General features: G+C 40.9%; 2 protein-coding genes across 3 annotated transcripts; one reads left to right on the top strand and one right to left on the bottom strand.

Moving 5' to 3' along the window:
• Positions 1–35661: 35661 nt before the first annotated feature.
• Positions 35662–44101, top strand: LOC117423284 (osteocrin-like). The gene is made up of 5 exons (XM_058990431.1): positions 35662–35775; positions 39286–39384; positions 40634–40851; positions 42513–42606; positions 42827–44101. Exons 2-4 carry the CDS (start codon positions 39286–39288, stop codon positions 42595–42597), a joined length of 402 nt encoding a protein of 133 aa, XP_058846414.1. The 5' UTR covers positions 35662–35775; the 3' UTR covers positions 42598–42606; positions 42827–44101.
• A 2714-nt stretch (positions 44102–46815) lies between these two features.
• LOC117423734 (mannan-binding lectin serine protease 1-like) lies at positions 46816–62683 on the bottom strand. 2 transcript variants are annotated; one of them, XM_034039857.3, is made up of 11 exons: positions 62553–62683; positions 61549–61771; positions 58492–58669; positions 57877–58008; positions 56352–56548; positions 55082–55229; positions 53378–53496; positions 52745–52823; positions 50005–50145; positions 49517–49591; positions 46816–48507 (listed from the first exon to the last, which is right to left on the bottom strand). In XM_034039857.3, exons 1-11 carry the CDS (start codon positions 62555–62557, stop codon positions 47651–47653), a joined length of 2154 nt encoding a protein of 717 aa, XP_033895748.2. In that variant the 5' UTR covers positions 62558–62683; the 3' UTR covers positions 46816–47650. The 2 variants fall into 2 exon arrangements, with proteins under 2 accessions (XP_033895748.2, XP_033895749.2); XM_034039858.3 differs by lacking the exons at positions 46816–48507; positions 49517–49591; positions 50005–50145 and adding an exon at positions 50696–52030.
• Between the last annotated feature and the right edge of the window lie 9406 nt (positions 62684–72089).

Raw genomic sequence — 72089 nt, 5'->3', positions numbered from 1 at the left:
TACTTATTTATCTGTCTAAGTATACACAGTAGTGACATAAGTATTGGTTTCAAACAGTCTATCAATCACTTAGCTGCCTGAATGAACTGTTATCGAATCACTTAATTACTGCAATAACATAACCATAAGGACCATCATAAATAAATAAATTAATAAAACATGTAATAAACTTACTTTCTGAGGTCTTGTTCCGACTTTAGTGAAGGCAGGCAGCATATTCCACTAATCAATACTGTCAGTGTGGTGAACACAATATCTTACTTTGCACCATGTGTGCATTCTATCACCTGCAAACTAAAAGCAGTCATCTAACCAGTGTGCAACGCAACACTATAACCCTTCTACCTGTGTCACACAACTGTACAGGTAAACATCAGCTTACCAAGGGGGGGGGGGGGGGGTGGTCTGCAGTGATTGGCTATTGAGCCACCAAAGTTTATAAAAGTTGACCTAAGCATTCTATCTCTGCTCCAGTAGCTTTTTGCTGGCTCTCAGTTGAAGGTGGATTGGATTCCCTTAACAACACCACAGCTGGAACCCAAGGGGCCACTCCTACTTTATTTTTCCCCTTTCAGGGACATTGGATCTGGAAGCCCCTTGAGGTCCTGGTCCACCTTTAGCTGTAGCCTCTAATAACGAGTCAGAAATGAACTAATCACGAACATATGGCCGAACAGAGAGCGAGACACAGCAGCCACCTTGTTAACTGCAAGCAGGGCTTGGGACCTGGAATAGGGTTAGGTAGAGGGTGTGGCCCGGGGTCCCACTGTTACCTCCTGACCTGAATGTTTTTCTTTGTCAGCTGGCAGCATGCTACTGGCAAGAACAGCTTGGTAATAACAGATCAGCAAACACTGAGAGCTTGTGGTTAAGGGCTGGCTTCGGCACACGCCAGCGATTGGCTCTACCCTTCCCTACCCGGACTGCAGCACTTCTAATTGGTCTGGCTCTCAGGCACGGTAACATATGAGTGTAAAGGTGCATCACATGACCCTACCTGGGTGTGTAACCTGTAGGTTAGAGCACAGATGTCACCCTCTTTATGGGCTGAGGGAGCACAGAAGGATTTAAACAGGGGGTCCTTTCAGGGGCCTCCAGCCAATGAGTGGAGCAGAATCAGAATCTGCTGGGAGTTGTAATGACAGGGGCTGCGCGGGACCTCACATCACAAAGGGTTTGTTGGGCAACATTTGTGGCTGACTGGCAATCTGCACCTGGTATTTAGGAGGTAAACAAAATGCAAACAGATACCTGAGAGCGGTGTATTGTAAGGGGGGCGGGGTGGGTTATGAGTGAAAACAAACAGCTTGGGGGATGTGAAAGTTTAATTTTTTTTCCTGGCAATACAGATTTTAATTGAAGCACACTCTGCCTAGGTTATATAAACAGGGAATAGGTGTAGCCACGATTCCTCTGCTGCAGACAGTCTGTTTGGCCATCTCAAACATTTATCTAGCCATCAAGCTACTTCACAACCCCCACATTTCCACATTCTAAAGACCTATAAAATAGCAATGGACTCTTGTCAACTAAGGGAGGAGTGGGAAAGTCATTTAACAGAGTGAGATTCCCTGACTGTAAGCAAGATCTTCTGTAGATAACATCTGCTTTTAACAACACATTGTATTTGTTAAAAGTGCTTGCAGATTACTGCACAGCTCCACATAAACACCTCGTAGGGAGTTTCCACAACGGTTCAAAGGCTTTTCTATTTTTAATGTTCAAGAGCTGTTTGTTCTTGACACCTGGTTCAAACTTTGTACCTTATCACTGCCAAGCTGAGTCCTAACCACCATCCCTGCAGCCATGCATATCAAATTCCATCAGGAAAGGTTCAGCTAGATCACAAGGGATCATCTTTATTGAAGCCAGAGCAATGGAGAGCCCGCTCGATACACAGAATGAACAATAGACATTTGTTTACAGCCGAAAGTCGTGCAATCAAGGCAACAGTTGTGCATCTCCTGTAGATCACCTATCATGACACTTGAATTTAGCAAAGACCAATATTTAAAAAATGATTTCATGAGATGTTCCTCATGTCCTGTGTCTTGTGTCTAAGGGAGAGGGATGGGATGCGGTGGATTGGGTATATCTAAACTAATCATGTGAACTGTACCAGTGTTACCATAGTATGCCAGTCCAAGGTCAGTATCAGCACTCTGTAAGCTCACAGCAGAGTATGTTCAGCTGTATCTTGGCCCTGTTACTGTCTTCATCTGCTTGTGAAGAATGATTCCTAGCCGTTAAACACTCAGCATATACAGATGCCCGCCTGGTGTTCTCTCTGCCTCGCTTCGCCCACGCTACTCCACTACTCCGCTCGCTCCACTGGCTCCCGATCACCGCTCGCATCCAGTTCAAGACTCTTGTACTAGCCTACAGATGCCTTGACCAGACTGCACCCAGCTACCTCCAGACCCTCATCTCTCCCTACACCCCCACTCGACCTCTCCGCTCCGCCTGCACTAGAAGACTGTCTCTACCTCCGCTACGCTCCCCTGCCTCCAGAGCCCGCTCCTTCTCCACCCTTGCTCCGCAGTGGTGGAATGACCTTCCTACAGATGTCAGGACTGCCCAGTCCCTGACCACATTCTGGCGCCTCCTTAAGACTCACCTCTTCAAACAGCACCTGTAGAACTCCTCTGTTTGTGTCCTGGGACACTATCACCCTTCATGTAAATGTGCTTTATTTTGCTCTTATCTGCCCCCTATTTTACTGCATTTAATCCTGTACTTCAGAATACTGTAATCTGCCAAGTGTTTAACCTGTAGTACTTTGTATTTAATCACATCCTGATGTAACTATCACTATTTAATCATATCCTGATGTAACTATCACTATTATCTGCTGTATTATTGAATTTTGGTTTGTCACACTTGTACTTTGCTTGAACAAAAGTTATTGTATTTCTTGCTCTTATTGTATTACTTGTATTGTAACACTTGAAATGTATTTGCTTACGATTGTAAGTCGCCCTGGATAAGGGCGTCTGCTAAGAAATAAATAATAATAATAATAATATACACTTTGCCACTTTGACAATTTAAATCCTTCTTCTTCTTCTTCTTCTTCTTCTTCTTCTTCTTCTTCTTCTTCTTCTTCTTCTTCTTCTTCTTCTTCTTCTTCATTCATTCATCAGCTCTTGGTGTCAGCTCTTAGTTAAAGGCCAGTATCTCACACTGTGCCGGCCTGACTTTGGATCTGTGCCACGATCTCTGAAGAAGAAAGGGTTAAACCTGGCTTCTCTTCACGGTTGTTATTAACGAAAGGATTAGGAAACCTCCTTGGCCTAGACACGGCTCAGCTGCACACTGGCAGATGGGCATGTAAGTTTGACCAACTCAATGCAGGTGAGACTGTGACTTTCTGCTGGGCATTTGCTTATTAAGCCCCAGACTCTCTCACTACTCACCAAATTAAGTTCAGAAAGTGAATTGAGAGAAGAATTTGAAAGGTGGTCGTCCATATGGCCTGCAAAGTAGTTAATCTGCATGCGAGCAGCAGGTAGCATGAGCCAGGCTGTCTGTTGTGAGCACTCGGTAACCCAGGGGCACTGCATGAACAGCAGGGACGGATAAACCCAGACTCTCAATACTGACAGGAATGTGAGTGAGGAAGAACTGGAGCTGGAGCAGCACGGCTAGCATAAAACATGTAGGAAAGCATATTATTATTATTATTATTATTATTATTATTATTATTATTATTATTATTATTATTATTATTATTATTATTATTTCAGACACTTATTCCAATAGGGTATTACGATTGGAATAAACATGCAGAAGAACATGCAACAATAAAGTTTCAATTAACTTTTATATAAATGGCACAAACACAGCTTCTGCCCCTTTAACCCTTAAGATGTGTTGACAATTCATGGACTTTGAATGATTATGAATGATTAGGGTAGCAGTGTGGAGTAGTGGTTAGGGCTCTGGACTGTTGACGGGAGGGTCGTGGGTTCAATCCCAGGTGGGGGACACTGCTGCTGTTTATTTTATTTAGCAGACACCTTTATCCAAGGCGATTTACAGAGACTAGTGTGTGTGAACTATGCATCAGCTGCAGAGTTACTTACAACTATGTCTCACCTGAAAGACGGAGCACAAGGAGGTTAAGTGACTTGCTCAGGGTCACACAATGAGTCAGTGGCTGAGGTGGGATTTGAACCAGGGACATCCTGGTTACAAGCCCTTTTCTTTAACCGCTGTACCCTTGAGCAAGGTACTTTACTTAGATTGCTCCAGTAAACTGTATAAATGGGTAATTGTATGTAAATAATGTGATATCTTGTAACAATTGTAAGTTGTCCTGGATAAGGGTGTCTGCTAAGAAATAAATAATAATAATAATAATAATAATAATAATAATAATAATAATAATAATAATAATAATAATAATAATAATAATATGAAGAGCAGTTTATGGCATTTCATGGACATCCCTTAAAATGAATCGGGTCAAAGCTAACTGTCTAGCCAGGTGGGTGGCTGGTTCATTAAACAGGTCTTAGTATTGGCTACAACTGAGCCCTTTAACATTGTGTTTCATTTCACAAGCAAACTCCATGCAAACCCACTGCCTCTCCTGCAGTGACCCATTCTCAGGGAGAGCCCTTTGATGATTCCCTGTGTCCCTGACTCTTAAGCACATGGTTAAACTCGTCTGAATGCAAACCTGCATTGTGCTTTACCCCTTTGAGTATGGTTGATCTTAAAATCTTCAGAGACTTGGTAGCGCTGTGGCTTTCTAAAGCTCTGGATTTGGAACATTACAGTACACTTTGTATTTGCATTGGTAAGTGTTTAAGGGCTTGCACAATGCGTGTTGTGTTATAAATCATTGAATTCATTTAATCCGTGCAGTGTTGCTTGGGGCATCACTCTCCCTGTCTGGTTCAGGTAAACCCAGTTTCAGGAGGTCTCTGGCATATACAGTTTTGTATAGTGTGGTTCCACAAAACAATTACAAGACAACATAAAGAATATAATTTTAATTTGCATGTACACTCTTTGAAATATCAGTGTAGCAAACATTTGGAATTATATATATATATCCAGGATCTTGTGTATGCTATTCACTGATTCAATCTTCAAACAGGCATAAAATAATTGAAAGCCTTATGTTCAATGTTTAATCCAATTCATTGGCTCAACTGAACTGCCAATTAGCCACAAAAAAAAAAAAAAACTACGAACAGGAGATGAAGTCAGACACCATTCCTCCCTCCCTCTTGTCGCCACGGGACAGCTAGTAGCTTTTTTTCACTCTGTCGACCCTCACTACATTGCCACAACCTTGAAAAATTAATTTGCTGAATTTTTTATTTTTTTTAATGGCCTTTATTATCCCCCCTGTATCATTAAGCTTATTTTCTCCCTACACAATGGAGTGGCAGTGGGGAGCTGACTTCTAATTAACGAGCCGGCCCTACCCGCGCGGCCCCCGCTGGCCGGCAAGGCCCTGTTTACAAACACAGGCTGCCTCGTCTGCTAGAGAGGGGAAGTTAAAGTCCCCCCACTGGGGCAGTTTGTTCTGTTAAACACAGTCTTTGTCCCCACTGGTACAGACATATTGCTTTCAGCAGGACACGTGTCGTCCTGATGGCTTACTCTTCTACTTGGCGGGAAGTAACTGTGGAGTGAAATCAAAGTATTTAGGAAGAGGGGGCTGGGGGCTGGGGGCTGGGGGGTGGGGTGTGTGTATTGAAAATGGAAAAAGCCAATTGGAGTCTCCTTAATGTGCACATTGTTGAGCACTTGCTGTACGTGGATCTAACATAACAACTTTTTACTTCCTTACTAAAAAAAAACCGACAACAACATTAATGGTACAAATGAATGAAGACTATTCATAATTGTATAGAATATTCGTAGGATAGAAGAATCTAGTCAAGTCTATTAATATGTTCTTTTAAATGTTTTGTGTGAAGTATAGACTGTACTTAAGTGTGCCTTGTTTAGTACATGCTGGCTGCTTAGTATACCTTGTAGCACAGGATTATCTTCATACTGCCGGCATTACTACCTACAGTATAACTTTCTGTCCGTTTTGACAGGCAGCGTCTGTTTGTATTCCTTGTTTCACCAGCCATAGGCACGTTTCAGACAATTACCGGATTAAGGCGGTCAAATTATCACCTAAAACCCTGTTATAGATTTATATAATGATTTAAGAAACTATTATCTTCCAGTGGGTCTCTTCTGGGTCTGCTTGCTTGATGGCAGTATAAACCCAATCATAGTCTTAGCAGCTACTGAGATCTCAGTCAGAATCTCTCAGCAGCAGCAGTGGCAGGGCCCCAGGCAAGCTGTCTTCACTTTCTCCATTCTTCTTCACTATGAGGTTCTTTCAGTTTGACTGATTACTCTGAATAAAAGGCATTTTGCATGTTTTGCAAAATATAGCCTTGATATTTCTGTACGACGCAGGGATTTAAACATTTTTCTGTAAGTACAATGCAGTATTACTACTTGATTAGTAAGGAATTTTTTGCAGAACAAAAGCAACATGCATTCAAAATATTGCAGTACCTGTATTGGTTTTTCTTTATATATTCTGTGTGATCATTTTCAAGACCAGGGAGTTTTGGTTTAGAAAATTGACAATTTAAATATAAAATTACTCTGTGAAAAGTTTACAAAAGGGCGTAATTACCTATTATATCCATTACAAACCATCAATAATAATAATAATAATAATAATAATAATAATAATAATAATAATAATAATAATAATTCCATTAAAATATCATTGAAATAAACTGTTATTCCTTGTAAATAATTGTCAATGCCTTTAATAACACATTTGTAGATTATGGACCCTCAATCTAAAGGACTCATTTTCAATGGCTGCTAATTGGCCTCTTTTTCTGTCGCTGATTCAGTCCAGGGTCCTCCAGAGATATTAAGAAGTCTTAACAAGAGACAGAAAAGTGCTTTTCTTTTATAGGCAGAGAGCACTCCATCTGAAGCTTACTGGAACAGCCACTGCACTTCAGTGAACCCATCACTGGACTGCACAGAGAACGGGCACATTTGTATCTGTGATGTACAAAAAACTGAAGCTGCCCCCCCCACCCAAAAAAAAAAAAAAAAACTTTATTCAACAAAAATATAATAACAACAACAATTTAAGAACATAAGAACATAAGAAAGTTTACAAATGAGAGGAGGCCATTTGGCCCATCTTGCTCATTTGGTTGTTAGTAGCTTATTGATCCCAGAATCTCATCAAGCAGCTTCTTGAAGGATCCCAGGGTGTCAGCTTCAACAACATTACTGGGGAGTTCTGATAAAGTCACCAGAAACCAACAAAGTAAACACTATTTTAGTTTATATATATATATATATATATATATATATATATATATATATATATATATATATACGCATACTGTCCGGTCACATTATTAGAACCAGTACCTTGGCAGGATGTGACACAGACTCCACAAGGTGCTGGAAGGTATCTCGGGGGATGTTCATGCATTCAGTCATTAATATTCCCAAACACGGATGATAAATCATATTGAGTTGAATTGCACTGAGTTCTGGGTGTTGTGGTGGCCATGGAAGATGCCTGAGGTCTCGTCCTGCTCCTCAAACCCTTCATCTACAGTTATATCATGGTGGATGAGTGCATTAGCTTCTTGAAAGTAAACATCCCCATCACGGTATGATAGATACACTGTGGCAAGGAATTCTAGGTGCAAAACAGCAGAACACGCTCTCCTTCTGGGTGCAAAGACTTCAGTCAGCTCCAATAGCATTAAGGAGAATAATGCCACTGCAGCAACTGTAGTACCTGAGGAGACCTGACGGGTTAAAGTACTGAACCCATAACGTTGTGTATTCAGTGTAATCATCAAGCACCATTAGCTCTGTATTTTCAGTTAATCCTCCATCCAGGACACGATTCCTTTTCAATGAGATCATCATTTTTCTGTAAAATCTGAGCACTGTGTTCGCTCACCCATTGACCTCTTTTTTTTATCATAAATGACATAATGGTTTGTATAAGTTACAGCAATTTGAGAATTTGAGTAGGACATTGTGAAGAAACAATACATGCCTTAAGTAAAAGGCACATTGTCTGCCTGCGATTCTGCAATTAAGCACTTGAGAGTGTGTATAAAGTGTGCAGCGGAATTTAAGCTAAACTTTGTTTGGCATGTTGATAAAAAAAAAGAAAGACGACAAGGAAAATAAACAATGGTGTAATGTGAAGACAGGCAGCAGCACCTTAATGCCACTCTTGGTGGGGTGAGGCCAACAATAACCCAGCATGCAGTCTGGCGGCTGTCACACTGCCCAAATGATGTCATCTTCTCATGCCAGCCACCCGATTGGGCGCCTGCGGGTCACGTGACACTCAGGAGATCTCAGTTAGGGGGCTGAAAGAACTTGGGTAGTCGTGACTTACACACTGATTGCAGGCCCTCAGGTTACCACTAATAACAGAGACACGGGGTACACACAAGAAGATGGCTTCTCTAAACCTGCTGGAAATCTGTTCAGAGGATCAAGTTGGCACACATTTTTGTTGTTTTTTTTTTTTGTTTGTTTGTTTTATTCAGCAAAACAGAAAATACATAAATTAAACTAAGGCTTGAGATTGAGAAGTGTCTTTGTCAACATGAAACACATTGACACACTCGCAGTACTGAATCTGATGATAGAGAGACAGTGAGAGTCAATGTATTTCTCATTTTATATGTGTGTGTGTGTGTGTGTGTGTGCATTCATCAAGTGCAAGGGGATAACAGCCTTAGAAATATTAAAATAAACTGAATAAAATCAAGAACAAACATTTAGATTAACAATCTTAAAGTATATATGTTATAATCAAATGTCTGGTTTGTATCAATTTAATAACCAAATCAGTTTGCTTTTTATAACTTTTACTTCCGCACCTTGCACTCAGATACATAATCCAACAGAAATATCTGACCTGTCCAATTACTCCTGCGTCTCTGTTTTAATTAAAAGATTTAATAACATTTTTCCAGGCAACAGGTGGTGTGCAATGTGGCCAGCAGACTCTATGAGGGCTGCGCTGCCTTCTGAAGGTCGGAGCTGGTACAGGGCAGGCCCTCGCTCGGTGTGTGCGTGCAGCCTGCTGGCGCAGCAACAGTGACTGTACAGACCAGCAGGGGGGAGAACTCTGCAGACAGACTCCCTGCTCTGCAAGGATAATCAGCTCTAATCCTGCAGGGAATTCATTTTTGCACTCATATGCAGTTAAAGAAAAATAAACTTAATTATTTTAATATTAGCTAGCCTTTTAAGCCAGGAAAAAAAAGACATTCATTGCATTTTTGTGATGGTGTGCAGTTTTACTTCAAAGTTAGTGTATATTTTATGTTAGTTTAGTTTATATATTTTAGTAGGATTTTGTATAATTTTTTTTACAAACACACATTACTTCCTTTACAGAGAACTATTCATATATTCTGTAACTCAACTTAGTGTCACATTACATTCTAAATGACATTCTAAATTATAACATGTACAATGTTATAATTTACAACCAAACGAGCAAGATGGGCTGAATGGCCTCCTCTCGTTTGTAAACTTCCTTATGTTCTTATGTGCACATTTTTTATTTCCTCATTTCATAAATGAGCAAAGAGACACACCCCCCTATATTTTAAAATGCATATTATTTGATGTTCTGTCTAAATCCAACCTCCACACAAATAACTGTTAACAGACCTGTGTGGTAATTCTTCCCATAAGAATCTCTGTAAAACTAAAAACACAATGCCGACTCTTTTTAAAAGCAGTCGAGCCCCAGATTTTGAACTACTGAACGCTGAAAATCTTCAACCCAATCAAGCCCAGTGTCAGAACAACAAAGCAGAGATTCATATTGATTTTACGAGTACAGCATCCTCAGAACGCTTGTGTCTGGAGGACTCTGAATGCTGGCTGGAGTTTGCAGACAGCGATCACCTCGGTGTACTGGATTCTGCTGCTGAGCAATCCGTCGCTCTTCCTCCTTGTCAAACGAGAGAAGAGAGGACGCGTGGAGCAAGGTGTTGCATGTGCCAGAGCTCAAACCTGCCTGACAAATAAACAGTTCTACTTCAACCTTGTCTCACTGTGCTCAATAAATAAAACTATATATATATATATATATATATATACCATGATGCCTGCAGATTTAAATAGAAAGGAATAGTAGTTTGTTACATCATTAGCAATGTGGTAAATTATGTCACAAACACATTAATAGATTTAAATAGAGATAAGGGTGTGTGTTGTTATGGCATTGAAAGCCTGTAAGTACCTCCACTGTTTGCTTTCAAACACACTTTCGCTTGATAAAGGTATGTTAAACATACCGAAACGTTGAGAAGCTGGCTCTTTTGCCTAGACTGAGTAAAGTATTACTCCAATACAAGTTAATGTATGAAAGTATTTATTGGTCAGTAAGAAAACTAGAAAACCTGGAATTGGATAAACAGAGTTACAACAGCAGCGTGGAGTAGTGGTTAGGGCACTGGACTCTTGACCGGAGGGTTGTGGGTTCAATCCCCAGTGGGGGACACTGCTGTTGTACCCTTGAGCAAGGTACTTTACCTAGATTGCTCCATTAAAAATCTAACTGTATAAATGGGCAATTGTATGTAAAAATAATGTGATAACTGTATAATGTGATATCTTGTAACAATTGTAAGTCGCCCTGGATAAGGGCATCTGCTAAGAAATGAATAATAATACAACATATAAATAAAAGATGAGTGCCAATACAAAAGGAGTTAAGAAGCGGATATTCCACATGCTCTTCTTTTAAAACAGCTGACAGGGGATAAAAAGAGTTGCAGAGGCCCTTATTAATAAACACCAAAGCAGTAATCTTTTTAAAATCCTCTCCAATCCCCTCTCTTAGCCAGGGTGCTAGAAGCAAGTTCCGGAACACAGGCTAGGGTTCAGCAGACAGTCCTTAATCAAACAACAAGTTTCCTTCGGCTCTCAAACATCTCTGTCAGTGACACTGATTGATCACCATGTCAAGGACCTCGGAGGACAGGTATGAAAAGAAAATCAATCTTAACCTGACACCGCTCCACACTTCCAAGTGTAGGTATTTCAAGCAGGCACAGCCTTTATTGTTACACATATATGGCTTTTTTATATAAAATTTTTGTTTTATATTCTTTTTAATTGCTCTTTTTCTAGAAATTACCTTTTGATCTTAGTTTTCAAATTTTGCAATTAAAACCACACTTTTTTAAATTTCTTTTTAAATTTCTGTTTCATCAAATTCTGTAATTTTTGTGTGGGAAGGCGCAACTGTTGTTTTTGTTGTTGTTAAAAAATGGTTCTTTCTTTCTTTCTTTCTTTGCAATAAATCACAAGCAGCTAGAAAGGAGCGGTTTTAACTGCTGAAGATCAAATTCATATACTGTGTTTGCATGCACTAGGAAGCAATCCTTTTATAATGACTATTTTAAATCTGAAAACAAATCTGAGTAGCTTTAATAACAGTAGCTTTAATCTGATTAGATTGTGCATACAAACAGTGATTCTCTTATATTTAAAAGTATTTTTTAAGATTAGTATTTTCCAAAAGCAGGCATCGCACCTCACCCTGTCAACCAGAATACCATTTGGGACAGAATGAAAAAACACTTTCTTTTCTTTTTTTTTGTACACACCCTCGTTCTTTGTGTTCAGATCAGTATCAGATGATAAGGAAGCATTCCTCTGTTTAAAATGCATTTTCTTCCACACCATTTCTTTTAATTGACCATGTCGAAACACCAGTACTTATCTGGTAGTGTTACCCCAGCACGGGCACCCTGTCATCAGACTGCAATTACTGGACCTGACTGCAATTGGACCTCTGTTGCTAATTGCATTGCAGATCAACCTAAAAGATTTCACAAGCCTCAGGGCGTCTGTCTGCCTGCAGGGCTCTGTGTTAGAAAGGTGCACTGACACCACAGGCTGAACACAGGATTAGTGAAACTAGAAGTTCAGTGAGGAAACTCATGCAATAGATTGTTTATTAAAACAATAAACAATAGTATTATACATACTTTCACACTACATTCTTGGGCCTTTGGCCTCACCTTTCCAGGCACACTTGCCCTTAAATTAGTTTGCAGATAAGTGGAGAGGCTGACCATAGGGGAGCCATGTGCAGGGGGGCAGGATAGCTGCTCTCCCCCATTAGATGAAGCCAAAAAAGTAGGTGGAGGCTGGGGGAGAAAAAGGCAAACTCTGGCGCACAGCAAGGTCACAATCGATTGAGGTAAGATAGAAATCCTTTCCTTGACGATCATTGGACATATATTGTTTATCGAAGGACAAATAAGATACTAGCTATTCAATGCATAATGTTTATGTGATTTAGAGAACGATATTCACTTTGCAGAAGACACTTGTATAGCCCAAGAGAAAGGGTCAACTGCACTTAAAACTGAAAACTTTGAGTGAAGAAAAAGAGTGAATTAACTTGATGCTTCTAGCGACTTCAGTCTGTGACACAATAGGTATGACAGGGTGGACATTTGATAGTAAACACCACATCTATATATTTAGATGACATCTGTCACTGAATGTGATGGAAAGACAGACAAAAAAATGGAAAGAATGTAATACTTTACCTAATGAAACGTAAAGAGAACTTTAACTTTTTTTTTTTCTTGTACATTTCATTCTCCTATTAGATTAAGAAATAAGATAAGATCAGGGACAACTGTAACTGCATAAAGAAAGGTCCTTTGTTAGGTTAAAATGGCACTCAGCTACAATTGGCTCCCATTGTTTTTTGATTGGCACACGTCAACTCCCTTATAATACCACTTTAAATACTTTGTTTCAGCTGATAACAAATGCATCCTTTTTTTACATTACAGCAGACACTATATATATATATATACTGTGTTGCAAAACTAGCAAATGCAACTGATCCGTCACATAAATGTGACCTTTTCTTAAACCTACTGGTATGTATTTCTTTTGTCACTTATAAAATATAAAGGAGTTTTAGCTGCCTTGTTCACGACAGGTTCTATATTAAATAACACTGCCACATTGTTAGTGATTGTTACTCAGTAATTGTGTAAGCAGATGGACCTCTTGGTGCAGGTGACTGTTCTTTGTCTTTGCAATAAACTGCAGTGTGATCTTGAAGCAGTGAGCAGTGAGCATTACAGGGTTAAAGGAAACAAACAAACAAACAACAAAAAAGTCCCGCTGCATGGGTGATAGCTAGTCAGTATTCTGAAGCACTGTCCTGGGCTCCCGCACAGGGAATTCAGTTTGGCTGACTTTTTTGGTTGAGCTCCTAATAAAGGCTCCCTCTTTCAGCATCATGAACTCAAGTTACCCTCAGTTGGGGGGCATCTCTTCTTATAAGAAGAGAAAATCGCCCCCACCCAAAGAAAAAAAAAGAAAAAGAAAAAAAGAAAAAAGGTCTATTTCTGCCTTCATGCAAGAGCTGAGGTAATGTGAGGACCTTTCAATATGGAACTGCCTGTGAGGCTGTGTGGGTATTAGCAGCCCTGCACTGAGGGTTAGTCAAGCAGAGAACGCTGGCACTGCCCTGCACAATAACGATGCACACATACGAGACTGAGCCCCACTCAGCAGGCTAAAATAGATTTGCTATTCTTAAAGTGGGCTGGGGTTGGTGTTTGGGGGGTATTGTTAATTTATAAACCAGCCATTTTTTTTCTTTTCTTTGGGTGGTATTGTTCATTTATAAACCAGCCAATGCTTTCTCTTTTTCTTCATCTTCATTATTTTCTTTTTGGGTCGATCAACAGAGTTCTTTAAATGCCGCATACGATGTGTCAATCCCATCTCCAATTCTCCACAGGGAACTCCTTTTCAAAGCTTTCCCATCAGCAGACATGCTTCAGTGAATTGCTAGCTGGCTAACTAACCCGTGCCCCAACTATTACAACTTTGTGTCACTTTACAAATCAACCTACAGCACCTGGAAAATAAGAGTTTCAGCACACCTTTAATCCCAGTAGTGCACGTTCAGATCGCTCAGATCACTAAAAAGGGGCGCACTTGTTAAAATAAATGGTTTCCTAGTCATTGTCAGGTGGCAGACTTGAAGGACCTTCTTCTGCTTATTGGAATGAGCCAGTATCAGTAATGTTAAACTGGCAGGGTGCAATGCAGAAGTATTATCTGAATGTAAAAATGTTTTATGGCTTTATTGCAAGTTAGGAAGACATTATAATATAAACAAGAAGCTTAATGACACCTCAATTATGTGTGCTGTGGTGTGCAAGCAGCTGGGAATAATCAGCAGTAATAATTGTAAAAGGAATAATCACTTTACAATTACAATACGTATATCAGCATGTTCAGTGAGATTACGGATGAATTTAAGACTTGTTTCCTTTTAGGCAAACATGACGCACTGTGCATTTGCAATCGCAATAAAATAATCATCTTTAATCATCTTTTAAAATGCAACTGTCTTCTTCTTCTTTAGGTATTATTATGAAATCTGAAGCAAGATTTGCTTATACATGCTTTATATGGGGAGGGAATGTTATTGGTGTGGATTCAACTGAGGGTAACCTTGAACAACTTTGAAGGTTTCTTTCCAGGTTTATCATCAGTCGTGTTTGATTTATGATCCATGAGTACATTAAGAGCCCCCTCTTAAAAAGAACAATGGCGACTTACAATTGTTACAAGATATCACATTATTTTTACATATAATTACCCATTTATACAGTTGGGTTTTCACTGGAGCAATCTAGGTAAAGTACCTTGCTCAAGGGTAGAGCAGCAGTGTTCCCAACCTGAGATTGAACCCACGACCCTCCGGTCAAGAGTCCAGAGCCCTAACCACTACTCCACACTGCTGTTACATAGTAGTTACTTAGTAAATACATGTGTACTTACACATAATTACACTGTTATTCCGCATAATTACAATGCACTTAACGTGTAAAGCTTTTTGCATGATATCTGTAAGTACACAATTGTATACCAGGTACTCAAATCATTTACAACAAATCAGTTTAACAACATGCTTTTAAAACACACATCAACACTTCTCATTAAGATCGTAACCTGTGAATTTAACTTTTACAAAAAGCTATCAGGTTTTTAGAATCAGACTCGGGCAGCCTCTGCCAGACCCTCCCACTGAAACCAGTACTAGTCTGAAGCCAGGCTGAATATCCCCAATACAAGAGCCATTCATAAGAGCCTGATAAAAATTCAGAGCTGGAGCCAAGCGTTAGCGGTTCAGTGTTTCCGTGGATGTGAGCTGGGGGGGGAGAGCCGCCCCATGGCCAGTGTTTGAATACCCCAGAAGCATGTAAACATTTCTCAGTTCATCTCAGAGAATATAAAGAGCTATTTCAGGAGCTGGGGTGGCCAGTGGGTTTGTACTGCATTGAAACAGAAGTCTTTTTGGAATAAGCTCAGCAGTGCATACCAATGTAGCTTATCGCTGGGAATATTAAAGCCCATTCTCAGGCAGTTGAGTCGTTAATACTCTGGTCTTGCAGTGTAAATGCACATTGCCACAGGCTTATTAGATGCATACTCTGCTGTGTATATAGGGTTGGGTGTTTTTTTTTTGCTGAGCTGGTAGTACCTAGCAGAGTGTTTTAATTCTGACAGTTTCATTGTAAAAGTTTGAACCCTCACAGTGAATTCTATCAAATAAACCAGTATTTAATACACACACAAAATACAAACACGGTCACCAGTCCAAAGTGAGTGCTGTAGTGCTTGTGGTGCAAATATAATTTATCGTGAAACAAGTGCAGTGTTGTCCGGGTTTTGTGCTGGCCTGTAGTGACAGCTCCGGATCGTGTTAGCCGTCTAAACAACAAACCATAACAAAGGAACAGATCGTCTCGCTACGTCCCCTTATATACCGTCAATCATACCTCCTTGGTTAACGATTGCAACAGCTCCTCCAATCCGTGGCTGCCACATCGTTTCCCTTCCGGGTAGATGATTTAGTGTACTGTAGCTCTGCCACATTTCTAGATAGCCAACTTCCGCCTAATCCTGGGAATGAATTGTCTGGCCATCCAGTCCAAGGCACTCTGTTCCCTTTGCACAGCGCCCTCACAGGTCGGGAGGGAGATTTATCACCAAGAATCATTCTGTCTCTGTCACATGGACATTCAAATTGAATTCTCTCAAAATATCATTAAACAAAAGATTCTGTAACTATGTTTAAAACTAAAGTCCTTATGCTCACTTGTTCAGTTTACACCATACGTTCCTGGAGTACTTGAATCCTAAATGTTTATTCAAATTCGTTCTTAATAAAACACAATGTTTGGCTCGATACTTTGGACAGACAGTTGGCCACTCTTTTGGTACAGCAGAGAATCAGCATAGAAGCCCTGCAGATAGAACCCTAACAGACCTGCAGCCTGTGCTTCCACTGCTCCCATGGGGTACAATGTGCAAGCACTGGGAAGCCTCCCAATGGACTGGTATCACTGGTCAACAAGCAGTCCCTAAGGGAAGGGGATCAGGGTCTGCAGTAAACAGCTCATTTCCACTGGGACACAGGAACCACGCCGTGGGACTGACAGCCTGTGGGCACAGGCTCCTCTTTGATCAACATCCCAGAATGGTCTACCAGCACGGGATGCTGTGGGTGTGTGTGAGGGAGAGAGGAAGGAGGTGGGTGTTCTTTGCAAATGAGAGGTAACCCTAAAGGGTAACCCTAAAATCTTCAGAGTCGGGCTTGGAAAAACAGATTTAATACAGATAAAGACATGCCTTTGTATTTAAAAAATGTTTTAGCAACTGGCCCTATTCCCAAAGCTTTTACTCGTGAGGTATTTTACGCATTTTATTTTCTTTTGAATGCATTTTGACTGTCGTTAAAGATGCCAAACAGCATTCTAGTAAAGTTCAATATATGGAACTTTATTTCATTCAACAAAACATGAGCTTGTTTTCATCCTGGGGTCCAGGGGGTGGGTTAGGCAGCAGCCACAAAGTCACACAGTGCAAGCACCATCGAAATGTGCCGAAATGAAACCGAGGTAAATACTGTGCATCTCTCATCAGAGGGAAGGGACATGACATCTTTAAATAGAACATTTTGGAAATGGGATCGGCCTTGCTCTCTTCATATCATTTGGGTCGCTAATGTGTGGCTGGGATCCAGACTGACGGCATGGTTCCAGTCAGGGAGTGAGACCGCCAATGTGATTTGTATAATCTCTGGACACTGCCTGCTAACAGAGAGAGAGAGAGAGAGAGAGAGAGAGAGAGAGAGAGAGAGAGAGAGAGAGAGAGAGAGAGAGAGAGAGAGAGGGAGAGAGAGAGAGAATAGCACTTGTATTCTTGCCTCTTACCTATTGCTCCAGGCTACAGCGTTATAAAGGGGAAGCACAGTGGGTTCATGAGGATAAACCTGCTGCACAGGGGACAAGAGCAGAGGCACTGATTTCCCTGTGCCAGATAAGCAATGGAGCCAGTGCCATTGTCATACACATTTAAACAGCATGCTCTGAGGACAATTACAGTGGGAGCTTAACAGCTATGAAATCACTGGAATTTCACAGAGATGCTTTCCTCTTAGACTCCAATCACATCCGAAGCACAAGGGCAGTCCAGGAGAGGCATCAATAACCTGCCCCATATTTAATAGCGCATGTAACGCTGCACGTACTGTACTTAAAAAGGTCCCATCTAGCCCTGAGGTCCATCCAGATAAGCACAAGACTTGACAGCCCAGGCTGCTGCCGAAGTCAAACAGCAGTTGACCCTGAGTTTCTCTGGGGGTCACTGCAGCGCTCCGGGCCTGAAAAGTATGCTAGAGCTCCTCTCATTAGGTACCTTTACCTCCGGGTGATCTGCACTGCCCAAAGGCTCTGGTCTTATCTCTGAGGATCCACAATTAGAATCCAATTAGGAGGACAGAAACGCTGTGAATGATACCGCTCATCAACTTCTAACACGCTCCACGTTGACGACTAGGAAGCTGCCAGGCAGGAGCAACCTCTGCTGATGGCCTGCACGTCCTCAATAGTCAAGCCAGCAAGTTCACCTTGCGTGGGTGTGCAGATAGAGGAGATACAGACACACCTGCACAGGGAAGGTCACACTCTGTATACAATAATAAAGGGCTGCTAGCCATTAGGGTGCCAGTAACTGCACGGAAATCCTGTGCTATCAGTATTTGTGTAAGGCAATATTTATTTACTCTTTATATATATAAGGATATACAAGGCAAATACATGATACAGTACATGGGTACCTGTTAGGGGAAGTAGCATTAGATCCTACAGTTAATTTTGTGATGGATCGATAGCATTGTGATGGATTCACAATCATAAGAGAATTGTGCATTCGTATTTCAACCCCTAAACAACAACATATTATATTATTTTATTTATTAATTTCTTAGCAGACACCCTTATCCAGGGTGACTTACAATTGTTACAAGATATCACATTATTTTTACATACAATTACATTATTTTTACATACAATTACCCATTTATACAGTTGGGTTTTTACTGGAGCAATCTAGGTAAAGTACCTTGCTCAAGGGTGCAGCAGCAGTGTCCCCCACCTGGGATTGAACCCACGACCCTCCGGTCAAGAGTCCAGAGCCCTAACCACTACTCCACACTGCTGCCCCATATATGTATGTATCTATGTATGTATGTATGTATGTATGTATGTATGTATGTATGTATGTATGTATGTATTTCATCTAAAAGTTGTGAAAAGTGGCAGCACTGGAAACTATATCCACTGGGCAGGTAAAGAGAGGCTGGGCAGTGCCAGCCTGCACTTCCACAGACTGCATGGAGGCATCACAGTACTAAGGATTGTGACCCCTGTCGGTGAGAGGAGGTTAAAAGTCATTTAAACCTCAGCTGACGTGTCGCCTTCGGGAGGGAGGCTGTAGCATTCCTAAAACATGGATTCAGAATGTTGAGTGACTTTTTTTTTAGTACTTTTTTAGTACTCTAAAAAGAAAATTAAAACAGAAGAAAAAGAAGGGAAAAGGGAGAAAAAAGCAACAAGTGTATAATAAATGTAATCAAGTGGAGCTTAAACCCACTTTATAGAGAGAGGAGTCTCATGCCAGTAAAGAGAAAGGCTGGGCGTCAGCAGGAGAGAGAAGACACAGATTCACCCCCTAGGAAGTCATGGAATTGGTTTATTTAGCATCTTATTGACGGCCCACTGCAGCGGTACACAGCGTAAACAACAGTTGTTAATTCACTTTATTGAAAAGAAAAGAGAGATGCGCTATAGTGTCACTGGAAGCATGCTGTGGGTATCCTCCCGGCTAGTATTGATACACATCATCTGTAGCAGACACTCCCTGGGACACAGTGCAGTATAGTGCAGGGAAGAATGACTCCCTGCAGGTTCTAGAGGCAGAAAGTTATTGTATGTCTGTTTTGACATCAGCTGTTTAGTGTTGCTGTACTTATGAAGTATGACACATGAATTAAAAAAAAATAAAACCGCAAAAAAAATATATATATATATATATATATATAACTACTACAAGGGCTTGTGACATTGCATCGCACCACCTTGTGGACAAAAAGAGAAATAACATCCAGTTTAAAAGAATGGTGCTTGAATCCAATTGATTATTTTAATCCTTAATAACAATTGAGGCCGAAGATAATTCCTCTATTTGCAAATATATTTTGTCTTACTCTCTGCGTACATAAACAACAAAGTAAACTGCCAGGAAAGATGGCGTGTTTAGCTTTAAATAAAACACCAGCTCGAGGGGTTTGAACATGACACCAGAAAAGCATTTAGAATAAGGAATAGCTTTTAATAGAAGCTGTCTGTCAAAGTGTGGGGGCGGGGGGGGGGGGGGGGGCTGGGGGGGCTGGGGGGGGGGGGAGCTCTCTATTAAAACTCACAACCTATATTCACATTTGAATATTTCTGTTGTCAAGACCAGGAAGAGTAAGATGATCGGGGAGGGTCTCTTTGACTGTGGGGCCATGTTCAGGTGCCTGGTCCGATCCCGGGTTAAGTTGGAGCACGCCCACGCAGAGTCCGCTGGCGACATGACATCTTTTGTCGACCAGTGGGCTCTGGGGGGCGTGCTCTGTTCCACCTCCCCTTTTGTTATAAACATTTAATTTACAGTCCTTTTTACCGGGTTTTCTGTTTATTAGTTAAGGCCTAGTCCTTGTTGACACCCCTATTTTAGGGGTGCTAAATTGAATTTTTTCTCCGGCCGCCTTTGGGCGGCCGGTGCACCGACTGCCACTGGGCGGTCGGTGTAGTCCGGCCTACTAGGCTTTAAATAGGACTACTACGACTACTACTACTACTACTACTACTACTACTACTACTACTACTACTACTAATAATAATAATAATAATAATAATAATAATAATAATAATAATAATAATAATAATAGGTTAATAGGTCAATGTAAAATGTATTTACTGCAACAGACAGTTGAGTTTATCCAGTTTATCAAACAGCCCTCTAAGCAGATTGTCTTCTTTTGGTCTTGACAGGATGAAAAGACACACATCCTTCAAACTTCTATATGGCTTAGGCAAGTGAGTTCTTCTTCTGGATTTCTCTGCCATGTCCTCTGCAGAATATCGCCCTTGAAAAACATGTTGCATTTCTTTGTGCAGTAATCCTCCATTTTCCCATACGTAGTCATGCTATGTGCTTACGTAGCTTTACCAGATTTCTCTGTGCTTAACCAACACAGTCACAAAGCTTTTTCCACATATCATTAACCCATTAGGTGTCATTGTCCTCATTTGAAGACAGGCTACTTTGTAATTTTTTTGGAGCATTTTTTAACTACCTGTTATTTCCACCTGGATTACAATTGTCTGTCTGTCCTTTAATCACGAAGGATTAAAGAAATACGGAAGAGTACATTGTGTTCGGCACAGCTGCAAGACGAACAAGGGACTGGGGGGGGGTGTGGGAACTTGACTCACCTTGGTTGGAACACTGCTGACACAAAGAGAAACTAAGATAGCAAAAACAAGGTTTTGCGTCACATGCACATTTAGGCAAGATATACAAGGCAGGCACTTAAGAGTGCATTTGAGAAGCATTCAAGACCCTCCATGAACGTGGGAGAGTGAATATCGACGCTCAGACAACCACCTGGCAGGTGCAGGGGGAGGACTGGTCTAAAGTCATCTTCAAGGTACTGGGGAGAGATGTCAAACATGTCATGTGCTGCATGGCCAGCAGGTGACACTGCTCTCCACACACATATCTTGTGATATCTCCTTTATTATAGTTTTCCGGCTGTAATTCCACCAAGGGGTACCAGGAATAGAATAGACTTCAATAGCTGGGTAACACCTCACATTAAGTGTCTCTAATTACTGAGATTCTGCATAGCAGTTACTTTGTACACAATCAGGAAAGGGTTAGGATTAGGGTTATGACTGCAAAAAGGTTCTACAGCTTAATAAAATAGCTCCTATGCCAAGGATATGATTTGCTATCATGGCATGTTTAAGAACCCAGCTCTGTCTCTGTCCCCTCTCTGTGCAGCTGAGAATGAAGAGCAGACCCCTCCTCTACCTGGTAAACCTGGTGATCCCCAGTGCCTTCCTCATGGTGATTGACCTCATCAGCTTTTTTTGGCAGCAAAATCGACCCGGGAGCCTTTAAAATGACCGTCCTGCTGGGGTACACCGTGTTCCTGTTAATCATGAACGACCTGCTGCCAAATAATGCAGGGAAGACCCCTATAATAGGTAACTATTAATATGTCTTTAACAGGCTCATATAAATACACCTGTAATTATCTGGGGAGCTTTTCATTATAATAATTCTATGCTGTACTGTTATCTGCTCTCAAAGTTTCTTATTTCACTAGAACCCCTTGATGAATTAACAGCATTATTTTGTTCAAGTCATTATTATTATTATTATTATTATTATTATTATTATTATTATTATTATTATTATTATTAGCAGCAGTCTTTGATTACAGAGAAGAATGATTTATTTGGCTTCGATTCTGTATTTGAGAGTTTTTTGTCTCTTTCATTAAGGTATATATTTTTCGGTTTGCTTGGCACTGATGGTCGTAAGCCTTTTTGGAAACCATTTGATCTGCTTTGCCCGTTCCAAATCACATCATGAACCAGCATTCAAAAATCCACACAGCAGCGAAAGAATCGTACAGCAAGGTAAAGAAAATGAAAATCTGGTGAAACTGCAGTACTTAAAAATAACCGGCAGAGGGCAGACCTGGAGCATTGCAATAGTGCAGTTTGAAAGGGGTGCTGTCTGTAACAAAGGCATTTATAAAAGGTCCTGAAAATGAATAGCACTGAGAAAATCTGTCTTCTGCTCAGAGCTAAAATGACCTAATAATTCTGTATGTTGAAACACGAACACAAAATGCAGAAAGAAAGAAAGAAAGAAAGAAAGAAAGAAAGAAAGAAAAAGAAATTGTCTAAAACCTTCTGATTTGATTTTCAGAATCTGACCCCTCTGAAGAGTCCAAGCTGGTAAGCAGCCCAGGAGCCCAGTCCTCTCAGCTCATCCAGAACCTCTTGACAAGCTTATCCCGGGATATCCTGGTGATCCGGAGCCACCTGGATTACCACAGCCTCCACGAGCACAAGCAGGAGGAGTGGATCAGGGTCACGTTCATCTGGGAGGGCTTCTTTTTACGCCTCTACCTGCTTCTGCCTGTCGTCTTCTCCATCATACTCATCTCTTCCTGGTGCATGTGGTACAAAACTTGGACACAGGGACTGACAGGGGTTCTGCTGCAGAAGCCTGTAACACATAATGTTATCATGCATAGTTACAATATACCCTATTTATTTATTTATTTATTTAGCAGGCACCTTTATCCAACCCTAACCCTAACCCTAACCTTAACCCTGTACTTACATATTATTTATTTCTTATCATGCAAACAAATTGCACATTAAGTACATTGTAACTATGCAGAATAACATTGCAATTATGTATAAGTACACATTCATTTACTAAGTAACTGCTATGTAAATTAGAGATGCTTAACACATCAATTCAGAGGGATTGTGGGGTCTAAAACATCTACAGCAATCTTTTTTGTACTGTCCAGATGGTTGCAGATACTATACCAATATATACAGATACTATACAATATATACAGCTACACTATATGAAATAAATGTAAAAGTATTTGGTTCAACAAGTCTATGTTCCTGCAACATGGGGAATACTTTCATCCTTGTTTGTGGTTAAAGTTTAATACAGTCTGAGAAATACACAGAAACCTGACTGAAAGCGCTAAAAGACTAATGACTTTAGTGATTGAATTTGTAACTTTTTCCAGAAACGTAGCAGGTGGCGTGAATTGAGTTCTGTGGAGTGCAAATGACCTCCGATATGGAACACATTTTGTTTACTACACCCCATCTGCACAGTGGGCATGCACACCTGCAGGGTGGTGGCAAGCCGCCACGTTTCTTTCTGTGCCCAACATGCGTGTGGAGTGAGCCTTACAAAACATTACCATGGTGTATTAGATAGTCATTTTGCGGTTGCATTCCCCTTCTTTTACCTCAATCCAATGATGTGTGCCAGAGTTTGGCTTCGTCTAACAGGGGAGCTATCCTGCCCCCCCCCCCCCCCCCCCCCTGCCCATGGCTTCCCTACGGTCAGCCTCTCCACTTATCTGTGAGCTAATTTATGGGCAGAGTTTAAATAGTAAATGGCACTAATTGCATGCTGTTTAAATTGATAAATGCTGTAAAAAACAAACAACAGGAAGAAACAAGCCTCTGTTATTATCCAGTGACGCAGTGAGCTGCTCTCAATTAGCCTGAGCCATGCATCACTACTCCTCGAGACACAGGCATCCCTCAGGGGTCTCCCACCTTCACTGCGGCTCTAATAACAGAAAGTCATCCACAAAATGAGATGGCAACCACTAAACGGGACGTTGAGATGATTCATGCCCTGAAGCCCTCTGCAAGATGGGATTTAAATCAATGAACTTTATCAGGGTTTAATTACATAATAAACATGATAAATCACACCATCCATCCATCCATCCACCCATCCGTCCATTCACTAATACACTCAACCCCTTTCCACCTTGGATATTGCCATGACAAAAAGTGCTTCATCTTAGAAAACAGCAACTGTTTAAAACATTCTAAAGATCAATGCATGATTGTAGCCATGGTAACATGAATGGAACTGCTTCCTTTGCACCTGCCTTGACACTTGAGTCAGCTGCTAGTTCCCATCCCCATGCCTGAGTATTCCACCCACACTGAACCACAGCCTGCTCACACACTGCAGGCAGGTAAAGTGGTTCATTGCTTCATCAGAAAGGGCAGCGGCACACTCAAGTTGGCTTTTTGGAACGGGGCTGCAGGTTGGCGTGTTAAAAAGCAAACAGGTGTTCTTTTATTATTATTGCTGTTGTTATTATTACATTTTACTGATGAAACCTCTGAATGGAAGCAATTGAGTTGCACGTACTTGCTTCAGGGCTGCAGGCATACACATGGGATAGCGGAGCTGCAGACACGCACAAGGGTCCAGTCTTGAGTTACAATCAAGTGGAGTCACACTTGCAGCTGTTGTACTACTGTGCAAAAAAAAAAAAAACTTTAAAAAATGGGATTTTCAGATGCACTAGTCTCCAATTACAGTGCAAAGCATCAATCAAATGTTTTTGAAACATTCACATGGAAGCACTGCAGCCCTGACAAGCCATTGAAACATTCACATGGAAGCACTGCAGCCCTGACAAGCCATTGAAACATTCATATGGAAGCATTGCAGCCCTGACAAGCCATTGAAACATTCACATGGAAGCACTGCAGCCCTGACAAGCCATTGAAACATTCACATCGAAGCACTGCAGCCCTGACAAACCATTGAAACGTTCACATGGAAGCATTGCAGCCCTGACAAGCCAATGAAACATTCACATCGAAGCACTGCAGCCCTGACAAGCCATTGAAACATTCACATGGAAGCACTGCAGCCCTGACAAGCCATTGAAACATTCACATCGAAGCACTGCAGCCCTGACAAACCATTGAAACATTCACATGGAAGCATTGCAGCCCTGACAAGCCAATGAAACATTCACATCGAAGCACTGCAGCCCTGACAAGCCATTGAAACATTCACATGGAAGCATTGCAGCCCTGACAAGCCATTGAAACATTCACATGGAAGCACTGCAGCCCTGACAAGCCATTGAAACATTCACATCGAAGCACTGCAGCCCTGACAAGCCATTGAAACATTCACATGGAAGCATTGCAGCCCTGACAAGCCATTGAAACATTCACATGGAAGCATTGCAGCCCTGACAAGCCATTGAAACATTCACATGGAAGCATTGCAGCCCTGACAAGCCATTGAAACATTCACATGGAAGCACTGCAGCCCTGACAAACCACTGCTGTTTATCAGATGTGGATCATTTATTCAAATGACCTCTGCTTTCTTTGGAAAATAAAACTGAAGTACAAATAAGTAAGCATAAGAAAATGTCTATATTTAGCACAATCTTAATGACATATATTTTAGATTTGAATCTTAATAAACTAGCCCAAAAGTATATTATAAGAATCCAAAAAACCTCAATTCAAGGGTTATTGACTCTTTATTAAAAATGAATGAAAACGATACAGACTTGTCAAAGTGCTCAAGTTCAATGGAAAGAGACTCATACTGGATGCTCACAGATGTGTGAGTGGTTGATTAATAAGGAGCCAGAGCCGGCACCAGGCCTGATCAATTCACTCAAGGTTATTTTCTATCTGCTCTTTATTCCAGGATTCACGTCATTATTTAGGGTCGTGTGAAAATGAAAACCTGAAGCCCTCCATTTTAATTAACAAATATTCCCTACCCTCCATCAATGATCTGCAGCGCTGCAACCACAGGCTGAATTGCACAAGTTTATGTGGGTGCCAGCTATAAAGATTCATAACCAGGAGCATTGTGCTTTTCAAAGAAAAGCAGTGCCTGCAGTGCATTGTGGGTCTTGCAATGCAGCCTTGTTACTTTCACAAGGGTGAGGGTCAGTTATACAGACAATCAGCTAACCAGACCATGTACCTTCTTAGAGCCCTCATAAGTCTGGACACAGATGCTGGGTCAGGTTCTCAAAGTTACTGATGTCAGTTAATCTTCTGCACATTTCTGTTTTGAAGTAAATAGCTTTGGCAATGTAGCCTCTTGTATTTGTATTTGTATTTGTTTGTACGTTAGGGTTTAATCTCCCAACAACAAATAATAACTATCATATGACGCCCCAGAGATGTAAAGTGGCATTCACATCATTCTCCAAGTTGGTAAGTTGGTGATAGGAAACCCTGGCCTCATCGCCAGGAGTCTGAATTAAAATGTTCATTTCATTTAGACCTCTAGTGCCATTACAGATGTGAGAGTCAGGCATCAACACAGGGTTAGCTTGGCTTGTGTGAAACCAAGAACAGCAGTACTAACCACTGCCCTAGCCAACCAACTGCCTCCAGGCAAACAATATGTTGCATATTAGTGTCCAGCATGAACTGCCTGTGCCATCTAGTGTGACCGGTAAGCAATCTAATTTCCTCACGGAAGACACACAGTACAATGACATCATGTCTATGGATGATTATTGTGTGGTTACATTTCAATACAGGGCATTGTTGTTGGTGCCAGAATGAGAATGGAAGTAGTGTAACGCGGTCACGTGGCGCGTTCTACGTGATGAAGCATTTGTTTCCCTTTTCCTATGGCTGGTATAACAAGTGGCTGTTTTCCAAAGAGGCCGAAAGAAAACATTTACCAGTAACAAGTGGAAAATCTAGATAATTGTTCATCTGACACCCACAATGGAGAAAGTGATGTGGGCTGTAACCACAAGCAGGTGTCACTTCAAATTCTATACAAATATCTGTGCCGTCACTCAACAATATTTCAGAGCAGAAAGCCAAAGTCAACCAGTCATAATATAGCACTGAATTACACTGAGCTGCAACTACTGAAAGGAACGAATTGTGGGTTTGGGAACAGCGAGAAATAAGTACAGATAAAAGCACAAAAATAACTAAATGAAAAGCCCTTATCTTTCAAAACTATTTAAAAAGTTGTCATGTTGTACTACATGAAGTTTAATGCAGCTTAAGTTTAAAACTCATGTGCAACCCATTTAGTCTGAAAAAAAAACTATATTAAAAGCAAAAAGCTTAGCTAAAGATGAAAAGTTAAATTACTGTTTGGAGCTATTTCTTATAATTGTGACACTCAACCCTGCGCTCCCCTGACTGCATGACTCAGCCTGCACACCACGCAGCCATGCTTATACCAGGTGAGCCACTCAGGGACCCCCATTTTAATGTTTGCAAACGTTACACTTTCATACATTTTGAAATAGGATGGATTATTATGTGTGTTGCGTCAGCAGATTGTGGGCTTTCTGTCTCCACGGACCCTCACAAAAAATATTACTGACCACAGACATTATCCAGACAATCCCAATGCATACATACACACATACACCTCCCTCTGCCCCCATGGAAGTCACACCTATGCATAAATACATGCCATATGCAACATGCATTTCTTTGCAACATGTTTAAGTTCACAAGGGATGACACTGCATATAAAACATGACCTCTGTTACAATTTCAGCCTACCTGCTTGTTCCACAACACCAGTTTCCATTACTGGCTGTAAATATCTGATGGGCCCAAGTTTCCACATTAACCTACTTAACACTAACTTTATTCCTGTCACAATGTTCCAACAGATGCAACCGCCACCATAAGGGTGAGTGTCTTTGTATCATTCCTATTTATTTAAAGATCCCACTGGCCACATATGAGACCGCTGTTTCCAGGCAAAAGATACCCCCCTTTCTCATACTACCAAATTTAACAACGCAATGCATTTTACAGGGTAACACTTTCCAATGTATAACTAATGACATGTATTTATTTAATATAATGTAATGTAACCATAGCCTTCATTCGGTTTAAGATTATATCACATATTTAAAATACACACTGCGTTAAAAAGTTAGCACCAATACATATCGGTATCTTGGCACCAATAATTGAATTCCCTAGATAAACATTTTGTCAGATACCTTTATCAGTGTTGCTTTGTCTGTATGTGTGAACCAGAAACCTGTTTCATGAGGTTAGACTCGTGTTTCTGCTAACACTTACCTTCAAGAAAACGTGCAAAACAAATTGCGCTTGGAATGGGTTTTCTGTCAACAGCTGCACGCAGAAGGAAATGATCCAAGGCTTAATGAATTAAGACACATGTTTCCACTTTTTAAATGCAACCATCAATTAAAGAGAATGAGAACTTCCCATTTGTCAGCTGTTTGGATTTGTTCAAGTTGCTTTCTAAAAAGCGGGGGCAGGGAGGAGGTATCCTGCACGCAGAAAAGGGTCTCCTGCAGTATAATACATTTGCTTTAATTTTGTTTATTTTTTTCTCTTGATTTGGCAACTATAGGGTTAATACCCTGCAGGGTTGGTCAAACAGCTTTCCAAACTGGTTTCCACGGAGACAGCCAGGTGAAGGCAATTATCAATCTTCAACTGCCTCTGTATAAAAGAGTGAGAAAGGTGCCGTGGTAAAGGTGCCGTGGTAAAGTAAGCATGTGCAGCTAAAGTAAGCATGCAAGGGTATTCAAATTTTATTTTGACTCATCATTAAGGATGTGTTATTTGGGTGAAATTAAATATCTCAATTTATTGCTAAAAGTTAGAACAATTTCTTGGAATACCACCCAGACTTTTTAGCCTGTCCCGCCTTTTCCAATGAAATGTCAGGCTTTGTTCCTCTGCCTTATTTTAATGCACCTTTTTCTTTGAGTAACACTTACACAGTGAATGTGAATTTAGACAGAAAAACAGCTTGATAGATAGATCTTGTTTTGCAATGTATTAGGAATCACTTTATTTACCCTGAACATCCACAGAAAGTAGCACACAAAATGTGTTTTTATAAATATAAAACACAAAGCAGTAAAGCGTGCAAAATAACAAACTATTAAAAAAAAAAATGATATGTCAAATGGGAATATAAATATCATTGAAACAGAAGGTAGTTAATTTATAACAATCATCAAATGTTTTTTTTTTTTTATTACATTTTTAATATCAATTGCCAGAACAAATCCACAATGAAATCAGTGTTGTGTGAAGAGAGTGACGTCACGGCTGACCTCAATGTGAGGACAGGCAGATTGTCACTAATCTTTTGTACCATGCTCAGATAATGCATCTCCCAGCCTGTGGAAAAGGCCAGAGCAGGGAGGAGCTGAGAATCCAAATGAACAAACCAGCACACACACACTGACTCCATTAACTTCACTGTGTGTCGACACACACACTGACTCCACTAACTTCACTGTGTGTCGATACACTAGAGCTTCCCCTGTACAGCACCCTGCAGGGTGCTCTGGGGTACCTACCCAGCTAGCTCCAACACATACAAGAAGCATAGTGACAAGAAAGTGCCTTCTTCAATGAATCTAATACAAGAGGCATCGGGGCAAACAGCCTGCCTGCTTCAGAGTCAGCCAGTTAAAGCACTCAGTAGTCTCCTGAACTCTTCCAATACTAATTACAATGTAGTGAGCAAGCATGTGTTCTGAAGGACCTCTCGTTCAAACTATTCTAAATCACTAATATTTCTAAACAGGTTACACTTTAATATACAAGGTTTATTCTAAGATGATAGACTTGTAAACACCAGCATGTTCGATATCAAGGAGCAGTCTGCGAACATTTGTTTTGTGTGGACTGTTTTAATGATCTAGTCAGTGATGGATTTAAATGCTGGTGACATTTACCTCTATATTAAACACATTCTTTGGTAATGTATTGACACATGTCTTTGGTAATGTATTGACACTGCTGTTAACATGAAATGCAATGAAATCAAATACTGAATTGAAAGATTTCCACAATAGAGAATGAGTTTTAAGATTGGCCAGGTTTACATGGTACTAGGGTTGGGTTTGGGGTTGGGTTTGGGTTTGGGGTTGGGGTTGGGTTTAGGGTTGGGGTTAGGGTTAGGGTTAGCGTTAAGGTTAAGGTTAGGGTTATTGTTAGGTTTGGAGTTAGGGTTAGGGTTAGGTTTAGGGTTATACAATGCAAAAATAAATTATACATTAAATGCATTGTTACTATGCATAATAACATTGTAGTTATGTGATAGTACACCTGTATTTATTAAGTAACTACACAGTAATTAGAGACACGTAATGTAAAGTGCTACCGGTTTTGAATTCCTCTGTGTTTGCCCTCATTGGATGTTAATAAATAAATCAATCAAATGCTTGACATCTGGTGTTCGTCAGGTTTCCTGTTATAGAAACTTCACAGAATTAACATTGGAACCACAGCGTTTTGTCACTGATTAGCACCTCAAACACCTTCTTTATTGGGAATGCTTTCCTTGGGCCCTGGTGACTGGGAGATTTTTATGTGCGGTTTTCTTTTTATAGAGTGTTCCACACAACACTGAGCAGACCGATTCCAGCTACCTTGAAGAACAATAACGCAGAGAGCATTATTTAAAACTGCATATTTACACAGTTTTGAAAAGCCTAGGTATTTCATAGTTATGGTAACAAGCTGGGAGCAGAATAAAAACATGGTTCTTCAAACCCCAATTCTGTGCCATATGGAAGATAAAACCTGCCAGTCAATCCTAGTCAAACAGACATCACTAGTCAATCCTTCGACTGACATCACATACTGTTATTTTTATATTTGGAAAATTCAAAAGCCTCTGTCCTCCCTGTTTGCAATTCTTATTAATGATATCTTAAATCACGTTCAGGAACAGCTGTACACCTCCCCACCTTCTTAATTGCCTCCTGTAAAAATAACAGTTACTAATAGACAGAAAGAGCGATCATAACACTAGTTTGTGGGCTTGTCAGCATGGCCATTAGAAGATGTAATTGTGGTTCGAGTGGGCAACAGTTAATTTAATGAGCTGCTGCTTTGCCAAGGCAGTGGGCCTTCAGTGGAGAAGGTTTGAGTTTGTGTGTGATGTTCAGAGCCATACATGTGCTCAAGCAACGTTTTTTAAAAACTCAACCCGCAGAGTTTTATTGGTGATGCTTTTGCTCGCTGGAGTTTCACGCGATACAGCTATTACAGAATGTGTTGCGTGCCTTCTTTTATTCTAAAAATGCTGGGCAAGGCTGTGATAATGAGCAGAGCTAATAAAATATAATTGCCTGCTACCAGGAAATGCAAAATACATGGCTAATGTTCTGGTTGTTTGAGAATCAACATTTCACAGGTGGTAAAAATCATAACCATTAAGAAGGAACTCCGAACACAACGAAAAGCAAACCCATCTGTGTATTATATGCAGATACATGTATTTATGCATGTTGTATTTGAATGCTTTAGGCGGCTAATACAGGTTTTACAAGCTGAAAGCAAACTCTGTGCTGTAGATGATCACTGGAGTTCTTCAGCGGTTTGACACTTCAGCCCATCCAGAGACCTGCTCCACGAGTCACACAAACCAGACCTCCTCAATTCTCACGGTTACTTGTAAAGGGCAGCCAGCATGAACATAGTGGAAAACCTGCATTGTAAAGTGAGCTTGACTGAATGTCTAAGGCTGGTGTGAGATCTGAGGTTACTTTATCTATTGGCATTCCAGCCTGTTCATTCTGCTTCATTGACTATACTTCCAATCCAGTTTAATCAGATCAGTTGGTAACACTTTAGATTTATAGCATTTCCTATTGAATACAGATAATATAAATAATGCACTCGCTGCAAATAATCATGAATTGTTCAGATAAATTAGCTTTTTTGACATTTAACATTATAATGAAATTGTTATTTGGCAGACGAATGAATGAATGAATGAATGAGGCCATTTCTGAAAAAGTTGTCAGTCTGTCAAGTCTGGCAACTCCACTGTAAAATGTGGACAGCTGGGACATTTAGGCAAACTGAAAGCCTGACAGTATACACTGTCCCCTCCTGCAGCTGCCTGTTTGGTGCTGTAGTACAATTGCAGGCATGTTTTCATATTACAGTGCTCCGGGTTCGGCCACACCCACGTGCGTTTTACTGAACTAATCCTGTTCTGCAATGCACTGAACAAATACATGTCCTGAAGAGGCTTGCTTGTCATTCAAACAATTCTAAATATTAAAGTCTATACAGAATGTATATTTCTAGATAGGTTACACTTGCTTTATCTTAACTGTTAGCAGAAATCTATCTTTGCTTTTCTGCCAAGTCTACCACTGGTACAATGAAAATAGCAGGTTAAGTTTAGACATCAAGCAAGCTGTCGTTTGTAAAATCTATGACGAAACATCCCACAGCAGCTTCCTTTCCAATATAATTATTTATATGTATAAAACGAATGAATCAGTCTTAAGTATTACACACATGTTCCAAACTATGCTCTTAACTCTACAAGTATACCGTCGCAATGCATTTATTGATTTCTTTATGTTTAGCTGCAGGGGGGGGGGGGGGGGGGGGGGCGTTTGGAGAAACCCTCCTGTTAAAAATCATTGCTAACGTAGAACAGAAATTGGTTTGGCTTAATGAACACATCCTGGTAGATATCGTAACTCAAGCTAAATCAAAATTGCTCATATCCGTTCCATCTCTTATGTGAACTTCCCAAAATGTTCCCTACAGCGCAGCTAAAGGGTAATTTCATTAATTATTGCGGAGAGACCTCCCAAAAACAAGATTACTGGCAATTTTTAATCTTGCCCAAACGGCCCTGCTGGCTGACTGATAGAAGCGCACCTGTTAATCTCTCAGGGTAACAGCAGCGCTGTAACTGATTCTGCTGCTGCTGCTGTGTTTTACCCCAGAGACCTGTCGTCCGTATGTGCTTGTGTCTACGGTATGCATGGACAGTTCCTAAACATTCATTTATTGTTCATTTGCCATTCTTCCTAGCAACAAGAAGAGTGAAACATGATATCATCAGCATAAAATGTCTTCATTAGTGAAACAAATTGCTCTAAATTCTGGCACAACTAGGAGATATTTTCCGATATTATTTAGGAATCAGACGTGTCATTATTAACACAGGTGTGTTTTTCCAATGACTAAATTATTTTCTTTATTAATGTGCCCTGTCACGTGTATTTCTTGACAATATTGGACACCCAGCTAATTCTTTTTCATTTTTATTTCTCTAGTCCTGCTTCTCACGTTATTTAATTAGCAGGCTACCACTGCATTGCATTTAGATTTCTGGAGCAACTGTACCCCATTACTGAGTCTATTAAAAGATGCATGTTTTCGATGGAGAGGGAAGACATGGAGGCCCAATGTTTACAGAGTTTGCTTCCTGGAAGGAAAGGTTAGTATGAACTTAGCTAGGCTAGATGCATAAGGCTGCACTGTAAACAAAGACTGGACACATGCTCTGTGTGTTGTTAATAACAGTTTGCCATGTATTGGACCAGATTCTCAAAGCTCCAAAATCTGCAAAATCAATATTGTGTTTCCAAAAGGGGGGAAGAATACCCAGCCAATTCCAGTAGGAATCGATACAGAATTGTGACGATACAGAGGAAATAGCTTTCAGAATGGAGTCTAATGTGGTTTTGTGAAATACAAACATGACATTCAATAGGCACATGCATTTGTAATTGTTCATAATGTTTTAAGAAGGCTTTTATATCTCCATGTATCTCTCTACCGATCTGAACACTGACAGATCTGAGTATCACTGCTCTTCAGCTCTATTGATCCAGTGCTTATACCCCAGGGCTTAGTTAAGAGCAACATTACAATACAAATACACAAGACCTGTGACAAATAGCAGGTCTAAGACTGTTAGGGTATTAAGATCCACTACTGTTTAAATCATTACAACTTTATTTCTCTTTGTCCTACATGAAGAATGAAAAAGAGAAGCTCTTTAGAAGATGAGTAGAAGTCAAAACAGCTCGGATCTGATTCACCCATACAAATCCACATTTAGTTTGATTACATTTTTGCGTCTGCTAAGAAATAAATAAATAAATAATACTAATACTCATAATTTGAGGCTTCTATGAAACAGACATGACTCAAACTTATTTTGCATCAGTTTGAAGTTAGCAGTATATCTGCGCAGCATCCAGCCTGTAGTTCCTGTGTAGCGGCTCACATTAATCACAGGTGTCCTGGGCACACATGGGTCCCCTTTGTTTGATATTCCAGGTCAAGTACTTGTTTTTACTGTGCATGCCAGGCATCTACAGGTATGCAAACCGTTTACTGTGCTGTGGGGGGTTGCTAAGGGGTATAGCAATCTAAATCACCCATTTCCAGTCGTGGCAGCGATGACACGAGGGGTTAGGTAGCGGCACTGTGGGTACAGCAACAAGGTCTTTCACCACTGGAGGCTCCACATGGAAGAAGAGTGAACTCTGCTGTCACAACCACACCTTCATTAAACATCATTCAGTCACGCAATGCAGCACCAGGGCCATCAGGATGGACCAGTGTCAGTTTGAAAGAGAGGTGAAGGAACTGGAATGAATAGTGATCTGGTTTCTCATTCCCAATAGGGTGAAACGCATGGCGACTGAACTGCTCCCTCGGCTCCTAAGCATGCCTTGTGCTATTTCCTGTGCCTTGGGGACCCTTGTTTAAAACACTACCAAGGATAATTAATAGTCTTCATATCAAAATACTAGTACGACTATGATTATTACAACTACTTCAACTAATACTACTTATACTACTAATATTAATACTACTACTACTACTACTACTCCTACTACCCCTACTACTCCTACTAATCCTACTACTACTACTACTACTACTACTAATAATAATAATAATTATAATAATAATAATAATATTGCTCACTTTTGCTGTACTCCTTGTTCCAGATGTATAACCACAAAAATGAAGAAAGCTATTCCATGTTTATCATGATTGACAGCTGCACTAGCTAATAAATATTAAAGGGTTGGTTTGTCAGCATCTGTTTTGTGAAATGGCTGTCCTCCATTAATGGATTTCCAGGCTAATGCAACACTGTGAATGCATTCTGATGGGACACATTGCAGAAGAGAGAAGAAGATGGAGGAGCTCTCTGCAGCAAAACATTGAGGGTTCAGGAGAATGGCCCTACACATGTGTTTCTCAACACGTGCCAGGATATCCTGTCCCCCCCCCCCCCCCCCCCCCCCCCCCTCCCCCCCCCCGTCCCCCCCCCATTTGACGAGGGAGCTCGTTATGCAGATGAGCTGTTCCCCCTCTGTGGATTTTCATTTGACTGTGATCTCTAGGTGACCAATATTCTATTCTTCATTCCTTGTAATTAGCTGTGGTATTAAAAAGCACATATCATGCACCGTGGATCCTATACCTGCTGTAGGTAATGCCAGATACTGTATACGCCTTTAACACACTGCTGTGTATGGCACAGTGACATGCTCCATCAGTTTAGTGATGATGTGACCTTTAGTGAATTGTCCAGGACATTAACTTGCTCTGCTGGTGTTATTAGCAGGAATGAAATCCAGAGCAAAGAAGGTGAAAATCACTGCCCCCCCCCCCCCCCCCCCCCCCCCCCCCCCCCCCGTAACTAATAACCCGGATCAGTGTAATAAATATTATAATGTCTGGAGGAGAGAGGTTCAGGGCAAGGAGCAGTGGAAAATGTTTAGAAATGATGTCAGAGAAAGCAGGACCACAGATTGGATTGCAGACCTCCGAGGAGAGACTATAAAAACCTGAAAGTCAACACCAGGAACAAGCAAAGAGAGGGAAAACTTGAACTTACAAATTTCAGGCACTTTTCAACAACGACTACAGAAAGGTAGGTCTGAATTACAAAGGCATGTGTTCAGATTGCTTTTCTTTCTGTTTTTTTTTTCAATTTGTTATTATTTTCCTTATTACATTATTATTATTATTATTATTATTATTAATTATTATTATTATTATTATTATTATTATTATTATTATTATTATTATTGTCTTTTTCTTTTTTTCTACAGCGAACATGCAGTATATTCCTTAAATAATTGTTAAATAGCTGAAATAATAAAAAAAAGAAATTCAAGGAATCTAAATTGCTGTTAATTGATTACGGTTTAACAGCCATCAGTATCACAGCTGCCGCAGATTAAAACCTAGTGAACAATAAGCAAGCCGCGCTGGTAGACTTCCAGTCTGTTTATCCTGCAGTATGTTGTTCATTGAACTGTATTTTTAGGTACTGATCATGTTGCAATGATCGTGTCTCGCTAGACAATGTAGTTTGCTTCTCAGCTGAACTGCAAATGTCCCTCTGCAACAGTGCTGTTCTAAAACAATTAAAAAGCCAATCAGATAAGGAATTCAAAATACAATTCAATGTTATTATTTTTTGGTTGTTTATTTGGACTGTTAAAGTCATGGCAGCAGTGTGAGTAGTGGTTAGGCGTCTGGACTCTTGACCGGAGGGTTTGTGGGTTCAATCCCCAGTGGGGGACACTGCTGTTGTACCCTTGAGCAAGGTATTTTACCTAGATTGCTCCAGTAAAAACCCAACTGTATAAATGGGTAATTGTTTGTAAAAATAATGTGATATCTGTATAATGTGAAATAATGTATAATGTGATATCTTGTAACAATTGTAAGTCGCCCTGGATAAGGGCGTCTGCTAAGAAATAAATAATAATAATAATAATAATAATAATGGGAATATGAAGATACTGTGCATCTGAAATTGTTTAAATACAAAGACCCCCGTCATATATTTTATAGATTTTTCATGGCAACTAATAATAATGTAATATAGCTGCTCGCTGAAACTAGACTTAAAAAGTATGGATGTTTAATTTTCCATTCTGACAGAAAGGCATTTAAAAGTAAATAATAAATACAGTAAGTGTAATACTGAAAGTTTTTTTTTTGGTATGATGAAAAATGTGTTGCATTTTAGTCTGTTTCAAGTCCGATAGGGATCCAAGATTGGTACCAAACTGAGAATGAATAATCATAATTGCAACCCAGACAATACATTGTATGAAAAGGTTGCTGGCAGTATGTGGGGTGTGATGTATGTTTGCCTTGAGGGAGACATTATTTAATCTTCATCTAAGTCCTGTTGCTGCCTCCTGAGTATGACATTGTGCAAATGTATTTTTCAAAAGCAATGGTGATTGCATTGCTAATTGTGTTATCCCATATGTACTGCACTGGTCATTAACTGACTGGGGGATTCCTCCTGAAGCAAAATGTTTATTGAGAGCAATTCCTCAGTTGATTACTGGCTCCTGATAACAATTCTGGTTTAAAAAGCAATTTGAGAAAATACTTACTGTAGTTCTAACCCAAACGCTAACCCTAAATCAAGTCCTAGCGCTAACCCTGATATGCAGCCTCCTTCGCTAAGCCCTATTCATTAGACTGTCCTTCTTCCTACACATGTTCTGACAATCATTCTCCTCCACTTCTTTCTTCAGTCGGAGGTCACACCTCAAACTGCTCTCATCTGTTCCCTCTATCAGAGCCGTACTGCTGTCTCAGTTTAAAAGTTTATTCTTTGGCTTGGCTGGTGGTGACTTCCATCAGTAACACCTACATTATTATACTTGGTACTCCAGCAATAAGCCATCGCTTAACTGCTTGGACAGCAGCAGTATATCACTGAAATATTACTTTATTTGCGGGTAATCATATTTTTATAAGGGTGGGAGAGGAGGAAGCAGAACATGTTTCATTCAAAGTAAATCCAAATGTCAGAATTCATGGCTCATACAGTTATATATTAGTTTTCATATTATAAAGTGGTCCGTTTATCAGTTTGTTTTGGAGGGGAGACTGAGCACACTGGGTATTTTCACAGACGGAGCCTGTTTTCCAAGAGTCAGAAGCAAACAGGTATCCTGCCATTTAATCACAGAAATCAAGTACGGAAAGACCAACATTGTCTAAAAGATATCCTTATGTGTGACCTCTTTCAATTTACAAAGCAGGGAAACCAGTGCGTGTAACAAAACATGACACCCCTGCCCCCCCCCCCCCCCCCCCCCCCCCCTCTGCTCTCAGTCCTGCAGTCGTTTTTATCAAGAGTATTTTCAACACCATCATCAGTACCTGGTCCGAACTCGGTACAATAGGAATTGAAACTGGGTCAGGTCTATGAAGGCTAACTTTTATTCTTTTAAATTCTTTAATTCTTTTTTTTTTAAATAGTTTTTAGAGAACAAAAGGCTACCAAAAAAACGGCATTTATTTATTTATTTATTTATTTATTTTTTACTTCAAATTCCTCACCCACTTAATATATTTTCTAAATTCTGCTGGGCTTGCTATACAGATGGTTATTAACTTGTAATGGTAACTTCACTTGTCCAGTGACAAGAGGGAAACTTGAAAGATGCCATGACTGGTATTGTCTGGAAAGACACATGGCTTTCAGTCTACAATGCAAAGACACTGGCTTTGTGTCTGTGGTCTAGTGTAACAGATAGAACAGTGTTACTCTGCCACCAGCTACTGAGTTACATGCACCGATCCTCGATTACAAGAAATAGATCATGTAACATTTACAGTTCACAAACAGTAGCAAGATCACTTACAAATGCTTCAGACATATTTAAAAAGTAATATAAAGGTTTTAGTGTAGGTGTGAATTTTGACTGTAGGGTCCAGACTAGAGTGGCTGCACTGTGCTGTCCCTGTGTGTGGCTGCACTGTGCTGTCCCTGTGTGTGGCTGCACTGTGCTGTCCCTGTGTGTGGCTGCACTGTACTGTTCCTGCGTGTGGCTGCACTGTGCTGTCCCTGTGTGCGATCTGCACTGTGCTGTCCCTGTGTGTGGGCTGCACTGTGTTAACCCTGTGTGCGGGCTACACTGCTCTGTCCCTGTGTGTGGCTGCACTGTGCTGTCCCTGTGTGTGGCTGCACTGTGCTGTCCCTGTGTGTGGACTGCACTGTGCTGTCCCTGTGTGTGGCTGCACTGTGCTGTCCCTGTGTGTGGGCTGTGCTGTGCACATGGAGAGTATATGCTGTGTTTCAGATGCTGGGTTGCAGGTGGGTCCTTGTGCACTGTGTACATGGAGACAGTATATGCTGTGTTTCAGATGCTGGGTTGCAGGTGGGTCCTTGTGCACTGTGTACATGGAGACAGTATATGCTGTGTTTCAGATGCTGGGTTGCAGGTGCGTCCTTGTGCACTGTGTACATGGAGACAGTATATGCTGTGTTTCAGATGCTGGGTTGCAGGTGGGTCCCTGTGCACTGTGTACATGGAGACAGTATATGCTGTGTTTCAGATGCTGGGTTGCAGGTGGGTCCTTGTGCACTGTGTACATGGAGACAGTATATGCTGTGTTTCAGATGCTGGGTTGCAGGTGGGTCCTTGTGCACTGTCTGCTAGCGGCTACACTTCTTCACTGGATCTCAGGCAGGTCACAGCTGGCGGAGGGGGCACCGGAGGTAAGAGATGGGAAAGAAATACAGTACATGCACCCTAACCGTGTCTCAAATGTTCTTAAAGATAGCGACACAGTGTACGTACTTTTTAAGCCCATGTTATTTAAATGAAAGCACAATAAATAAATAAAAACTCCTCCAAAATACTCCTTGGTTATTTCATTGGGCGCATTACAGTATATCCAATAATCCATATATATTTTTTGCAACTTTTCCAGCCTTGCTTGTGTAATGTATCAAGTACGTTAAACACAAATGCAATGAATCGCTCCAGCTTGCATGCTGCTAAAAGCAAGCAGAGAGACTCGCCAAAAAACAACCATAGCCTCCATTGATATGCTCATCTTAAAATAACATTTTCTTTACTTAAGAACTGTAACAAAGCTTCTAAAAAGAAGATGGTGACAAGCCAAGACCTCCCCAGTCAGGCTGGCTCACATCCAGCTCCAAATTGCCCTGATCTCTCTTTATTTTCAGTGTTATTTTTGGCAGCGTTTTCTCAGCCATTGAACTGGTAGGAACCCTTCACTTGATAATGCAATTACCAGGAACAAGCCTGTGATTACACACTGTAATCAGCTGATAGACTCTGGTCAAAACAAATAGTGTCATTTTCCAGAGAGGGACTAAAAACACTGCATAATTAGTAACAGATCAACACAAGTACAAAAGTGGTATCATACCTCCAGCTTGGTGAAATGATCTGACAGCAGTGTCAATCTGTACTTTTAGGATGAGGTTATATACATGTGTTTTTAAAGGTCTGGGCAGTTATCAATATGGCATAACATTTTATTACAAAACCATTTTATTGACTGCTAAAGTAAAGCTGCAAGCTCAAGTCTTAAAAATGGTAAAGTATGGCAAGATTCTTTAGCACTTTTTTTTCCAGAAAGGTACAATGCACCCAATAAGATTACTGCACATAACCAGAAATAAACAACGTTGACCAGTTTATACATTTATTTTGTAATAATTTTAAAAATGTATAAGAAGAAGAAGAAGAAGAAGAAGAAGAAAAAGAAGAAGAAGAAGAAAAAGAAGAAGAAGAAGAAGAAGAAGAAGAAGAAGAAGAAATGAGCACCTTTTATAAGACATTTATAGAAGTGTAACTAACTATTTATTTTGGATTCTTATAGAAAGTGTTACTGTAGTTTTCTTCTATTTCGTTATATGTTTAAGACCCCCTGCCTGCCCCTCTCCTCAGTACAGCCCATGCTTGGGATGCTCACAGTCCTGTCATCTCTTTCAGTTTATGGATTCCTCGATGGTCCGGGACACGGGCTCCAGCTCCATGTCTGGTGAGGAGAAGGTAGCGAGTGACCTGACCGCCAAGCTGCTTCTCCTGGACAAGCTTGTGAGCCTGGGGAACGATGTCATGGAGACCAAGCGGAAGAGGAGCTTCCCTGGCTTCGGCACACCGCTGGACAGGCTGTCCCTGAGCACCATGGAAATGAAGGGCAAACAAAGGTGAGCCACTGCAGCCTCTCTGTCCTCTTTGAAGAGGTCCCCCTGCCCCACCGAACGCAGAACCCTTGTTCCACCGGTCATGTTGCATTGATTTAAATGAATGCCACCTCTGAGGTACAAAAAATACTGGACCTCCGTACAGAAAGGTGGGCTGTTAAAAATGTAAACTCTCTTTAGAAATCCTCTATTCATCCAATAGGAAACAATGTTAATATTACTACTATAGTATTGACAACCAATTAGTATTGTGTGCCTATTGCAGGAATACTGTATCCTGATGTATCTAACTTGTGCTCAATAGATGATGCTGGCATTTAGTGTCCCGGGAAGGCATATTGAGCCTGTACTGAGCTGAATAGAGTCATTATAGGAGTCATCCCACCTGTAATAAGTCTGATGGTCTTCAGTTGATTTCCTAACTGATCCAGCAGAAGATCCTGATTACTCTGGAGGGGGTTTAGCATGGGGCTGCTGGTTGGAACATGGTAGCGCTTCTCAAAAAGTTGGATTGCTCTAAAAACCAGGACCGCGTGCAGGGCAAGTACAATCCTTCTAGAGTCTGGTCAGGTATACCATGCTGTTTCCCAGTGGGGCTGTGGAACTCATCCCAATGACTCTAGAACTGCATTTACAGTGCTTTAGAATGAAACTGACTTTTGTGTTTTCTTTCTCAGTATAGCATTTCACAGTAAGGTGCCAGCACAAACATATGCAATAGAACTTCAAATGACCTCAGAGTGCACAGAAATAAGAGCAAGGTACCAGGGTGCCAAGCACTAAGCTGTTATGCATGATGCTCATAACCTTCAGGGTTTACTCATGGGGCAAGAGAACAATAAGTACTTCTATTATAAAACACTGAAAAGAAAAAATTACATCAATGTCTGACATGTATTAGTTGTATTATTATTAGAAAATTAAGTTTAGTTCTGTATTTCTAAATTACACAATTGTTATTTTTGGGTTAAAGATAGTATTATATGTGTTCCCTTTATAAAGAAACAACCAAGTTAATTAAATAATACAATTACTGAAAATAAACTGTCAGTGACTTGTGGCCAAATATTACTCAGCAAAACAAATAGTGATCCTATTATTTTAAAGTATTTTTGTAAAATGTCTTGGCTAGAAATCCAAGTGCCCTTGCATTTTTAGCCAAGAGCAGCAGGTGGTGTCATTTTGACATGATGTAACTGTGCTCAGGAGTAATGCGATATCACAGTTTGCAGCTAAAAATACCGCGGCGTGTCTGGCCAAGCAGTCCTGCCACTTACACTAAGGATATTGGGGGAGTGCATGTAGTTTTCCTCTATGTTTATTGTGAGTAGGCACTGTGTGAATAGATGACTGATGGGAGTTTAGCCTGCCATCCTTGGAAATGAACTGTACAACTCAGTATATACAGCTTCAGATCCACTAATTCAGAAATGTGTGTGTGTGTGCGTGCGTGCGTGCGTGCGTGCGTGCGTGCGTGTGTATGGGCATACATACACATATCCCTACAAATGATACATTGAGTCTCTTGTGCAATGATAACTATTACAAAAAAATGATCAGTTAAAATGCAACATTTAATGATTTAAACCAATTAGATGTAACTAATAAGACATTAGATAAAAAAAAAAACATTCAGATTTCTTTTTTTCTCATTTTTATTGCAGAAAAGTAGTTGACCTTCCCAAAAGACGCTTTGGTGTGCCGATAGACCGGCTCGGAATGAACCGCATGGCCAACGGCAGGGGCTAACACTGAGAGGTGAGTACAGTGCGACAGAGACGACAAACCAGCGAGCTCACTGGGAGGGGGGAATCTAGGGTAGCATTATTAAGATCTGCACCTGTTTAGATTCCTCAGCGCCACTCAAGGCAGTTTAATTATAGATACTTCATGTTACCTTTATTTTTAAGTATCGTTCTGAAAATTGCAGGTTACAGTGAAATGGATTAAAACATTATTGTGTCTATCCTCTTCACAGGTGGGATGTCCCTGAAATAAAGCTGCATGGACGGACCGTCTTGTCTTTTTCTTTGATTATCTACTGACTTGTCTATGTGTATCACCCCTAACCCACTGCCGCTCCAGACGTGACGTAGCATGCATGCGGGTCCTTTCAATGCTGCTCTGGTCGCCTTGTCTCACCTTAGACAGTAACCAGTTTAGCAGTAGGAGGGCCAGCCACTTGATGCCCACTTCTGGATCAGCATGCTGTACATATGATTATCACACTGCACTGTCCAGCCTATCACCACACTTGCATGAACACGTACGAACCCCCCCCCCCCCCCCCCCCTTTGATATTTTTAAACTCTGGCTCTGGCGGAAAAAAAAAAAAAAAAAAAAACACATTATCAGCAAAAATAAAAAATGAAATGATACCCACGTCATCACATGGAATATGACACAGACCTGCTGGAAACGCTATCAGCTGCACCACAATACGCTGCTCGATGCGAGGAAGGGCTCGCTAAGGAAGGTAACGTCTTGGGTTTGCAAGTGTAACGCACGCTGACGGGACTGACCCCTGTTCTGCAGGCTCCTCCTGCACAGCGTGCTTTAGCACTGGACTCGTATAGAACTAGGCAAGCCTGAGTCTTGGATTATTCAAATTTTCTTTTTGCTTTTCATTTAAAAACTAAAAGCAAGCTTTGAATAACCTTCCACTGGAACCTTGTTTATATTGATTAAATGATATGAAGTGAAGGTGAATACGTGCACTATGTGCTTTAACAACCTTCATTGGAATATTTATTTTGAATGAAAGTGTAGTGTTTCGCTGGTTTGTATTCAATCAGAACACGCAGTGTTACCGTATTCCCTTTCTATTGAAGATTATTCCATCAATCTTTTCAAAGGCACGGTATACAGTAGGTGGGTTTTAGATAAAAAGGCTTCACAATGTATTTTGATTAATTGAATAGCGCCATGGATAGAACTGAGATCATAAAGCACTGCTGTATGTTTCGATTGAATCCAATGAGTATGATCATCCCTTTCCTTGACTTTGCAGCACAGTGCCCAGCATTTGAATGTAAAACACAGTTAAATATTAAGTACTGAGCCCAGCACCTTTTTCCAGCTCTTTTAAAAGCCAGGTCTTGAAAAACAATGCCATATTGATGGTGGCTTTTGTACCATGTTTTTTCTTTAATAACTATTAAATGTACAGATGGTCATTTCATTGGGGGGATGGAAAGCACCATGAAATACAGAATTATCCATCAAAATAAATAAAGTGCGTAATTGTTGGCGACTTTTGTGTTTTCTTTTAATATCAAAATTCCCATTTTCAGCTGTGCTCTGGACAGTAATAGCGCTGCGAAGACATGCCAAGCACACGTCACTGTCTTTGTGTAAAATGAGATGCAGGATACGAGCTCTGAAGTGGGATGTGTTTCTAGACAGCGTGTGAAGTGTACTTTCAGACAAGCGTCAAGCAGGATACAATCTCATAAGCAGTCCCTGAAGGATTAGGGCATCATGCTGTAATGAGGCATCTAGGAGTGATTACATGTCTTCATTTTATTTATTCGGACGCTGTCAGGAAAGTTGATTGTCAGGTGTGATGGTGAGCCAGCACGGTCATTAGAGATCATGTTCTTATCCTTTGGAATGGGACAGTAGTATACACAAAGCTGAACTGAGACTCTAATAACTTACCTGTGACCACTAAATAACCTGTTCAAAAGAAAAATATGCAACAGCAAATTGGAAAATGGTTCACTTTAGCCTAGTTACTAACATCACGCCCACCTTCTTTGATAAATCTTAAATGACTGAGTATCAGTAAGTGACTAAAATCTAAATGAACTGGAACTCTACTGGTACATGTAATTCAAAGACTATGTAGTGAAATTTCAGGGTGTTTTTTGCTGTCATTTACTTCTAAAAACTACAAGAGCAGTTTCTTCTGGAATGACACAAAAAAGAATAATTAAAAACAGCACACAAGAATGAAAAGAATGGCATGTTTTTATTATTTGATGCACTTTTACACCAGCAGGTGGCAGTATGTGCTAAGGACTGGGAACAGGATTTTGCAATTTGAACCACTGTGTGTTTAGTCTGTAAATCTGCAAACTGCATTTTAGAGTAAAGACCTTTATACATGACCTGACCATGTTTTTTTTCTCTTTAACTTCACTGAGAATGCTGTATTCCTCATCTGAAGTATTGCACCTTTCAAGAGTGCTGGAGATATGACAGAAAGCTGTAAACTAGAGCTAACTCACTCACCTCCATCAATAAGACAGTGCCATCCCCACTACTGAACATGCACACTGCTGACTGAACCTGGGAGCTTAGAGAGCTTCCCTCAATACAGTGACATCATCAAATAAAAAGTATACTGCAAGCACAGTATACTGTAGGTGTTATTTTCACTTTGGCTCAGATGAATCAACATTTTCCTTGCCACTGTACTGTACATTCACCTCCTGTGTTCTAGGTCTCTGCCACCAGAGGGGGCTGTTGTATTACTTTTTTTCTCAATATACAGAAACACAAACTCAAAATGATTTGAAATGACGCGGCGCTGACAGTAACAGGGACAGGGTTTCCTGAGCGCAAGGGGTCAAGAAGACAGTGAGCGGCTGTAACAATCCACTTGTTACCTAAAATATAAATACAAAAAAACATACATTAATAACTAAATACACTCACTCTAACCCACGTACGGTTTCATTTATATGCTTAAAACATGAATATTTAGCCTTTAGACACTTCAGATGTTACAATAAGATTGTTGTGTGTATGTGTGTGTGTTATATGTTTATCATAATTTAATCACTCTATAAAAAACAGATGATAACAGCCTTTCTGATACATCATTTTTAGTGAATCTGATTTTTCCGCTTTGCCTGGTTTTGTATGCTGTTTCCTGAGTTACATACCAATCAGCGAGCCTCCACAGAAAGGCTGCCCATTTCTAGACAGCATGGCGATCCAAGGAGACGCCCCTCTGGTTGCAGAATGCCCATTGGCAACCCTCTGCCTCTTAACCCTGCTGAACTGGGGCGCCCCGCACACCGCAAAGGGACGGGTGATAATCAGTCATGCTTCGCAGACTCTGATCAGCACTACTTGCAGGCAATGTAACACCAAGTGAGTTTACAAGTTATACAGAACAGCCAGGCCATCACTTAGCACTGTAACATCAACAGACACTTAGCGAGACATGCACTGCTGCCAATACAAAAGAGAGGAGCTCTCCAAATGCTGCTCACTTGCACATCTTCACAGTCTTGCATTGCCTGAATTGGTAATAACAGAACAGCTACAGCGATCACAAAGGTGAGTGCTAATTTAAGAGCTGGGAATTGAATTCCACGTTGGAGTTTTGTGTGCACGCTCTTTGATCCAGATACTCTTGACTAGATCTTTAAAGCTGCTCTATCCATTCCTGCACAGTCAGACACTCCCTGCTTAGGGTCCTCATTCACAAACAGATAGAGATGTGTAACCGTGTTCATGTGGCCTCTTGTGTGCACTGGTCAATTGTTTTTACAGCAGAATTTATATTGTTACAATAAAGGCCATTTGCACCATGAGTCAGGACTACTATAAACAAAATCCAGCTGAGTTCCTGTTTCCTTCATTGAGCTTCATGATGACCGTTAGTAATGCTGCAATTGTTTTTCATTTTTTACTTGCTTGTTTCTACAACAACAAGGACATTCTTTTTTTTTTTCTTGCCTGAATTATAACTGCTTTCCAGATGCATTTTTTCCCCTTGGTATCATTACATGTCATATTTGCAATGGCATACTGAGCAGTTAAAACAGTCTATTCCAAAAATGAACACAAGGTGGCAGAAAGATGTATCAGCTGCAGTAAGTACAAAGACTGGCTTAATTCGCCCTCCATTCTTTAGAGTACATATTCTTTAAAGAAGAGAGAACAACACAATACCATGTGAACTGCAGGGTGTTGCAGTATAAAGAAGAGAACTGGAAGGCTTGCTTTTAACTTAAAGTGTATTTAATATCAGTGCAGAAATACAAAACAGGGTATATATTGCCATGCACATGCGTATACAGTATAACATTCATAACAGACAAGGTACAAAAATATATGAAGATATAAAAAGTGCACTTCGATAACTTTAACGTTTTATAAAAGCTTATAAAAGTCAGACACATTCTGGAGAGTAAGATTGTCGAACGCCATGCTTCCAAGAGAGACCACCAACCTGAGCTGTGTTTCTGTAGCAATACAAAGGAAAGTGCACCATGGCTATGGAGACAGCAAACTACACTTGAAGTTTAGCATGGACAGACAAACCCAGCTTGAGAATTGCAAGTGGCATGCAGTATGTGAGTGAGAAAACTGAGCATTACCCTTATAAAATGTTCCCATTTCCCAAAAAGTGGTCAGTCCAGGTAATCAAAAGTGCAGTACTAATTCATTTCCAGGCCAGCATGTTAATTCTGGGTGGTACTGCACCTGTTTACATGGAGTCCGTCCAAGTACTGGTGAGGTCCATTTAGCCAAGTGTAACAAGCACTGCAATGAGAGCGAATACTGTGCAGGTAATGCCATGGTGATGATAATCTTGAAGGGAGTCTGTCCAGCTTTGTTTCATTCAAGTGCTGAAGAAAATCCTGCCAGCAATGTGGGGGTCGGCTGTTCAATAAGTCAAATCCTGCAAGTGTACATTACTAATGAATTTAAATGAGAATCAAATACAAGACAGACATGGGCTATTGCTGCCCTGTACTGAATGGATTACCAGCAAAATAAGTTACACCTGGTAAAGTGATGCTTAAGGATCTAGGTGGTGATATTATGATTGCCCTTTGGCTCAAGGCTCCAGTTTATTTTCCAGCCACTCTGTGTATTTGGACACCTTAGTGTAAACTCCATAGACTCGCTGGCTACCGCATTCTTCAGGCCCACCCCAGGAAACCAGCCCCTGGGCCACCCATCTCTTAGACTGGGGGTCCTCCATCACAAAGGCTCCTCCGCTGTCTCCCAGACAAGTGTCCTTCCCACCTTCGTAGAAGCCTGCGCAGAACATGTTGTCTGTGATGTTGTAGTTCCCAGACCTCGACTCGTAGCTCGTTTTGCACTCAGAGTGAAGGACTACCGGGAGCTTGACGTACTGAAGGACGTCGGACACCATCCCCAGGTCTGAACTCACTGCGTTGTCCATGGAGACATTGGGATTGGAGATGCCCCACCCGGCCACCAAGCCCAGGGTGTGGGGTTCAGGATCAGCCGAGTCCTGCCCGACCGATGGCAGGCACACCGGCATCACCCAGGGGTTCATGGAGACCTTCTCCTTCAGCTTGACCAGGGCGATGTCGTTGTTGTAGTTCCAGGGGTCGAAGTCCTCATGCAGGATGATCTTCTCCACCGTGAGGTTCACGGCGCCCCTCTTGTCGCGCACGTCGTGGAGCCCCAGGTAGACGGTGACGTGTTCCTTGGACACGGGGACGACCGTGCTGTCCCGCCGCTGTGATCGCAGGACGTGGGCTGCGGTCAGCACCCAGGACTCGGAGAGGAGGGCCCCGCTGCCGAACCACTTGTCCTCAGGAACTCGTGACAGGTCCTCCACCATGATGAGGGCCTGCCAGGGGAAGAAGCCCAGCTCCGCGTTCCTCCCACCCACTATCCTCTTCAACAAGGCCGGCAGCGGCTTCACAGGCTGCCCACACGCTGGAAGAATGCAAAGAACAAGTTCAGTGCGTCCCAAACACTCCACATACACATCTTTAAAAAAAAAAAAAAATCCTGACAAGCTTTGTAGATTATGCAATTTTGGGGAGTGCAATTTTATTACAGCCTTTCCCAAACAGGCCAGAATGGGCAACCTTGGAATTCCTAAATTGATTCCTACAGCAAGTCCCAGCACCAAAACAAACAGCGAGTATCATTCCTGATGGAAACGCCATCATCCGTTTAAATGAGTGCAGGGACTGGTTTCGTTACGCCATTGTGAAGCTTTAGTGCACTGGAGACCAAACAAAAGAAAGCATGACCAGTGGAATTCAAACTATTACAAGAAAACCACTGAAAAAAATACCCCAAGGGTTTAAAACGCTCTGGCATAATCTACCAGCACTGAGGCAATGATGACAGCACAGGTCTACCCTGCATTGCACCATTGCTCTTAAAACAGAAGTACCTTCAAAAGAGAGATCAACAAACACCCAGCACATTGCCCCTAGTGTGCCAGCTAAGGAGAAAAGGGAGCCGCTGGGAAGAGGTCAGTGTCTTCCAAGAGCTGTTCAGAGGAGCATGTGGCTTAAATTTAATAGCATGAGACAGGCATTTGCATTGTCAAAGTCAATTTAAAAGAAATAAAAAATAATGATATGCAACAAATACACACTCAACTATATTCTTACAGTATAGAACTGATGCATGTGCTTCAGAAGCTGAACAGTGGAGGCCACTGGCCATTAGAAAACCAGTCTGTAATACTGAATCACCATGGTGGGCTTGTTTCATCAGGAAGCTCAATGCAACTTGCAAGGCTTGATGATATTAGAATAGATCACATTATTAAGATAGAATGCTGACACCCATTCCAATTCCACACACTGCACTGTACACAGGGACATTGATTAGTAATCCTTAGTGGGTGCTGCAGTCCCAGGTGAGTGTTGGCAGCCTAAAACACTATAACCTGTGTAATGTTTGGTACATGCCACGTTTTTCTTACCTGCCATGCAAGAAGGTAGTTTGGAGCCGAGTTCTTTGTTCACCCAGAGCCCTTTCTTGCCACAAATATATGTACCTAGAAAAAATGTGTATTAATGTAGTGTGCTGCACATGATCAAGATCAGTCTGAAGTAAATGTCCTCAGATTTACAGTTTTGACAATAGTTAATGCACAGTGTGGGTGGTTTCACTATTAACTGTTTACTTATTTTGATACAGGGTGTTCCATTAATCAGGCATCATAGACGGAATTGTTAATGTTGGCTGTCTCTGTATTTCGTTCAGGTGTGAAATGTTTGCAGGTGCGCTGTGTGGCCAGCTGATTTTACACAGAGCATCCTACTCAGCATAATATATGATATTGCTTATGATGCTCTACTTTCAGTTTTGAGAAAATACAACACAAATATTTTCACAAAGCGTTTACAAGTAAATACAGCTTGCAGGGAGAATGACAGCTGTCCCATCGATTGAGAAGAGGGTACTTACTGTTGTTGATTGCAGGGTACATGTGATAGCGTGGCCCCTGGCAGGAATACTGAATGCTGGAGCCAAAGATGGTGAGATTATCCCTGCTGTCAGAGGAGACCAATCCATGCTTCAACTCCACTGGAGTTCCACAGTCAACAACTGCAGCAATACAGGAAATTACATCAGAGACAAAGCCATGCCACCAGCTAATCTCCATACAGACCCCGCTCATCGGCACCGAGTGGAGACTCATGCATTAGCTACAGTATCAGTTGTTATGTTCTTAATCTGTAAAGAGCTAAATGATACACTCTGTGTCACTGATGTATACATTAAGGATGTACATCATGTCAAATTAGCATCTAATGTAATTCATTGTTGGTTAGGTTGTGGGGTTCTTTGCAACACAGTTCTAGTAACAACATGGAAATTGAGTGATTGGATTGATGCCTTTTGTAAGGCTGTTAAGGATTAGGGTACAGACTTTATTTAAATACAAACCATGCCTGTTCATATTTGTTCTACACAAATGTGAAGAGTAATATCACATTAAAATGACCAAACAAACAGTGACACCTAGTGGAGAATATATCTATCTATCTAACTATCTATCTATCTATCTATCTATCTATCTATCTATCTATCTATCTGTCTATCTATCATACAGTGAACACCCAATGGTGAAAAACATGCAGACCGGAGTCAAGGCAGTTTTGACAAATCATCTTTATTATTTGATTCGTATCTGCAAGATGAGAAAGTGCAAACTGATCAACAATAATGTAAAAAAGAAAAAGGCAGAGTACAGACACAGAACACAGATTAACAAAAAGGGAAAGAACATTTTGCTGAGGTCAAATTGCTGCATGAACAGGTCACTGAGACACACAGAGGTATCACTCTGGGGTGTAGTCCTATTCTGCAAGTCAGTTCTGCGAGTCGTGTATTTCTGCTCAAGCTCAAGCTTTCTTCTGTGTTATATTTCTAAGATGTTATGAGACAAGTAGACGCAGTGGGGTTAACTTCAAAACCAAAGGAAAAAAACTGTGCAAATGTGTCCATTTCCTAAAATGTTTCGCAGCTGGACTATGTTTTGTACATAAGGGCGTCTGCTAAGAAATAAATAATAATAATAATAATAATACAATACTTTTCTCTGTGTTGCTTTCTATGATGTGCTGTGATGGCCTAGTTTCCCTGTCCCTGCTGTGATCAGGCTTACATTGATTATGTCCTGAAGTCTATAACCTGGCTTTGTAACCCTTGGTGCTTGAGGGAAATGCTTTAATTAAGTTTTACTTAAACATACATTCTATTGATCAAATGCATGTTAGTAAAGCTCAGTGTTTAAAAGGCGACTTGTCCATGTGCTGTGGATCAAGTCATATGGTTCCACATTCACCTGGTTTGTGATAAATTAGTCCTAAGATGAGCGTACAAACTAATCAAAGAGACAACATGATCATACCAGTTATCAGCAGTCCTGTTGTACTTGGAGTCTGTTAACTGGATCCCTTCATGTCACCCACGTTTGATGAAACATAACATTTCCAAAATGCTAAACATTCAGAGCTGCACTATAACTTAATTAACTTCCAATAGCTGCTGTAACTTATATCTGCTTAAAAACTGTCTACAGAAACTATCTACGTACATACATTTAGGATTTGTTGCTACAGTATCTATACAGTATTTAAGTGCTCTAAGGTGTCCTACGGCTTGAGTGAATGCAGCACATACAGCGCCTCTGTTTTGTTTTAAGTGCACGTAGTTAGAGAATCATTAGGAATCAGTGCTACTGAACTCATTCTTTGAAGAGATTCTGTTTAGAAACGGAATCCTTCCAGTAGACATGGACAAGACTTTTTTTTTGTATCTAATCAAGATAAAATGCTTTCTGATAAACTCTGTAGTTAGCTGCATATCTTTCCACGTTACTGTTACTCATGACATCTCTTTCCTGTCTCCTGCTTTTATTCCTACACAAGTGAGTGGTTCATGAGGATGCTTGGCACAGATCTTCTAGTCTTCCTTAATTCCTTTTCTGTAAAGCAGCAAAAGAGAGAAAAAAGACAGAAAGCAGAGAGAAACTGAGTTTATAAGCAGAAGAAAGAATTGCAAAGAGTGGTTAGTAGTCAATTTCACAAAGAGGCAGCTGTAATGACTCATCCTCAATTCGGATGCCTCCCAAGAAATTATTAAGAATGTAGACATTCATAAATCATGCAGCCATATTGTGCAATGGCAAGACTGTAACAGAAGGCCGCTCCGACATGAAGGCCATGAAGGCAATCCTACTGTAACAAATGTTAAATGAATAACCGTTTCAATGTGCCACTGTCAAATGTAAACCTGAAGCTTGCTCTCAACAGTTTCTTCTGTTCCCTGACTGATGGAAGACAGCAGTTAATTAAACATTATATAGATCCATCCCCTTCTCAGTCACTGGCACAAACATGTTCTTTTTATTTTTAGAATATACATTTTCTACCATTTCCATAGGTACAGGGTTTTGCACTAGTCACCAGGCCAGTTGAAGGGGATGGTCAGGACTGGCTGGGAGTCATGCATAATGTATGAACCATGTCAAGAAATGGAGCAGAAACTGCATCCAAGGATTCTCTGACTGTCCCGGGACCTAGAAAACACCCTGTACCGATCCATGCACCAAACACACAGTTCACACCATTCACTCCTCCTGTTTCATTTGATAAGTGGTGCAATGACAGTCTATAACGTAGCACGTTCGGTTTCTTACTTTTACAGACGGGGACATTGCTGCTCCAGGTGCCCTCTTTTCGACATTCGATCTGATACTGCTCGGCCTCTATATCGTCCTGAGAACAATCAAGGCATCTGCTCAGTTGTTTGCAACACCCCACACAGGCCCCAGCAGTGCGCTCTGTGAACAGGTACTGTCAGGAAGGGCGTCCTCATTCCTGGACTGCCCACCTGCGCATCCTGCATCAAAGCTCATTTTAACACATCACACGCTGGGCATCACGAATCCTGAATGCATGCACAACCTGCACTTCACAGGTCCTGAACTGCCTATCGCTGAAATCTCTTTGTAAACTCCTCAACCTTCATTTAAAGCCCAATATGAGTGCACAATTCTACATTCCAACTGGGTGGAGAGGAGGTGTCTTTAAAAAGTCTGCTTAACAATTAAACAATAAAAATAATAATAAAAAGGATTGACAATTGATGAGCTGTTATAAAGAATTGAATGTAGAATGTAGTGGCTGTCATTGCTTGCAATATATTTATTTACATACCAATATTTAAAATGTCTTTACGCTTCAAATTGATAGTTCTTACTGTTTGCCACCCACACACACACCACAGAACAAAAACAAGCACAGAAGTTACAGCAAAGGTACAGTATTACCTTCAGCACGTTGTACCCGGTGTCACAGGTGATGAGGACCTGGTCTTTAAAGGAATACTGCGCCAGGACTGGATCAATCTTGCCATTCTCTGGGGGCTGTGGGACAGGACATGGGTTCCCTTTGGGGAAACACAAATATATATATTTAATTCTTTAAACACTGAAGTCCGGTATAGAGGCATGCCCTTTTATAAATAAATTTTTCTTTTTGTAAAAGACAATAGGTTAGATTTTCAAAGGCCTTTACTCCATTTGCAATTTTTTCTTTTTTTTCAGGAAGGAAAAAAAAAAGCACCCCAATGAAGCTACCGAACCAGAAATAAACAACCTCATATATTTCATTTAGGTGCTTGTAAGCAGGGGCGTGCGCAGGAACACAAATTATATATAATGTGTGTGTGTGTGTGTGCGTGTGCGTGTGTTGCTATGGTTATATAAATAAATAGCATTACACTTGCTATTTCAATGAAAGTCCATACGCTGTGGAGCTTTTAACACTGAAACATCTTTCTGCAGTTAAACTGTAACAGGTAGCGCGGTCAGAAGCACCAGTAAGTGGAATACATCAGGATACAGAAGTCCCAGGTCGTGTTCTTTACAGACCTTCATGAGTTCTGACAAAGGCATTGCATTGTCCGATTCCCAAGCGTTAAAATAAGCTCAATGTGGTGTACAAATAAATCACACTGCATTTCAGGAACTCTGCATTGAAAGTCTTGATTTAGCTTCACAAGTGCTTTCCCTTTAGTATATGAACACTTCTCCGGTTTTCATTTTAGCATAAAATGGCATCATTTAAAAAATGTGTGGTTTTTCCAATAATTGTACTACTGCAGCTGGACTCAAACATTAAGGGGACACACGCGGCAGTCCTTAACTGCACATTATGGGGGAATGTGTGCAAACCAAGTCCACGCGCGTCCATATGAGGAAATACATTCAGTTTGTGTGTGACAGAAAGGGCAAACGCAATACGTTGATAAGCAGAAATCAATATTTTGGAGATGATTACTGGAGGGGCCAGTGTCCCTGCTTGCCCCCCCTTGTGCACGCCCCTGCTTGCAAGTTGTCTGAAGTGAACAACTTCCACCCTCTACTGCTTACCCAAGGCGGTGTAGAATAACTTCCACCCTCTGCTACTTACCCACAGCGGTGTAGGATAACTTCCACCCTCTAGTGCTTACCCACAGTGGTGTAGAAAAACTTCCACCCTCTGCTACTTACCCACAGCGGTGTAGAATAACTTCCACCCTCTGCTACTTACCCACAGCGGTGTAGAATAACTTCCACCCTCTGATACTTACCCACAGCGGTGTAGGATAACTTCCACCGTCTGGTACTTACCCACAGCGGTGTAGAATAACTTCCACCCTCTAGTGCTTACCCACAGCTGTGTAGAATAACTTCCACCCTCTATTGCTTACCCACAGCTGTGTAGAATAACTTCCACCCTCTGGTACTTACCCACAGCGGTGTAGAATAACTTCCACCCTCTAGTGCTTACCCACAGCTGTGTAGAATAACTTCCACCCTCTATTGCTTACCCACAGCTGTGTAGAATAACTTCCACCCTCTGGTACTTACCCACAGCGGTGTAGAATAACTTCCACCCTCTATTGCTTACCCACAGCGGTGTAGAATAACTTCCACCCTCTAGTGCTTACCCACAGCGGTGTAGGATAACTTCCACCCTCTGGTACTTACCCACAGCGGTGTAGGATAACTTCCACCCTCTGCTCTCACCAGAGTTGTCGCTGTGGAACAGGATCTGCACGTTGTTACTCCCTGTCTCGATTCGACCAGGAGACCTCTCGCCACACAGAGGCCCGAACTCCCTCCTCCCAGCCTTGATCTGTTACCAGGCAACACAGTAATATACGTTTAACGTTGTTGGACAACAGCTAACGTTGTTGGACAACAGCTAAACCTTTTCAGCCTAACGTGATAAAACAAAAACGCCTCAGTCAGTGTTTAAATGCTCTAAACCCAGATTTATCAGCATGCTAATCGTAGGGTTCTGAACTTGTACATAGCTCGAGCTGCTGTTGACACAGTAACATTGCTCAGATCTCATATCAGCTAATACGAATTCCATGGATTCTTTGCTTTTTTTTATCAAAATAAGCTTATCCAAACTTAGCAGGAGACAGAACTCACAAGACAGAACTCTGTTCTGGTAAAAGACCTGAAAAAGAAGAAATAAACTGACCCTACCACCTTTGTCTGTTCCACTATTCAAGGGTTAATACTGCATGGTAATGCTGTGGTCTACTGTGAACCATAATGTTTTGAAGACTTGGCAGGAACATCCATATTCGGTTGCCAAGGTTACTAGAAAATGGAAATGGAACCTCAAACAAAATTATTTTGCTAAGAAATTAGTCTGCTAAGAAATAAATGATAATAATATTTTGTTTCAGACACTGTAACTTTTATATTACTACTGAATTATGTTTTAAATCTCATTCTCATGGGCTTTAAAATAAAGTGTAAAAGTTGAAACTGTCCCCAGTGTTTTCAAAGCCTACCCTTGCCCTGTGAATTCAAATGGTTCAGAGAAATGTTGATTTCAAGGGTGGATATCCGCTATAGGACAAATGTTTCAATATTCAATCAAATGCTGCTGGAAATGTATTTGTAGTATATTTGTTCAATTTCTGAATGAATATATCATGCACAGGAAAGTAATGCATGGATAAGGTCTGGAATAAATAATAATAGGTGATCTGATGGGGTAATGGGTTAATTTCAATCCTGTGAGATATATTTATATTTTCATAATATAGTACGAATTATAGTTTTCTTTTCCAGCTAAAACTAAAGAATGTTTGAATATTGTTTTAAATGTTGGAGGACTATTTGCCATGTTGGTCCATGCACTGTTAAATATACCCTTCTGTCAGCTGTTCAGCAGACACACAGTTCACTTCACTGCTGTTATGAAAATCATAATGAACCTTCTTCTGCTGCTGACCTTTAGGTAGTCGTAAGGACAGGTGATCTCGGGGTGGTCTTCAATGTCGAAGCTGTCATCGAACTCCAGGCTGATCACAAAGCCCTCCTGCAGCTCAATCCTGTACAGGCAGTCAGAGCTCTTGGGGTAGGGGTTTGGGAAGTCAGAGCTGGTGATCACACCCGTCCTCTCAATGAACAGGTTGTCACTGCACTCCACTAAAGGGTTCAAAATAACCGCCGTGTAAACACCTGTTCATCATTCACCTTCAACCTTTTCAGGACCCAGGTCTCCTCCCCTAATGTACCAATGGCGAGAGCTCGCAATGAAAATGGATATGGAATGGTTAGCAATAAAAAATGTGAAATGTCAAAAAAGGTCGCTGATATGGCCATCGGTAAAACAATGTGGCACTTATACTGGTACCTTATGAGAATCCTAGAATACAGTTGTGTACCAAATGTATATAGGGTTGAGATCATTTGCAATGTCTAACAGGAACCTGCAAATGTAACAGGGTGGAGGCTGAGCGCAGACCGGCGACCCGGCGCACCACAAGCGAGCGTCTTAACCACAACGCAAGAGAGCCGGGCTCGTCTGCATTCGTGGTTTTAGAGCTTTTAACCTCCTTTCATCTCACCGACAGGGGACAGAATCCGTAAAGGCAGTATCACACAACACTGCCCGTTACACAGAGTTACACACCAACTCATTAGAAGTCTCTCAAACTTGTGCTTATAAGACAAGGTGATTGTTGTGCAGATGTTGTGCCTATTTCCTGACATCTTGTTCTCATTACAAACAATGGGGTGACAAGCTGCATTTGGTTTTACTAAATCCAAAACAGGAAAATACTGTATGTGCATGTTTCACAGGCTAGACTTCATCTCATATGTGTTCAAAAAGGGTTAACCATCCATGACATCAGTTAGAACTTTATTAAAAAAAAAAAAACATTTTTGATGTGGGTGTGCTAATAAAGATAATGAAAAACATATGAAAGGTTGTCAAAGCTGTATATGAGTGTGGCTAAAGTTAAGAGAAATTGATAACGTATGATAAATAGCTATAAAATATCCTGCAATTAAGTGTGCTAATTCAAATATCCTGCAAAGCGGCAGTTTATTTATTTTTTATTTAATTCAAAATGTTTTGATTCATTTGGAGCGTCTCATATTAAAGTTGAAAGTAGACCACATTGCTTGCAGTAAGTAGTGTGTGGTCCCACCACTGCAGATCATTTAAAAACCTGCTACTCACATGTGACTGCACCACATCACTGGGAATGGAAAACAAAATACAACAAAATACAGAAAAGCAGACACTGTGTATGTTGGTGGCTCCTTTAGAGGCCGATTTAAACTTTGAAATGACTTGAAAGCTATAAAATGAACCTTCTTAAATGTACTTTATTAACTGTAGAGGATAACAGGAGGATAACACATGCTTAAAAGGACTGTCCCCCAATGGTATGTACGGGGGCAAGCCGATTCGAGAATGAGTTCACAAGGCAGCTCACAGCAGCTAAAGCCTGTCATGTACAAACCTCGGCAGGTCCTGTTGTCAGAGTGCAGGATGTATCCGAACCTGCAGGAGCAGTAGTATCCGCCAATGTAATTGTGGCAGTAATGGTCACAGGCCAGCTCTTCATCGTTTCTCTCTGTACATTCATCCACGTCTAGGAAGAGAGAAACAATGTCTGTCAAAACGACATACATCGGCAGAAATTCACTGCCATTTAAAACCATTTTTCTCAAATGTTTAATTGAACTGTGTCAAGTATTTACCTGTAAAAGGCTGAAATGAATCTTCTCCTAGCGGCTGATTTGTAAATAATACTGACATCGGAGTAAGACCAGTACTTACCTCTTGACTGCAGAGCTTGCTGGGTAGTTGAATTGTGAGGCATTTGTCTTTGAACTGTATGCTTTGCTCTTGTCTCTCCATTCAATTCAATGGGATGAGATGCCAATTCATTACAAGGTGCTATATAAATCAAAGATCTCCACTTTACTTGGTATGGAATTGCCCAATAGGGACCATCCTGTAGTAACAGCTGACCTCAAGAGATCTTCATGTTCTCACATCTATATGTTATGGGTGTTTGTTTTCTATACAGGGTTCCGCCCCCTTCAGAAAGCTGCGTCACGTGCTTCCTTACCCACTGCGGTGTAGTGAGCCTCAAAGCCAGTGAAGCGCTCCTCGTTAGAGAAGTCCGACCTGAACGAGACGCTCAGCGAGTTTTCCGGGGACATGATGACCTGCTCCCCCGGGATCTGCTCTGTGTCCGTGTTCTCCCGGCCGCAGAAAGTCACCAGCAACTCTTGCTCTGCTTCGATCTACAAGGCAAAACGCCCTTTTGTGTTAAGAGTGCAGACAAGATAAGCAACCGTGGCGCACTTAACCATTCTGACACCTGTCCAGCAAAGTGAATTGTATCAATATGTGTACCTCCGATGTTATTAAAGATGCCCACATGCATTATTATAGCATTTTCAAAAAATACGAAGTAAACTACTTGATGACCTTGACCACACAGGTTACATTACTAATGAATAAAGGGCTTTAAATACCCCCACCCCCTCCCAATCGTCAATCACACTCTATTCTGTCACACAGATCTTTAGCCTGAACGTTAAAGGAGGAATAGACTCTGGTGCTTTAGATGTAAAGGTCAGTTTTTGCATCCAGACTGGTCCAAACTAATCTTAATGTTACCCGGTGGTCCTAGCATGAGGCAAACCTACTCCCCCACCAACAGATGCACACAATTACAAAGACACACCGTTAATTAATAAAACATGAAGCAATAAGCACTAAGCTGTTGCCATTTATATCTGGTATTAAAAGCAACATGCTGCGGCTTGCCCAATAGGAAGGTGCCCAATAAGATGAATGAACTTGTAATGCCTCTGCTCTTTCAAACCCTGTTTTAAGTGCTGTGTGTTTTCACACATGTTCTGCAGATGGCTATTTTATCTTGCTCCAGAGCCGCGTGTTTACTTTGACTGTCAGTACATGTCACTGACCCCCTGGGTAAGTTTCATGCAGTCCGATGCCGATGTGCTAGGGGTGGCCTGCAGCATTTGAAAAGGGATTTTCAGCAAGTGCAACAGTTACTGTACCTCTATAGTCTACATAATTCCATATGTTTAGTCTGAAGAAGGGCATCTGCTTTTAATAGGTCTCAGTATTCACCTCAGAACCCCTTTATCTTGGCCAGAATATCACCTGCAATTCATTACAGCAAGTCCCAGTTGTGCCAAAGTCCCAATTGTGCCTCAAGGAACTATGGTTGTTGGGAAACTAGCACATTAACAAAGGATGGGTGTCTGTCTGATTTAGTGACTGGGCTGTTAGAGTGTATATCTACAAGGGAAGGCACTGGGCGCCACTGAGTGATTGAATGCTAACCCAGACTTGGCGAATCTGGCATCTCTCTTAGTGATAGTTTAGCTCCCACTTTAACATTCACAGATAGTACTTGCGCCACCGCCACTAGGGGCCTAACTGGATGAGATGAGAGTAAAAATAAGAGCTGAATTGTAACCAAATCGATGCAGCTTGTTTCTCAAAGTGTTTCTGGGTGTGATGATGACTCATCTATCTGATTCCAGAGTTAAAAGTGATACGCATGATTCAGAAGCATCCCAGTCCAGTTCCACACGCTGCTACACACGCTTGCTGCAACACGGGGCGTGAAGGCTGAGCGTGTCAGTGACTTCTCAATTAACATCTTCAAATGCTTCGGGCAGATGATTGCTGCATCAACGCTTCTGGAATGAAGTGATCTCGTTTCTCCGTCCTGGGATTGCAGCTTTTTTTAATTCTCCCCTGACTAGCGTTACACTGGCAGGCAGCCCGAGTTAGTGCTCTTTGTGTTTCACAGCTGCGGTTTTGAATGAATCCATGCTGCCATTCTGCAAGGCTATTTGAATATGAATATCCACCAGGGATCACGGAATGCTTTGTATTAATGTGCCCAGTGCTGCGGTATGTCATGTGGAATGAATGCTATTAACTTCGCCATAGCTAGGGCCACTTACATAAACCCTCAGCCTCCTGCAAGGTTAAGACATTAGTCTGTCAGATGAATAAATAACTACATTGGGCAACCTTTATCTACACTGTTAAAATCAGCACAGTAGCTATCGTTTTGCATGTTCTAAAACTCTCTTCAGTAAAGTTCCATACTGTAATAAATACGTAAGATACACATTGCTCAACAGAAGAATCATGGAACATACAGGACAAAGAAAGGACACGATTGTTCCTATGATAGTTTTTTTTCTGTACTGACTTTAGCATACATGTACCATAATTGTAATACTACAGTTATTTTACTAGGCTGACTTACTTAAGGCACTAACAAGACTCTTAACTGTTGGAGGGGTTAAGTTATCCAGCGTATCCTACACAGTTGTGCTAATGCTGAGAAGTGTATAATCACCTTGGGAACCAGAGCTACCCGCCCTTTATACCAAACAGCCAGGCCACTGAATGTGAAGGGTTGCATTCCTCCTGTGTGTACCTGTGCTGCATCATGCTTTCACTGTGCTTCACTGTAAGTATTCCACACCACACTACACAATGAGAAGTGTTAGCACATTCCCCCACTTCACAACCTGCACTAGCTTTGCTTGTGAAAACGGTGACCATGCTGACCTTGGCATGTTTCACTGTGTGTTTACTGGCCTGTCCTGTCCTAAAGTAAATGATCGACAGACAGTATACAAGCCTGGGGTCTCCAGTTCATGCTACCCTGTGTTTCTGACCCTTCTGTTTATATATCTGGAAGCTGGAGGAACGCACAGTGATCATGCTACCAGCTGAGAAGCTGCTGTAGAGGAATGAGAGCCAGCTCCTGTTCAGTTTCACAGCAATGTGCAGTGCTGGCTATCTAGCTGTGACCCCTCTAAATGAACCCTGATACAAGCACGGCCTCTGCACTATCTGGCTAATGAAGATGGATGATAGACCGCGTTTGTATCAGTGCATAGCTTTGTCAAGAAGCCTCATTAAGTCTACCATCCCTTGCTGCACTTTTTGCAAAAGGAAACTCAAACTGTAAGCAGTAATCAGATATGATACATATCAGTTGGGTTCCAACTGCTTCTGTTGCTTGCTGTAAAACCCAGTATTCTCAGGAAGCCTAATCTGTACTGTATATTGGATTTATTTAATTTATTTCACAGGACATTTCACTTTTTTTTCTTACCTTTACAGAGTCGTATTCACAGAGGTAGGACGGCTCCAGGTCAAAATGCATAAAATAAAGTTTGACTTTAAATCCTTCCGGGACTGTAATATTCCAGGAAACCTCAGAGTTCTTGGGATAGGAATCTGGAAAATTGGGAGACTGGATGGAGCCATACATCTCAGTTAATTCAACCGCTCCAGATTGGGGCATGAAGATATACAGGGCAAGCAAGGCGAGTGATCTGAGGGAAAAGAAAAAGAGCAGAACTGAAACTGCTGTGAGTGCAATGCAAGATCGGGGTTGAGGATAAGTCTCATTCCACAAGGCCCCCCCATCGTGACGTCTATATCCCAGAGGATTAAAAAAGCTTCTGTATAATTGTGAAGCTTATTTCTGATTCCCACAACAGTAAACGCATCAGTACAGTACTCTCAATTGGATACATTCAGGTTAAATAACATATACATCCTATGCGTATTTATGCATGGTTACATTGTGTGTTCATTTTAAAACCTAACAAAGAGTTACACATTCTGATGATAACCTTGACTAGAGGAAAATAAAATATGACCTGCCAAAAAAGAATACAAGGATAAAGTAATAAATAATAATATTACATTGTGAAACTTGCTACTTTTCAGGTAAACTAAAACATTTTGTACCACACTTTTTTAAACCGCACATTGAGCAATTAGCACAACCAGTTACAATACATTTAATCAAGTAAGGGTTATTATTATTATTATTATTATTATTATTATTATTATTATTATTATTATTATTATTATATACAGAACTCAATAATTCAGAACGCTTTTACAATGCGTTCCACAATGAAGAATGTATTAGCGCGGCCCTGCAAGTAATGCCTCTGGAAACTGCACAAACAAGGATTCGAGACAGTCTACCAAACTTTCAATTAAGAGCATACATAATAATAGATTTTTTTTTTGTCTGTGATTTCAGCAAACGCCTTTTTAAAACTGTATTTATCACTGTGACAGAAAGTAAAAAATACCAACCTCATTGTTTCTGTGTGCTATTGTGCTGGCGTCTCTTCTAGTCTCCAAGTGCGATACAGCTTGAGAGTTCGTTGCTGTACAAGATCTGTGCACGGACTTGCATTCCTGATTCACGTCACACTCCCAGTGTTTACCCAAGAGCACTTTCTTGCAGAACACAAAAAACAGAAGAACAAAAAAAGAAGCAACCAGCCCTGCTGTGTTCTAGTATTAAACGGTAGACTTATCGATAGCCATTTTATATGAAGTTGAACATGTTCCAATCACCGCTTGTCTTTTAGTTATGGGTATCATTATTTATTCATTGATTGAATTAATTGATTATGTAATTATGTGTTTGTTTATTTATTTGTTTCTTTTGCAGTTTTCCCATGAATTTCTCGTGCATTTACCACAGTTTACCATTGTTTGCCATGTTTATATTCATATGATTTACTGTATCTCGCCACAGTGCTTACCAGTGCTTTACCATGCTTTCACTGTGGGAGACTTTTATAAGGGACGCAAATACAATGTCATTTATGTATCAAAATGCACAGTACACGGTCATTTTTTCAGCATCATTTTGGCAAGACTAGTCTGGCGCACTGTAGGAGACGTCACGACGCGCCTCCTGCCAAGAATACTAAATGGCACTGAGTTATCGCCGTGGTGTTGTGTGCGCAGCAGCTTATAGAAATGCAGTAGTCTGAGCAGAGTAGCATAGAAGTGTTCAGACGAGAAAACGGGGTTAGTGAGACACTCAAGCACACAGGGCTGAGCACTGTCTGCAATCGGGTATTGAAGCTACACATGCTGCTGCTGGCTTTTTAAAGCCGGTGCACAGGATGTTCCATCAGCTGCAGCAAGTGCACGAGATTTCTGAACTGCTAAATCCGTCCGCAATATGTCTGGTGGTGGAGCACTGTGCATCAAGTGAGTTTGTTTGGTGGTCTTTAATAAGTGGACTTGTTTCTGGTAGATGTCACTATCAGTTTGTGCTGTCACTAAGGCAGCTGATCTTAGCTGCACAAAACAGTTTCTTAATATAACTAAGCCTTTCTCTAATCTTGAGGCCAATGCAATGTAAATATTTCACTTTCTTCGGCAGCATTTCTTTAGCCCCAGCAATAGGTCTCTTGTGCCGCCCTGTGTGACTGTGACCAGGCACTCAGCACAGACACCAGACTGCCCCCTGCTGTTCAGTGATCAGCAAGACAATGGAACACCTGCTGCACCCAGCCCTGCTTATACACTGCTTAAAATAATAGCAGTACGGGAGGGTCCGGCACCCAGCCCCACACAGACACGCTTCTTCCAAATGGGAAAAGAATATCTAGAACCTAGAACCAGGCTTCGTTTTGATAAGGGTACAGCAGCTCGCTGTATTTGTGCTTCACCAAAAGAAAAATAAAGAAGAAAGAACGATGACTTTATATAAATCAGCTGTGAACTACAGTACAGTGTGTATATCCTTACATGTGTGACTTGTCATAAGGAAGACACTGATTCCATTAGCTAGAAAGAAAGTCCCTATAAGCAGACTGCAAAATTGACCCAAACACAAATAAAACTAATTAATTGCCAACGCATTACTGAATATGCCAGCGCCGAGTTGCTGTTTGCTTTACTTTCAGACATTTAATTGAACTGCATTTTTCTTTTCTTTTATATCACAGGCAGGATCCTGTCAAAAACAGCACTGGTTAGATTTTACATTACGGTCTTTTTAGAGGCTACAATTTAAAATCAATAAAGTTTGTTTTGATTTCCAGAAATATTGACAGTGGGCACTGAAGAGTATCATTTCCACATGGTAATGCAAATTTGACAGGAAAGTACAGAGATGTTGAAGAATAAGGCCTTGGGATATTTACTGTATCATTCTCACAGCAGTGCGAATGCAGCTGTTCTTTGTGTTTATTCGTTTCATTAAAGATGGATATTCCCATCTGATTAACAGCTTGATTCTGAAAGGGTCTATTAACAGGAATTCAAATGTATCGCACTTCCCTTCCCTAGTAGTGTAACAAAGCAATGAAAGCATGGTGAAGCACAGGGAAGCTTTGTAAAGAACAGCAAGGCATGGTAAAGCATATTAATAAACAAGGCAAATCAGTGTAACCATGGGAAAATCATTGGGGAAATTTGCAATACGGTGCAAAAAAAAGCATCGTAAACTTTATTAGGGTTATACTGGGTAAAGAAATTAAAGCTGCTGTACAGTGTCCCACAATCATGTTCAAAACTGGAATGCGTCCTTACTATATCGTTTAGCATTTTAGCTTATCAGAAAGCAAGCCTGGCTGACAGTTCAGTTTGTTTATATATTATTTTGTTGCAGGGAAACGCAAACTATGTCACAATCTGTGAGCCAAAAAAAGCACGCTCCTGCTAGTACTTTCAACATGATGCACACCTTCTCGATCGTAACTTACATATCTTTAAAAGCTCTGTCGTGAGAAAAAAAAAAGAGTCAGGGCTCGGTCTGTCTCATCTCAGGCTGTCAAGGCAACCAGGCAATCTCACTTAAGCAGGCTGCGGCGGTCCCTAGCCATTGTGACGATTCCTGAAAACTGTCATTGCTGTGTTACAGATTGCTTAATTAACCTGGGCAGGAGAGAAAGAGCCAGAAGGAGACGTGTGTAATTTAATGTTCAGAGATAAAGGCTGTGAGAGACTGGGCAAACATCCACTCTGCTTGTATAATAGCATCTTCAAGGTCCAGCGTGAGCTGCTTCAGAAACTCCAATATATTTCTGTCCCTGAACAGTTCGCCAGGATGAAGTACATAATTCAGAATTTAATTCTTCTTCTCATGCTGCTTCTTATAACTGTGGAAAAGTGCCAGAGCCGTAAAGAAAAAAAAATGAAGTACATATTAGTTATTTGTCTGCGTCATGTCATATAATTCTAGCTTTCTAATGAGAGAAAACACTTTTTCCAGAGCCTTAAAAATACAAAAATATAATTCAAGTTATTTTACAGACAAGACATGGGTTAATCATTTTGGCCCGCGTTTCTGATACCTGCGTTAGTTGTTTGACAATGTTTCCTAAATTATGGCTCCATACTGAAGCTGCAGTCATGTCAGGGTTCATCTAGCCCACATTAATCTGAACGTCCATCAGCTGAAATGGCATTTGAGAGTCCTGGTTTTGTATTGCTGTTTGCTTTCCCGTTAGTTTAATAATTCGCGCTGTTATTAATGTAAGTGCTTTCGGCTCCAGCAGAGAGAAGGCTTTGGCTCCTTGGTTTTTCTAACTAACTGAAGTAGGACCCTTTCATCTCAAACACCTGTTTTTCTTCTTTCAACTACTGTATGATTAATATATCTCTGCCGTTTCAAAACAGCAACAGGTAGCTGTGGGCGGCACAGAAGAACTGCCTTGCGGCACATATTCACAAAACCAGGATTGGTTTAGTTTATATTTATAAACATTCTCTTTGGTTTAAAGGTGCTTTGAAAAAATGAGAATACATTAATAAACTCTCACTTAATAAATACGTTTTTGTGAACTGCAAACTTAATTTTCTTTCTCAAAATACTGTCCTTAACAAATTATTCCTTAAACCAGTCCTTAAAATTAAATTAATAGGACCTATTGTGAGCAGTGCTCATAGGAGGATTTGACCTCGGCTACCATACCTAATGTAGCTTTATGATTAGAGGACCATTTATTGCTGTATTGAGCATTATGGATCCTGTTCATAATACCTTAAGGGCTGGTTTAAGGATTGTTTTTTTAAGCCAATTTTGAAATGGTCATTGTTTAGAAAGTTTTCATTTGTTTATTCTCATCTTTCATTGCACAGTTTGACCCAAGAAAATGTTTATAAACACTCATTCCATTAAAAACATTCCATAAAACAATCGATTGGCTTTAATTAGGTTTCTATATATAGGACACTGTCTGCCTTTGATATAAAGAGCACTTCAATTTACATCATTAAATTCATTAAATACGTCTACTTCACTTCACTATCTTCAACACTAGATGGCAGTGTTTAACCCTCCTCTGGTGTCCTGTATCAGAGCATCAGGTACGACGGCACAGCATTGTCCTAGAGGCAGCACTGCATTGTGTTTCTGTCAATGCTCTTCTTATACTTCGAGTCTCCTGCTGTGCTGTAAGAATGAGAATAGCATGCCACCTGTGACTGCAGTAAGATCACAGGTAATAACCCTTCGAACTATCAAGTGTAGTTCAGAAATGACTGTGCGATAGTTTGTCCGTGGCATTCAGTTCACTGAGCCATGAAGGCTGCGCAAGCGACACACCACACTGACAACCTTCAGGAATGTATACTATCAGTTTAATAACTCTGAAGGTTTGTCCTAATTTTGAAGGCACAGCTAACTGTCTGAGTGATCTGCACTTAAGCATCAAAAGAAAAATATCATGGCCTTGGAGTGAAACTGTTCAACTAGCACTGTGTTCTATTTATCCAAAGCATTGCTTGAATCTCTTATGAAGCTCAAGCAATGTCTTTGTTCGGCTGACTCCAGTTTTCGTTTTCTTCTTTGAAGCAGTTTGTTTAATTGTTTGTTTGCTCCTTTTTCATTAACTAAAATAGGTGTTTTGGGGAAAATGAGCAGTTAAGGAAGACGGTATAAAATATGTACCGTTAACTGCCACAAGAGAATCATAGAACACAGCTGGGTACCAGATGTGAAGACGATACGGAATACAGCTTTGAACAGGATTTTATAGAAATATTTTATTGTACTGATACACTGGCAGAGGAGTATTAAGATTTTAGACTCTCAAAGGGAAAACAAAACCCAAATCCAGAGCACCAAAGTGACTGAAAGATTAAACTGCCTCTTATGAGAAATACTAAGGGTGTGCAGGAACACGGAACCTGACCCGAATCCCAATACCCCACTGATGTACATCCAGGCAAAGGGCAGTCTAGATTCGGATATCCTCAGATAATAAGCATAGACCATGAAGCTATCTCAGTTAGTACTTGGATGGGTGATATCCAACGATCACAAGGCACTGCAGGACGGTGCTGTATGTTAAGCCAGTACTGAGACAATACCCCAGCTGACTGCTAGGGGGTACTGTGGTGTTGCAGGTGTCATATTTCAAATGAGCCTTTAATTAAAATCCAAGATAGAGATGCTTTCTCAATCCCAATAAATGGGATATCCCTGTGGATGAGACCCATAGCAAATCAATGCAGTAAACATCTCTGAATAAATACAGTACATGGCCAAATAGCATCTTAATGTTTTCCCAACAAAAATTAGATGAGTTTAGCTGCTAAGCATTTAAAGTGGACATGCTGGGGCTCTATAAACAGGACTGGATTAATGTACTAGCCAGATCCCAGAAGGGCACGATTGATTGGCAGGAGAAAAAAACAAATGCATTGCTTGCCTTAAAAGCTTTCAGTGCAGTGTATTGTGTATTTGTAATTCAATTACCTGCAGCGGTTGAAATTGCTCTAGACATATTAATCATCAACAAACTTCTTGCCTCAGGAGCCAAACTTACTAAGCATTTGATCCACTACAAAGTTTAAACAACAAGTGGAATAACAAAAATGTATCCCACGCTAGATATACCCACCCTTGTGGTATAAACTGTTTTATATATGGAGTTCAAGATATTCAGGATGCGAGAAACCAGAGAGTCATTCACATTTGAATCATTCTTGTTTATAAGCTAGCTAAATAGAAGTCCATGATAAGGAGTTGTTATGGATTGTCAGGATGTAGTGCAACAGGTAAAGATGTGTGGAGGATTGCTAGCCAGGCAGGCAGTGCTAACGAGTGTGAAGTGAAGAGAGTCTCCCCTCTGAACCCATTCCCACTCCCCGGGTTAGTCAAGCCCTGAAGAGATCACCAAGGAGTGTGTCCCCTTCGAACCCATTCCCACTCCCCGGGTTAGTCAAGCCCTGAAGAGATCACCAAGGAGAGTCCCTTCCGAACCCATTCCCACTCCCCGGGTTAGTCAAGCCCTGAAGAGATCACCAAGGAGTGTGTCCCCTTCGAACCCATTCCCACTCCCCGGATTAGTCAAGCCCTGAAGAGATCACCAAGGAGAGAGTCCCCTCCGAACCCATTCCCACTCCCCGGGTTAGTCAAGCCCTGAAGAGATCACCAAGGAGAGAGTCCCCTCCGAACCCATTCCCACTTCCCGGGTTAGTCAAGCCCTGAAGAGATCACCAAATTCCATTGCTTGTTTAATGAACACTGTAATTTAGCTGCATGGCATATATTTCTATTACCCTAAAATGTTGACAAATACTTAATCTCCGTAAGCCTGTGCTTTGCAAGGCTTGTGTGCACCTTGTAGGTCATTTATGTCTAGACTGAGGAAAACACTGCAACAATCCTGTAATCAAGCTGTCCAGGAATTATGAACAACCATTAAGGTAGATTAGCAGATAGATAGTCTGCAAATTTATTAGCGTTTTCATCTAGCCTCAAACAGGAAGCCGTTAGCCTGTCGGCAACAGCAGCTAGATCTGTAAATGACCTTATTCATGATCAATCAGGAGGGTCAGTCATTTACTAAAATGCAACATTATTTAAAAAAAAAAAACAATTAAAACTCAAATTCTTACACCTTCTCTCTTTTGTTTATGAAGACATTTGATGAGGTCCCAGTGAGATTTCTTGACTGTAATCTGGTTCAAAATAAAATAATATTCAAATACGCAACATCCATGTTTGTCCTCTTCCTAAAGTCTTCTAATTTCCTTGATACCATGACAGCCTGTTGTTTTCTTTGTTTTTTACTGTTAACTTCCTTTTAATTTAATTGAAAAAAAACCTTGTCTGTTCTATAATTTGAATTTGGAAAGTATAGCAGTTTGAAAAAACACACGCTAGGTCCTGCAAGGTGGGTTTGGATTAAATGTTACAATAGCACGCTTCTACAATTTAGTTTTTTCTGAATATTTTAGATTAAAAAAAAATGCACCCATGTGTCTAACACATACAATGCCTGGGCACACAACCACTGACGGGGTGACCTAGACAGGTCTCCATGTCCTCCACATTAATTACAGGAGAATAAATACAACCTGAATCATGAATATCCATAGATTCCCAAGTGTTAAATGAAACATTTGGGGTGAGTAAAAGCCTGTGGGTTTTATTTACTATGCAAAGTCTTTATTCAGAGTTCCTTTATAGAAAGAAGCAATCTCGCAGATTCAGAAGGGGACTGAATTCATAATGGATGGAATATTTACTCTGGGAATAAAAAAAAAAAGTCGTGAAAATGAATAAATGTAATTTGGTTAACATTATTAAAAGAATTAAAGGTCAACAAGAACTGCGGCAGTCAATATTTGTTTTAAAAATGACACAGGGATGATGAATAGCAGATGGAAGTCATTATCATGGTAAATGGACATTGCAGGTGAAGACAATGCATAATCTACAGAGACAGGGTGCCTACTTAATTCATGATGAGTAAAAGCAGTGTTTTAAAGATTTCCAATACAAAGTGCTTACCACCCAGCTATAACAGACAGCGTATTGTAAGGGGTAACACTGCCTGCATGACCAGTCTATAACAGACAGCATATTGTAAGAGGTAACACTGTCTGCATGACCAGTCTATAACAGAGAGCATATTGTAAGGGGTAACACTGCCTGCATGACCAGTCTATAACAGACAGCATATTGTAAGAGGTAACACTGCCTGCATGACCAATCTATAACAGACAGCGTATTGTAAGGGGTAACACTGCCTGCATGACCAGTCTATAACAGACAGCATATTGTAAGGGGTAACACTGTCTGCATGACCAGTCTATAACAGACAGCATATTGTAAGAGGTAACACTGTCTGCATGACCAGTCTATAACAGAGAGCATATTGTAAGAGGTAACACTGCCTGCATGACCAGTCTATAACAGACAGCATATTGTAAGAGGTAACACTGCCTGCATGACCAGTCTATAACAGACAGCATATTGTAAGAGGTAACACTGCCTGCATGACCAGTCTATAACAGACAGCATATTGTAAGAGGTAACACTGCCTGCATGACCAGTCTATAACAGACAGCATATTGTAAGAGGTAACACTGCCTGCATGACCAGTCTATAACAGACAGCATATTGTAAGAGGTAACACTGCCTGCATGACCAATCTATAACAGACAGCATATTGTAAGAGGTAACACTGTCTGCATGACCAGTCTATAACAGAGAGCATATTGTAAGAGGTAACACTGCCTGCATGATCAGTCTATAACAGACAGCATATTGTAAGAGGTAACACTGCCTGCATGACCAGTCTATAACAGACAGCATATTGTAAGAGGTAACACTGCCTGCATGACCAGTCTATAACAGACAGCGTATTGTAAGGGGTAACACTGCCTGCATGACCAGTCTATAACAGACAGTGTATTGTAAGAGGTAACACTGCCTGCATGACCAGTCTATAACAGACAGCGTATTGTAAGGGGTAACACTGCCTGCATGACCAGTCTATAACAGACAGTGTATTGTAAGAGGTAACACTGTCTGCATGACCAGTCTATAACAGACAGCATATTGTAAGAGGTAACACTGCCTGCATGACCAGTCTATAACAGACAGCGTATTGTAAGGGGTAACACTGCCTGCATGACCAGTCTATAACAGACAGCATATTGTAAGAGGTAACACTGTCTGCATGACCAGTCTATAACAGACAGCATATTGTAAGAGGTAACACTGCCTGCATGACCAGTCTAAAACAGACAGCATATTGTAAGAGGTAACACTGCCTGCATGACCAGTCTATAACAGGCAGCATATTGTAAGAGGTAACACTGTCTGCATGACCAGTCTATAACAGACAGCATATTGTAAGAGGTAACACTGCCTGCATGACCAGTCTATAACAGACAGCGTACTGTAAGGGGTAACACTGCCTGCATGACCAGTCTATAACAGACAGCATATTGTAAGAGGTAACACTGCCTGCATGACTAGTCTATAACAGACAGTGTATTGTAAGGGGTAACACTGCCTGCATGACCAGTCTATAACAGACAGCATATTGTAAGAGGTAACACTGCCTGCATGACTAGTCTATAACAGACAGTGTATTGTAAGGGGTAACACTGCCTGCATGACCAGTCTATAACAGACAGCGTATTGTAAGGGGTAACACTGCCTGCATGACCAGTCTATAACAGACAGCATATTGTAAGAGGTAACACTGCCTGCATGACCAGTCTATAACAGACAGCGTATTGTAAGGGGTAACACTGTCTGAATGAGCAGTCTCAGATGGTTAGGGTGTCAGTAGGTTAATGCAGCAGCACTCTAGAATCCTGGGTTTGAGCCCAGCTCAGCCCCAGCTCAGTAACTGTTCACCTTAGCTCAGTGAGGGCTGTACTGTACTGTCAGGATTGTAGAAATTTCTAAAAAGCATGTCTCACCGAGGTACCAAAACCAAACCACATTGCAATCCTCAACCGGATGTTACAAGATTGGAAAAATGGGCCTGCATTGGGCTTAGCTGAACTGTAAAACTATGGAGGCAATTTCAAGCTGTCACCAATAGCAGTGTGAGACAGCTGAACAAAACA

This window comes from Acipenser ruthenus, chromosome 17 (genome assembly GCF_902713425.1).
Source record: "Acipenser ruthenus chromosome 17, fAciRut3.2 maternal haplotype, whole genome shotgun sequence".
In the NCBI taxonomy this organism is placed as follows: domain Eukaryota; kingdom Metazoa; phylum Chordata; class Actinopteri; order Acipenseriformes; family Acipenseridae; genus Acipenser; species Acipenser ruthenus.
Note: the sequence above shows the minus strand (reverse complement) of the source record. Positions and strands in the feature narration are given on the sequence as shown.

Bases quoted from the DNA above. Each gene is read 5' to 3' on its own strand.
- LOC117423284 (XM_058990431.1), top strand. From the start codon at position 39,286: ATGCTGGGTTGCAGGTGGGTCCTTGTGCACTGTCTGCTAGCGGCTACA. The intron at 39,385-40,633 runs GTAAGAGATGGG...CATCTCTTTCAG, and splicing joins TGGCGGAGGGGGCACCGGAG to TTTATGGATTCCTCGATGGT. The intron at 40,852-42,512 runs GTGAGCCACTGC...TTTTTATTGCAG, and splicing joins GAAATGAAGGGCAAACAAAG to AAAAGTAGTTGACCTTCCCA.
- LOC117423734 (XM_034039857.3), bottom strand. The intron at 55,230-56,351 runs GTCAGCAGCAGA...GCCTGGTAACAG, and splicing joins GTCCTTACGACTACCTAAAG to ATCAAGGCTGGGAGGAGGGA. The intron at 53,497-55,081 runs GTAAGTACCAGA...GTTTCCCCAAAG, and splicing joins GTTATCCTACACCGCTGTGG to GGAACCCATGTCCTGTCCCA.